Here is a 72089-nt window from a genome sequence, read left to right as displayed (position 1 = left end):
CACATGGACACGTGCGGACGTTGTAGGTTCCTTCTGTGTTACGTCTGGGCTTCAGATAGAGGTCTATTATGCAGGGTCTTTATGGGCGAGTGTTTAATAGCCTTGGATAAGAACATATGTCTTAGCAGAGACACACTGGACAGACAGTTGAGGTCACTGTCTCAAACCGTATATATGTGTTAGTAGCCTTGTATAAGCCTTGGCTTATGCAAGCCGGATCGGCTCATGGAAGCAGGAGCCTATCTCCTCCTTCTATAGCGTGAGGCAACCTGATGTAAACCCCCTGGACAGGACACTAGTCTATTGCTTAGCCCCAATCTATCTCCTTAATGCTGAGTGTCAAGTAGAGAGACACTGGGTCCCATTTTTACAGTCTTTGGTATGACTTGACCAGGGAACGAACTTCCAAACTTCACAGGGAGGACACTCTAACCACAAGGCCACTGAGTTGGTCGTATATGTGTTTACTGATATCTTTTATATTTCAGTCTTACAGGACTGATGTCTGATGTGGATAATCAAATCTCCCTCATATAGGTCATGATTCCATCCAATCTATTTAACTTATAATTGACAACTTAAAAATGTTAGCATGGACCATTCTTCTTTCCTACATGTACAACACGTAGGGATCCCATGCCATTTGCTGTGAAAAAGCTCAATGAACTGAGGAGTGCTCATCTCCGGGCCAGACCTCATCCCGTCAGGAAACTGTACCGTGATTTCAGTTGGCACTGTACTGTATGGTCTTTCCACTGCCGCCAGACTGAGATGTGTTGATTGGCACGGTGCAGGGCCATGGTCACACTCTGTGAAGGGAGAGGTTTGCCATGGACCTTTGCCAACTCAGGGTTGCGCAACCCTAAATCTGAGCTCACCCCTGTGTTTAGTATGGGAGGTGTGTGTGTGTGGATTGGGGTTGTTTATCCAGACCACTAGACCCTATCTAATAAGAAGACAGCCCAGAGGGAAAGAGAGGCCTCACAGGGAAAGAGAGGTCTCAGAGGGAAAGAGAGGTCTCAGAGGGAAAGAGAGGTCTCACAGGGAAAGAGAGATCTCTGAGAGAAAGAGAGGTCTCAGAGGGAAAGAGAGGTCTCAGAGGGAAAGAGAGGTCTCACAGGGAAAGAGAGATCTCTGAGAGAAAGAGAGGTCTCAGAGGGAAAGAGAGGTCTCAGAGAGAAAGAGAGATATCAGAGGGAAAGAGAGGTCTCACAGGGAAAGAGAGATCTCTGAGAGAAAGATAGGTCTCAGAGGGAAAGAAAGGTCTCAGAGGGAAAGAGAGGTCTCAGGGGGAAAAGCTAGTCTAAATCCTCTCCTAATTTGAAGTATAACTGAGTTTAATTGAGATCACGGTTGGTCATGATAAGCCTCCAAACCCAGACAGAACCCCATTTCCTATGTAGTGCACTACTTTTGACCAGTGCCCATGGGGAAAAGGGTGCCATTTGGAACACAAACAGAGACTTCAGAGTCCTCTTCAACTGCCCAGTGAACTATTTCCAGTAAGTCTTCCCTTCCTAGAAACTTGTTTGTTATAGGATATTTCCTTGGTTTTTGTAGATGTTTGTTATGATGGACAGTGAATGTAATGTGTTTAATGGATGGGTTACTACTGTCTGATTCAGATTCCTGTTTACTCCAACACATAGCTGCCAGGCACCTAGGGAAATGGAATGGGGGTCTGTGTGTGTGTGTGTGTTGTGTGTGTGTGTGTGTGTGTGTGTGTGTGTGTGTGTGTGTGTGTGTGTGTGTGTGTGTGTGTGTGTGTGTGTGTGTGTGTGTGTGTGTGTGTGTGTGTGTGTGTGTGCGTGTGCGTGTACGTGTGTGTGTGTGTAAGGTTACGGCTCTGAGCTCATTTGCAGTCCTGTCAGGACCCTTTGTGATGGGAGATAATACAAGCCACCCTCACTTCTTACATCTTTCTCTGGAGTTGAGCTGTTGAGACTGATATAACACACACACACACACACCCACACACACACACACACACACACACACACACACACACACACACACACACACACACACACACACACACACACACACACACACACACATACACACACACACATACATACAAGCCCACACACACACATATTTTGTTAACTTCATTTTTTTCATAAAATCGCTTGAGACTTCTTACCCCCAAAACAGCACTGTACTGAGAATCAGTCACAGCTCAACTGTAGGCCTAAAGATAAAATATAAATATGGTTTCACATACATAAGCCGACATTAACACATATAATGTGTCATAATGTCAGTCATATAGGATATGAATAAGTAACTATTCATATGGTATGTGTCCATCACTCAACATATGCCCAGGTAACTAACCGTGCAACTCTTGGACCCCCTCTACTGCGGATTTGGTAGAAAACTGGACAGAGAGAATCCATTCCAGAAGATTTGTCCGTCTACAGCGCCCTCTTCTGGTGATATAGGTGACAAAATGCCACAATTACACAATAACAAAAACATCTATGATTTAACTCTTGTGTGGTGTTCATGTTTTTGTTATTCACCCAATGTTCACAGGTCTGATGGACCCACAACATTATTGGTTTTTTAAAACAATACAGCCATAACAATTTATGTAAAAATACTTAATACTTAGATGTTGACTTATATCAACTACAAGCAATATAGACAGCATACATGGTTAATATTTGCCATTTACCTCTGCTAGATCACATTGATCAATAAAAGTGCTATTTGTTTTTTGGGGATAAAATTTGATTTTTGTAAACAGAAATCAATTATAATCAAGACATGGGTGGAATAAATCATGTTTATCTTGAACAAATATAAATGAAACAAGGTTTTCATCACTATTGATGTTTATTGCTTTGAACTGAACAAATTGGAAGGACAAATTTTACATACAGTATTTTATGGAAATGATAAATGAGCCCCATTGAACACAAATTAAGGCCAGTCTACACACCACATGAGGGACAGAGTTTTACTGTGTGTGTGTTGCAAATTTATTTATTGCACTTGTACTTGTACTGTGTCTTCCTGTCCTTCTTGGGTCCACACACATCGCAGCGCTTCTTCTTGTTGCTACCGGCTGCAATCTAGAATGATGAAAATGTATAGTTCAGGAATTTTGCTAACATCTCACTCACATATATAGTTACAGCAGGCCAAGGTAGGAGAGTCAGACACACACACATGCAACAACATCACTCACGCTTACTTCCTGTATTAGAGTTGTTGGTTCTGTTGGTCGGGCAGATGGGGCACCAGCATCCTGCTCCTGAATCCTCCTCACGATTGCTGCAGAAGCTGGGGTCCTTGGGATATGTTACCTCATCTGGATTTGAGGTCTTACCAATGCCTTACCCAGCTCCTCAAGAAAGAGCCGTCTCCTCTGGAGCTTCCCCCTGTTCCAATCTGGGTTCAACGCCATCCAGATGACAAACGCGTTGTACACTGAGATGTCCAAGATGTTGAAGAATATCACAAGTGGCCAGCGTAGGGTTCCTCTTTTGCAGCTGTAGCCAGTCACCAGCTTGTCTAAATTGTCCACCCCTCCTTCTGTGGCATTGTAATCCATTATGATTTCTGGTTTTTGATGTTCCTGGCCACAGATTCTCCCATCCCTATGCAGCGTACTCATGAGTACCACATTTTTGCCTTTCTTTGGCATGTAGGACACTAGAGACGTGTCGGCCGTGAACACAAACTTAGAGGAATTGATAGGCCTGTTCTGTGTATTCAACAGCTGAGGTGGGAGCTCTGGTTTCTTTTTTCGTACTGTTCCTACCATCGTCAGCTTCCTCTTGAGGACCTCCTGTCCCAGCTTGTGCGAAGTAAAAAAGTTATTGCGTGTGATGTTGTGGCCACAGAGTCCCTGTGTCATGTCCAGGACAACCCGCATCCCTTGGTTCTACTCAGGGGCTCCTCCATCTGGCTTCCCCGTATACACTTGCAAGTTCCCTGCATATGATGAAGCAGCATCACAGGCAGCCCAGATCTTGATTCCATATTTTGCGGGTTTAGATTGTATGTACTGCCTGAAGGGGCAGCGGCCCCTAAATGGCATAAGCTGCTCATCAACAGTAACGTTGGGCCCAGGGTTGTAAAACAGGGGAAGGCGGTCCAGAGACATGATCCTCATATTCGGAAAATCCTTCATCTTCCAAAGTGGAAGATGCTCCTTCCACACTAGCTTCTCTCTCTGCAAAAACATTTTCTAAGGCCCTCTGAGCAGAGATTATTTTTGCCATACTGATTGATTGTGGTAAAGAGCCACACATGCAAAGCTATTTATTTGTTGTGTCCCTCCCCCAATTTGCACCTGGCTGGGGTAGAGTGTGGGAAAATACTGCATTTTTTACAATGTATCGAAATAATGTGTTGAAATAATTTATTGTAATAACATTGTGCAGGTTCCCGCAAGACATTGTGAGGTTTCACACACTACAAAGGGTAAAGAGTGCGAGAAAAGAGGGAGACAGACAGGTTCTAGGTGCAATGTTGAAACAGCAGGCCTATGGAGGAGGAAGACAGAGTGAAGGCACACAGCAAACCTTTTTGTTTAATTTTTACTTGTTTTTGCCTACACACACTTTTCCACACTTTTATTACCCTCGGGTCCAGTGGACCTGAACACCACATATGTAATATAAATGTGTAGGGGGGTGCACAGTGTGCACTCAATGAAAATGTGTTATTTTACATGTTCTTCACAGAAAATGAGCAAAGGCCAATGAGTCTCAGGTTGAAAACATTATTCATTGTATTTCTTTTAGTAAACATTGAAAATGGGTCCCACAGAGCTGAACACCACACAAGGGTTAATGCACACTTTACTACAATGTCTATGAGAGAAAGTAAGGAAGAAAGGGAAAAAAAGTTGTTTCTAAGATGAATTATCATTCTGTCATTAGGTGCTTGATAGTATTCTGGTCGAGTGAATAAGGTACTGACCACTCTTTTTTTCACGTGAATGCTCTAACTCTCTTGCCATAGATGAATCACCTTCCATGCTGCATCATATGGAATGGATGTTTTCTGTTCTCCTTAAGAATTCCATGGTCAGCATGATGCAGAACCTCGCTGTGTTTAGTCTACCAAGAGGGACCAAGATCTCTCTCTCTCTCTCTCTCTCTCTCTCTCTCTCTCTCTCTCTCTCTCTCTCTCTCTCTCTCTCTCTCTCTCTCTCTCTCTCTCTCTCTCTATTCAATTCAATTCAAAGGGCTTTATTGGCATGGGAAACATATTTTTACATTGCCAAAGGAAGTGAAATAGATTATAAACAAAAGTGAAATAAACAATATGAAATGAACAGTAAACATTACACTCAAAAAACTTCAAAAGGAATAGAGGCATTTCAAATGTCATATTATGGCTATATATAGTGTTAAAACAATGTGCAAATAGTTAAAGTACAAAAAGGAAAATAAATAAACATAAATATGGGTTGTATTTATAATTGTGTTTGTTCTTCACTGGTTGCCCTTTTCTTGTGACAACAGGTCACAAATCTTGCAGCTGTGATGGCACACTGTGGTATTTCACCCAATATATATGGGAGTTTATCAAAATTGGATTTGTTTTCGAATTCTTTGTGGGTCTGTGTAATCTGAGGGAAATATGTGTCTCTAATATGGTCATACATTTTGCAGGAGGTTAGGAAGTACAGCTCAGTTTCCACCTCCTTTTGTGGGCAGTGTGCACATAGCCTGTCTTCTCTTAAGAGCCAGGTCTGCCTACAGTGGCCTTTCTCAATAGCAAGGCTATGCTCATTGAGTCTGTACATAGTCAAAGCTTTCCTTAATTTTGGGTCATTCACAGTGGTCAGGTATTCTGCCACTGTGTACTCTGTGTTTAGGGCCAAATAGCATTCTAGTTTGCTCAGTTTTTTTGTTAATTCTTTCCAATGTGTCAAGTAATTATATTTTTGTTTTCTCATGATTTGGTTGGATCTAATTGTGTTGCTGTCCTGGGGCTCTGTGGGGTCTGTTTGTGTTAGTGAACAGAGCCCCAGGACCAGCTTGCTTAGGGGACTCTTCTCCAGATTAATCTCTCTATAGGTGATGGCTTTGTTATGGAAGGTTTGGGTATTGCTTCCTTTTAGGTGGTTGTAGAATTTAACGTCTCTTTTCTGGATTTTGATCATTATGTTGTACACAGAGGATATTTTTGCAGAATTCTGCATGCAGAGTCTCAATTTGGGGTTTGTCCCATTTTGTGAATTCTTGGTTGGTGAGCGGACCCCAGACCTCACAACTATAAAGGGCAATGGGTTCTATAACTGATTCAAGTATTTATAGCCAGATCCTAATTGTTATGTCAAATGTTATGTTCCTTTTGATGGGGTAGAAGCCCCTTCTTGTCTCTCTCTCTAACTCTCTCTCTCTCTCTCTCTCTCTCTCTCTCTCTCTCTCTCTCTCTCTCTCTCTCTCTCAATTCAATTGGCTTTATTGGCATGGGAAACATATGTTTACATTACCAACCATTTAACATGTTATATTATTGGCTATGTACAGTGTTGTAACAATGTGCAAATGGTTGAAGTACGAAAGGGAAAATAAATAAACAGATATATAGTTGTCCTTTTCTTGTGGCAGTAGGTCCCAAACTTGCTGCTGTGGTGGCACACTGTGGTACTTCACCTAAAAAATATAGGAGTTTATCAAGATTTCTCTCTCTCTCTCTCTCTCTCTCTCTCTCTCTCTCTCTCTCGCTCTCTCACTTGCTCTCTCTCTCTCTCTCTCTCTCTCTCTCTCTATCTCACTTTCTCTCCCCCTTTTCTCTTTTTCTCTCTCTCTCCCTCTCTCTCCCCCCCAATCTCCCTGCAGGTGTCTCAGAGGAGGAATGTGATATATAAGCAGAGATCTTGACAGGATGTTCTGTTGAAATAAGTCTCTCTTCACAGGTCCCCCAAAGGTGACAACAGGTTGGCTAACAGAACCGCCCCTCACTCCTGCCCCACCGTTCTTCGCCCCTCCCCCCCTCCTCTCCCAACCACACTGACTCCATCCTTTCACCATTCTATCCTCAAAATCTTGGTGGCTCTGTTATTTTTGTCTGGCATCACCAGACAAAAACAGAAATACATTTATGTTGTTGTCTTCAGAATTCAGAGTGCACTCAAGCACTGTACTAAGTGAAAGGGACCTGTATGTACCAGAAGTCATACACTTATCTGTTTACATTTATCTTAGCATGTAACTGAGGCAAATTAAGGAGCTGTTTAACAGTTTTGGTCATTTTCATTTCATCACCTTATTTGGAAAAGCGATTCTATATGGTCGTCAGCTAGAATTTACTACTGTTGGATCTATTCTCTAAACCAAACAGCTCTTGAGAAGTCTGGTGTGGTGGCGTAAATGTCTCTTGCAGAAGAGTTTCGTAAGAGTGTGTCAGTATACTCTATCTTACCCTGGCTGAGAGCCACTACTCTGGCATGGTCCACACAGACACTTGGCCAAGCAACTTCCTGAACAACCAGCTGCAGCAGTAAGTGTGCTCTCCTACTCAGGTCTGTAGTGTGCTGCTATGGAATATGCATAGGAATGCAGACTTTGGCCCATGGATGCAGTCTGCAGTCGTCTGGACTCCCCCACATGTGCCCCTCACTCAACAGTTGTGTAGTCTGCGTCTGTGGGGTTCAATTCAGTTCGAATGGCTCATATGGTTTTGTGTGTCCTATTTATTCGCAATGGGAGAGGAGACCGTTAGGATGGAAATACCGTAGCACTTAGTGGACCGTAACCTCTGGGAAACAAATTGATCTGGGTATAAGTAGCTCCTATGTGCAGGTCAGCGTGTGGGCAACCGTAACGCGCACAGTGATTTATAATTCAGTTTTACCTGATGTTGTCACTTCATACATCAATGTTGTAAGGTGTCCTCAAGAAGGCTCTGTGACGCTAGGCCTCCCTTCCACTCAGCCCTGCATATGTGAGATATGACCGAGGTTCAAACCTGCTTATCCTGCATTCCACAAGGAAAGGTTACTCATCATCACACAAGTTCTGGGCAGAGACAACCACACCAAACAATCAAATAAGCACACAAATACAACACTACATGACCAAAAGTGGACACCTGCTCGTCGAACATCTCATTCCAAAATCATGGGCATTCATATGGAGTTGGTCCCCCCTTTGCTGCTATAACAGCCTCCACTCTTCTGCGAAGGCTTTCCACTAGATGTTGGAACATTGCTGTAGGGACTTACTTCCATTCAGCCACAAGAGCATTAGTGAGGTTGGGCAGTGATGTTGGGTGATTAGGCCTGGCTCACAGTCGATGTTCCAATTCATCCCAAAGGTGTTCGATGGGGTTGAGGTCATGGCACTATGCATTGGGGCAGGTAGCATTCTCCTGGCATCCGCCAAACCCAGATTAGTCCGTCGGATTGCCAGTTGGTGAAGCGTGATTCATCACTCCAGAGAACGCAATTCTACTGCTCAAGAGTCCAATGGCGGCAAGCTTTACATCACTCCAGCTGACTTGGAATTGAGCATTGGAATTGAGCATTGTGAACTTAGGCTTGTGTGCGGCTGCTCGGCCATGGAAACCCATTTCATGAAGCTCCCGACAAACAGTTATTGAGCCGACGTTGCTTCCAGCGGCAGAACTCGGTAGTGAGTGTTGCAACCATGGACAGACGATTTTGACACTCGGCGGTCGCGTTTTGTGAGCTTGTGGGGCCTACCATTTCGTGGCTGAGCCATTGTTGCTCCTAGACGTTTCCACTTCACAATACCAGCACTTACAGTTGACCGGGTCAGCTCTAGCAAGGTATACATTTTATGAACTGACTTGATGATGAGGTGGCATCCTATGACAGTGCCACATTGAAAGTCACTGAGCTCTTCAGTAAGGCCATTCTACTGCCAATGTTTGTCTATGGAGATTGCATGGCTGTGTGCTTGATTTTATACACCTGTCAGCAACGGGTGTGGCTGAAATAGCCGAATCCACTAATTTGAAGGGGTGTCCACATACTTTTGTATATTCTGTATAGTGTATATTGTATACACTTTGTTTGCCTCTTCACAGTATTGTGAAGTGGCAAACCGTTGGAGACAATTGTCTAACTTCTCATGGCTGGGGAGTTATTAGCACAGCCCCATTGCATCATGCTTCACCCATGGTGATGTTCTACTGATTCCCCAATCCTTTTCAATTAAAACAAATGCTCTTAACAGGCACAATAGTACAATCTAACTGCACTAAAGCTGATCAAACCTGTTCTATGATTATCAATCAATCATCCTTTTAGTAAATCATTTTCAAGGATATTTTTTAAGATGCCCCAAAAACATACTGTATATCAAAACAAAAATACCAACGGTATAATTACTTCAACCCCCTCAACTCCACCATCTACCAGAGGACTGAATTTATTTGGACTTAACCACACCATTTCATCAGGAATTGGGGCAATAGTCTTGTTAGCAACTCAGACTGACTGGGGATTGGGTGTCCCTGGTCCCACCGTAGCCTCAGTCCTATTTATCCACAGCCATCTAGTATTCTTTTGTAATGCTGCATTAACTGGAGAATATGGTTGGTCATCCACAATTCTCTTTATAGAGAGCAATGCATGAGACTGAGAGGCCCAAATGGGCTTATTGAAATAATGAGCGCATACATCCAACATCTGACACCCACTCTAAAAAACACAAAACAGAATCACAAGATGTTTTTGAAGAGAACAAACACATCGGTGATATTTAAAGTATTCTGTTTATTTCTCTTCCTCAGATATCCAGCGAAGAAGAAAACAATATTATTGCAGACTTCCAAAGCGGCCCTTGTCTCAAGTGAGTGAAACTAATCAGGCTACTGCGTTGCTTGCCCAAGGTCTTCCCAATGTGATTAACATTGTTCAGCCCCCCAAGTCAGGCAACATGAAAGGAAGAGAGCACAGCAGCTCTAAAGAGTGCTCCTTCGTCTTTGCAATTTACTTCAATCCTGCTTGCTTAAACTTGTTTACAGAAAGATCAATTCCCAAACTTCATGGGCCAACATCACTATCTTGTCCATGATGAATAATTTAATTGGGTGATAACCTTAAACTTTCTGTATTGCCTCTCTAATATATCTCCCCAAACAATGCAGGGAAGATCAAAACTGAATCTGTGTGCTCTTGCTTGGGCTTGGCCAAAAGAAGAAGCAAAATATAATTATTTGCTATTCGATGTCTCTCAATGTTTGCAGAACTTTCTAAATTACAAATTGACTGTTAAATACAAGACACATACCATAACCATGGAGACAAAAAAGAAAACAGCCCTTTGTGTGTTGCTTTTACAATTGAGAAAGACTGTAACATTTGAGAAATACTGTAACTGATATGACCTTTTCATAGTGAAACCAAAATGTACCCACATTTGAACTGGTTAATTGGCATTATGCTGTGGTTCTGCAGCCTATCTGGTAATGGGTGTCATTATATGTGAAAATGACTTGCCAAATGGGATGTATATCAACTTTCAGTATGGCTCAGTCAGTACAGTTTGTGCTCACCTCAACGAACGCCTAGTACACGCTCAGGTTGTACAACTGATACACAACCCATTTGACACAGCTGTGATACAACAGATAGTGTTTAATAATATAATAATAATATGCCATTTAGCAGACGCTTTTATCCAAAGCGACTTACAGTCATGTGCACATACATTTTTACGTATGGGTGGTCCCGGGGATCGAACCCACTACCCTGGCGTTACAAGCGCCATGCTCTACCAATTGAGCTACAGAGTTTATCTGCACACAAATGTTTACACAAACGTGAAGACAGTTGTCCCTGGAATGATCCCAGACATCCATACCTTAGAACTCTGAGACAGGAAGAAATAGGAGCAGAGATAGTGAGCAAAATAACAAATTGTTTTAGATTTCTATAACTGAATAGTGTTAATGACAGTTTTAAAGCATATAAAATACAGATGTGAGTCTATGGTTCTACACCACTCATCAATGAATCATGCCCCTTGGTCTACTTTCCAACGGATACCAGCACCAGCCGCAGAGTTTTGCCTAGGCTGTGAGAAATTAAGCTACATCAAAGAAATCTTCTTAAAAGAGCAAGTTTAGAGGAATTAATATTTGATAAAGCTGAATCCCTGCATAAGCACACAGGCAATGAGTGGCTGGTGGTTAATCTCTGAAGAGTATTAAAGACTCTAATATGCCATATTTACTGATATTAGGAATTAAAACAGCATATAATATGCATTAAAAAAATCGTTTTACATATTAAAATATGATTTTCAGATTGCTGATGTAATAGCGTTTAATAGGTCTAATTTGAGAGGGCACAATTTAAAGCGCTACAGGAAGAGATCCTCTACCACCTTGTGGCTATATTCCTCCACTGCATAGAGAGGAAAAGTTCCTATAAAATATGTAGAAATATGATCTGACTATTTAATGTATTGTAATTTCACACATTAATCAAGAGAAGAAGAAGAGAATAGAGCTAGATATTCAAGTATATCATGAACAAAGGAGGGTCAGCTCAGCTGATTTGAGAATGAACTCTCTCCTAATAATTTTTACTGAGTGGCTGTGGATCTGAATTCTCTGCACATGTGCGTGATTCTCTACTATATGCTCAGTCTCTGCACAGTCTCTGCTCTACTTGTTCGGCTGTCCAGAGAACAGGCAAATTGGCAAATTTCTGTGATGAATGGAGAATGGTGCAGTACTCGTTTAATAAAATCAGATCAAAGCTGAATGAATGCAAGATAACAGAACCAAATATAATATCATAGTATTACTGTAAGACAAAAAACAGCACCTAATTTCTTAAGAGATTTTAGGATGATTGCACAAATGGTCACATTTTTCTCTCATGCCAAAACTCAACAATGTGCGCCACTTGGCAAAATATGTGCTTTGATTGAAACAGGTATGCTACTCTTAGAAAAAAAGGATCCTTATAAAACCAAAAAGGGTTCTATCGCTTGCTTCATACAGTGAGGGAAAAAAGTATTTGATCCCCTGCTGATTTTGTACGTTTGCCCACAGACAAAGACAAGATCAGTCTATCATTTTAATGGTAGGTTTATTTGAACAGTGCGAGACAGAATAACAACAACAAAAATCCAGAACAACGCATGTCAAAAATGTTATAAATTGATTTGCATTTTAATGAGGGAAATAAGTATTTGACCCCTCTGCAAAACATGACTTAGTACTTGGTGGCAAAACCCTTGTTGGCAATCACAGAGGTCAGACGTTTCTTGTAGTTGGCCACCAGGTTTGCACACATCTCAGGAGGGATTTTGTTCCACTCTTCTTTGCAGATCTTCTCCAAGTCATTAAGGTTTCGAGGCTGACGTTTGGCAACTCGAACCTTCAGCTCCCTCCACAGATTTTCTATGGGATTAAGGTCTGGAGACTGGCTAGGCCACTCCAGGACCTTAATGTGCTTCTTCTTGAACCACTCCTTTGTTGCCTTGGCCGTGTGTTTTTGGTCATTGTCATGCTGGAATACCATCCACGACCCATTTTCAATGCCCTGGCTGAGGGAAGGAGGTTCTCACCCAAGATTTGACGGTACATGGCCCCGTCCATCGTCCCTTTGATGCGGTGAAGTTGTCCTGTCCCCTTAGCAGAAAAACACCCCCAAAGCATAATGTTTACACCTCCATGTTTGACGGTGGGGATGGTGTTCTTGGGGTCATAGGCAGCATTCCTCCTCCTCCAAACACGGCGAGTTGAGTTGATGCCAAAGAGCTCGATTTTGGTCTCATCTGACCACAACACTTTCACCCAGTTCTCCTCTGAATCATTCAGATGTTCATTGGCAAACTTCAGACGGCCCTGTATATGTGCTTTCTTGAGCAGGGGGACATTGCGGGTGCTGCAGGATTTCAGTCCTTCACGGCGTAATATGTTACCAAATGTTTTCTTGGTGACTATGGTCCCAGCTGCCTTGAGATCATTGACAAGATCCTCCCGTGTAGTTCTGGGCTGATTCCTCACCGTTCTCATGATCATTGCAACTTCACGAGGTGAGATCTTGCATGGAGCCCCAGGCCGAGGGAGATTGACAGTTCTTTTGTGTTTCTTCCATTTGTGAAATATCGCACCAACTATTGTCACCTTCTCACCAAGCTGCTTGGCGATGGTCTTGTAGCCCATTCCAGCCTTGTGTAGGTCTACAATCTTGTCCCTGACATCCTTGGAGAGCTCTTTGGTCTTGGCCATGGTGGAGAATTTGGAATCTGTTTGATTGATTGCTTCTGTGGACAGGTGTCTTTTATACAGGTAACAAGCTGAGATTAGGAGCACTCCCTTTAAGAGAGTGCTCCTAATCTCAGCTCGTTACCTGTATAAAAGACACCTGGGAGCCAGAAATCTTTCTGATTGAGAGGGGGTCAAATACTTATTTCCCTCATTAAAATGCAAATCAATGTATAACAAATTTTACATGCGTTTTTCTGGATTTTTTTGTTGTTATTCTGTCTCTCACTGTTCAAATAAACATACCATTAAAATTATAGACTGATCATATCTTTGTCAGTGGGCAAACGTACAAAATCAGCAGGGGATCAAATACCTTTTTCCCTCACTGTACATACCTCCTCTCAGTCAGCAACAGTCGTCTATTGGCTTCATGAATCATAGTCCCATCAATTGACTCCACACTGAAATACTGAAATAAAAGTAACAATTAGCTAATTGCCAATGTCAGGCTGGGTCTGTAGCTCTATTTGGCATATCCCATAATAAAAAATAATGTTTATTTGAAAGTTTTAGCTGGCTAGCTTGTAAAGTGGCTAATTAAAGTAGCCTAGATTTTTCTGTTTAGCTAGCTAGCTAGCTTGCAAGAGTGCTAAAATTCTAATAACATTTCAACTTTATTTAACTAGCTTATAGTTTATCATATGACTTTGGCATCATATATTTGAATTAAATAATAAACTTTGCTTACCTTTATACATGGAAAAATAACATGCATATTGGTAGGATACTTGCAAGTTGGTTCAACCACCATCCTCTGTCTGTCTTGTGTGGTCATGCTGGAATGGCAGTTGGTTTTTGAATCGGAATGGCAGTTACATTATGAATAGACCAAAAGGCTCTATATAGAACCCCTTTTTTGAGTGCATGCTTTTATTAAACATATTATTTCCTCTTGCTTCTAGCTAGCATTTAGTTTGCAACAGCACAGGTTTATATGAACCTTGCCATTTGCCTCTCAGACCTTGGCAAAAATGTTGCAAAATATGAATTTGATCTTCCCCCTGCCATAGAGAGCTAATGTGTTGGATGTCAACTAGCCATGTTAGCTGTTATTTCAGAGTTTGATGTGAATGGGTTAGCTTTTGTTAGCTGTTGTTTTCTAAAATCCCGATTACACTGGGGTAGGGATAGAACCGTCAAGGTTATTTGCCTTCACTGGGTATATATATATATATATAGAACCTTTTTTGCAAACGGGTTCTTTAATCTCGTCAAAAGAACCAAAAGCTTATTTATAAACTGAGTGGTTTGAAACCCTGAATGCTGATTGGCTGAAAGCCGTGGTACAGTGCCTTGCAAAACTATTTATCCCCCTTGGTGTTTTTCCTATTTTGTTGCATTACAACCTGTAATTTAAATGGATTTTTATTTGGATTGCATGTAATGGACATACACAAAATAGTCCAAATTGGTGAAGTGAAATTTAAAAAATAACTAATGTATTCACCCCCTTTGCTATGAAGCCCCTAAATAAGATCTGGTGCAATCAATTACCTTCAGAAGTCACATAATTAGTTAAATAAAGTCCACCTGTGTGCAATCTAAGTGTCACATGATCTGTCACAAGATCTCAGTATATATACAACTGTTCTGAAAGGCCCCAGAGTCTGCAACACCACTAAGCAAGGGGCACCACCAAGCAAGCGGCACCATAAAGACCAAGGAGCTCTCCAAACAGGTCAGGGACAAAGTTGTGGAAAAGTACAGATCAGGGTTAGGTTATAAAAGAATATTCAAAACTTTGAACATCCCACAGAGCACCATTAAATCCATTATTAAAAAATGGAAAGAATATGGCACCACAACAAACCTGCCAAGAGAGGGCCGCCCACCAAAACTCATGGACCAGGCAAGGAGGGCATTAATCAGAGCGGCAACAAAGAGACCAAAGATAACCCTGAAGGAGCTGCAAAGCTCCACAGCGGAGATTGGAGTATCTGTCCATAGGACCACTTTAAGCCATATACTCCACAGAGCTGGGCTTTACGGAAGAGTGGACAGAAAAAAGCCATTGCTTTAAGAAAAAAATGAGCAAACACGTTTGGTATTCGCCAAAAGGCATGTGGGAGACTCCCCGAACATATGGAAGAAGGGACTCTGGTCAGATGAGACTAAAATTGAGCTTTTTGGCCATCAAGGAAAACGCTATGTCTGGCGCAAACCCAACACCTCTCATCACCCCGAGAACACCATCCCCACAGTGAAGCATGGTGGTGGCAGCATCATGCTGTGGGGATGTTTTTCATCGGCAGGGACTGGGAAACTGATCAGAATTGAAGGAATGATGGATGGCGCTAAATACAGGGAAATTCTTGAGGGAAACCTGTTTCAGTCTTCCGGAGATTTGAGACTGGGACGGAGGTTCACCTTCTAGCAGGACAATGACCCTAAGCATACTGCTAAAGCAACACTCTAGTGGTTTAAGGGGTAACATTGAAATGTCTTGGAATGGCCTAGTCAAAGCCCAGACCTCAATCAAATTGAGAATCTGTGGTATGACTTAAAGATTGCTGTACACCAGCGGAACCCATCCAACTTGAAGGAGCTGGAGCAGTTTTGCCTTGAAGAGGGGGGGGGGGGGGGGGGTGAATAGTTATGCACACTCAACTTTTCCGTTTTTTTGTCTTATTTCTTGTTTGTTTCACAATAACAAATATTTTGTATCTTCAAAGTGGTAGGCATGTTGTGTAAATCAAATGATACAACCCCCCCAAAACTCCATTTTAATTCCAGCTTGTAAGGCAACAAAATAGGAAAAATGCAAAGGGGGGTGAATACTTTCGCAAGCCACTGTATATCAGACCGTATACCACGGGTATGACAAAAAATATATAATTACGTTGGTAACCAGTTTATAATAGCAATATGGCACCTCTGGGATTTGTGGTGTATGGCCAATATACCACAGCTAATGGCTGTATCCAGGCACTCCGCGTTGCATCGTGCATAAGAACAGCCCTTAGCCGTGGTATATTGGCCATATACCACACCCCCTCGTGCATTATTGCTTAAATATAGAACCCCATAGAACCCTTTTTCCTAAGAGTATACAGCTTGTTAACCCCATCTGCTCTAAAATTATCTCACTGTACATAAATTAAAACAACACTGTACATAACTCAATATATTCTCATGAAACTGATTGAGATCAAATTGTTGTCAAAACGTTTCACCGGTAAAACTTTAGGAATTATCATTCGCGATTGACAGTAAGAAGTTGAAGGGAGGGTGACCACAAAAAATGGTGCGTAAAGTAGAGGCAAAGAAACACCTGCGCAGAAGGTGACCTGGATCTTCAGCTCTGGAGAAGAGACTTCCAGGGGGATGTGACAGGGACGTGACGGGGGCGGAACGGGGGCGGAACGGGGCGGTTACCTTCGGATCCACAACCTTCTTTTTATTGTTAAAATGTCTATCATAACAATAAAAGTCTACTGTTTCCCCCTTTGGCAGTGTCAGAGGGAAGTATAGACAAATGAAATGCTAAAACGGGACAGTAAAGGTGATTTAATTAGGCCAGAGAGGTTCAGGCTAACACCTCTATAACACACCAAAGGTCACTGTCCAATTAACATGCTAAAATGGCTAGAGGACCCCAGCCAGACTGAAGCTGCTATAGTCAACCTTTCTGAATAAAACATGGACAAAAACACAGGAAAACATGGTGATACCGGAGGGATTTGTCAAATGGAGTCTACATTTTGAGCAACAGTCTTTAAGACAGGTGGATGAACACACAGGTGACCTTGATTTTATGGTTGATACGTGTGTCGAGGCCTGAAACAGCTTTCATTAGTGACTCAGAGTCCCTGTGCAGCAGGAGAGATAGGGTGCGACCCATTCGGCACCCATTTCCCTATTTAGTGCACTACCATTTCCTCCCTCCCTCTCGTCCTCCCTCCATCCCTCTCATCCTCCCTCCCTCCCTCTCGTCCTCCCTCCCTCCCTCCCTCTCGTCCTCCCTCCCTCCCTCTCGTCCTCCCTCCCTCCCTCTCGTCCTCCCTCCCTCTCGTCCTCCTTCCATCTCATCCTCCCTCCCTCTCGTCCTCCCTCCCTCCCTCCCTCCGGTGAAATGGCGAACTCTGTAATCTTATGTATTCTATCTCGTGCCCCATGATTTAGACTGGTTCTCTGCCTCTCTCTTTGTTAACTGGCTTCAGTATGGTGTAGTTTTCTGTGATGTTCCGACACCATGGCTGGAGGCAGGAGTCTGCAGCACCCAGGATCACAGAAAAAAGTGAGCCACTGCAAAATTTAGAAAAATGGCTCACAGTACCCCAAGGTAGGGAATAAATTGCAGATGATAACTAGTAGCGTGAGGCACAAACAGCATATTACATTCTCAGAGGTTTTTTAGCTTCTCGTTTTGCAGACCAAAATCAAACTTTGGGAACGTGCGTACACTTGGTAGGCCATTAAAATAATTATTTCATGTTCTGAAAACAGAGACCTTGTGTCAATTCTGATATCTCTCACAAAGACACTGCACACTCTTTGGGAGGGATTACTACAGTGCCATTGTGCTCTCTCTTCCATCTGAGTACATACAATGATACGTTATGGGCGGCAGGTAGCCTAGCGGTTGGAGCGTTGGGTCTGTAACCGAAAGGTCGCTAGTTTGAATCCTCAAGGTGAAAAATCTGTTGACGTACCCTTGAGCAAGGCACTTAACCCTAATTTTCAGACCCTGGCCATGACCCCACTCTCTGAGGGTGTCACAGGGGGAGTTGGGATATGCAAAAAACACATTCCTAATTCACTCTTGTACATCTGTAAAATTTGACATGACTCACCTAATTATTATTATATATGGGTAATAGAGAGACTGAGTCACAAAAAACCTCTCATCTTATGTGAATTTATCTTTAAATACATATGATGAATCTCTGAACTCCATCCCTCCCTTAAATAAAGAACTGTGCCTAAAAAATAAATTGGTATTGCATTGCAAATATTCCTCATTTTCAGCATTAATGATTAATGATCAACACATTTAATAATTTAATCAAAATATTTTTGCACTTCCTATTAATATTCAATAGGCCAAATACTTCAGACATTTCAGAATCTGTATCCACACACTGTTTCCTGTAGATAATGGCTGTTGCTCCCAATATAATTATCTCCATACTGTACATACAGTACAAAGACTTTGCTCTTAACATTTGCTTCATTTAATGAATATTTCATAATGTAACAAATGCGAGAGATTTAGAGAACTTGCCATACCCACCTAAGGGTAAAAGGGTGTAAAAGGCTTGAGATGTTTCTATATTTTGGTATTACTTTTTTAAATCAAGGTATCATCTATCAAGGTTGACAATTTGACAATTACATATTTTTGTGTCAAAGGTCACCTAGGTCATGTGATATACAGTAGTGTATTCTAAGATTTACCTTGCTTTCATCAGATGGTGAAATTAGTTTTTAAATGGGGCATGCAAGATCCAGTATTAGATTCACATTGGTAGTGCGACAGGACAGCCATCAAACCTTTAGGGATAAAAACATAATTACTACTGAAAAACAAATCCCTGATTCATCGATACAAAGTGTTCACTACTGTTACCATGGGAAAGTTAGCCATTCCTTGATATACATTTAAATGACTAGTATTATTAGATTAGACTAGATTAGAATGAAGGACAGGGATTGGCTAAATCAAGTCTGACCTGAGAGAAGGAGGAAAATAAGAACAAACAATTTCCTAGGTATTACTGCTATAACTGCTCATGGCAGAGGCTATTATCCAGAAGGTACTGTTTAACTGTAATTGAGGCTCTGTCAGCAATATCATTTGGAAGAAAAATTCAACAAAGTTCTTTCAAATGAAACCATTTATCGCCAGCTTGTCCCTGATAGCGGTATTTATCTTATGATAAAATATAAATGAGGTCTCATGCTGGAGTAAACAAGACCCTAAAGATAAACAATTTAACAGGAAATGAAAATGATCCAGATTGCAAGATAAGAAACAGAAACATTTGAGTCAAAATGGTAGCAATCCATATGGGTTAACCATATGGATGACTGTACAGAGGTGCCAATTGGAAGATGTGTTATCCATGCTGTACAGTATGTAGTAAAACCATATATTATGACTCTCATTTGTAGCTTGAAATGCACTCAGTGTGTTATCATCATTATACAATTTAAACAAGGGTTAAAGCTGACTGGTTTACTTGTGTGAGAGCAGTGAGGCATTAAAAATACAATAGTAGCACATTTACACCAGTAAAATATTTAATATGGAACATTCTAGAATTCCCTTAGATTCTAGAATGACTAGCTCATTAGGCAAATATGCTGTAATCATCATTCTGTCCAACAGCCCAGTGGTTCCCAAACTGTGGGGCGTGCCCCAGAGGGGTGGGCAGGAGGTGCGTGGGGCCCCCCCCCAAAATAAATAAATATATTATAATGAACTCTGTCCGGCTATAAAATTACTCTTGAAAGTTGTAATAGTAGAATGCACAAGGTGCAATTTCGAAATTGGGTAGTGCATCATCAGTTCCTCTTGTCATGTAAGTCACCTTAGAGAGCTATTTTTAACTTGTCAGAAATGGCCAGATCAACTAGCCCATGTCAGCTAACGTTTTTTTACCCCATAGATATTGTTTAAAAAAATGTGTCACTCAAATATCACATGAATACACATTAGACATGGCAAAATGTATAGAGTTGCAAGAAAATATGCTTTAAAACTGCTAAATGTTCTTTGTACCCCATGACAAAATGTGTAGAATTGCAGGAAATAAGCTTTAAACCTGCAAAATGTTCTCCACCAACAAGAGGGGTTGTGAACAGTATGTGTCATGAACAGTGCTTGTGCCCATAGAAATAGACGTGGCGCGTGTGAGAGCGCACAGGAGGGGCGTGGGATATTTCCCAATGCTGGAAGAGGGGCCCTGAGTGAAAAAGTTTGGGAACCCCTGCAACAGCCGGCCTCGACAGCATAGTCATAATCAGGGGATATAACGATATACATATCAAAGTCATCAGCCTTGTAGTCCCATACAAGATGATTTTATACACTATAATGCTGTGCTGGCTGGCAGCTATCTTTCCTGTCTTTTAGATCCCCTTGAACTTGATAGATCAGTTAAGATAGGCTAGAGTAGGCCTACCTGTGCTTTGTCGAGGAATAGCCTGCTAAATTGCAGACCCTGCTGAATCTTTTATGCCACTGCAATAAGGTTGTGGCAACTCACAAATACATTGGTTTGAAAATGTATCTACACTAGCCTTGTTACCAATGACTATAAAGAGTTTATTATAGACAAAATAATGTATTTTCCTGATTTATATAGTCACAAACAGAGTCTGGACATATTAGAAATGGTTAAGTTCTAACAGCAACCACCCACAGGGTTATCAGTTGTTATGGGTCAATAGTTCAACAATGATAAAGTGAGAGACCACTAATCAAGTGTGTCTTCGAATAAGGATGAAACGCTGGAATGGATACCTAGAACCGCAACCGCAGGGCTCTCCACAGGGTGGTGCGGTCTGCCCAACGCATTACCGGGGGCAAACTACCCGCCCTCCAGGACACCTACAGCACCCGATGTCACAGGAAGGCCAAAAAGATAATCAAGGACATCAACCACCCAAGCCACTGCCTGTTCACCCTGCTATCATCCAGAAGGCGAGGTCAGTACAAGTGCATCAAAGCTGGGACCGAGAGACTGAAAAACAGCTTCTATCTCAAGGCCATCAGACTGTTAAATAGCCATCCCTAGCACATTAGAGGCTGCTGCCTATAGACATAGACTAGAAATCACTTTAATAATGTTTACATATTTTGCATTACTCATCTCATATGTATATACTATATTCTATAATATTCTACTGTATCTTAGTCCATGGCGCTCTGTCATTGCTCGTCCATATATGTATATATTCTTAATTCCATTCCTTACTTAGATTGTGTGTATTGGGTATATGTTGTGAAATTGTTAGATATTACTTGTTAGATATTACTGCACTGTCAGAGCTAGAAGCACAAGAATTTCGCTACACCTGCTAAACACGTGTATGTGACAAATACAATTTTATTTGATTTAGAATAGAATAGATTTCAGTACAGTTAAGTACATTTTAGCAGACACTTATCAAGAGAGTCTTACAGGAGCAACTAGGGTTAAGTGCCTTGCTCAAGGGCACATCAACCGATTTTTCACCTAGTTGGCTCTGGGATTCAAACAAGTGAATCCAGGCTCTGTCGTAGCCGGCCGCGACCGGGAGACCCATGGGGCAGCGCACAATTGGCCTAGCGTCGTCCAGGGTAGGGTAGGGAATGGCCGGCAGGGATGTAGCTCAGTTGGTAGAGCATGGCGTTTGCAAACGCCAGGGTTGTGGGTTCATTTCCCACGGGGGGCCAGTATGAAAAATAAAAATAATGTATGCACTCACTAACTGTAAGTCGCTCTGGATAAGAGCGTCTGCTAAATGACTAAAAATGTAAAATGTAAAAAGTGACCTTTCAGTTACTGGCCTAACACTCTTAACCACTAGGCTACCTGCCGCCCCAGTCAATTGTAAAGTAATGCACAAAGAAATGGTAGTGTTTAAAGTAAAAATATACTACTACAATAAAACAATATTGTATGATGTCACATGATATTTCGTTTTGAGAGAAGAAGGGGTAGAATCAGGAAGCAAAAGGTGTGGGTATACAATAATGTCATTTCCCCCACCCCCACCTTTCCAATACAATGTTGAGTGAAATCCATGTACAGTACAATGAATTTAACATTTGATGGTGTCCGGCTACAATGTAACATTCTGCTGTCTAGCGAACATTTTGACGGTGTGTATTGGGCAACATTATCACTCTACCCCTACAGTTTTTGCAATCTTCCAAGCTCCATTTAACCCAACGACTTTTCTACAGCGGGTCTGGGATGATCCATATCTTGAATAGGGGACCGTTAGTTTTGTCGTGAAGACCAATGCCATAAATCGAACATGAATGGAATAAAATACCGATTCTATTACATTATGTTCATTGGCTTTTGCAGTATCGACGAGAGAGAAAAAGTCCTATGCGCTGTACTATTCAGCTGACGTTAACATTTCTTTCCCTCCGCTGCGAACATCCCTCAGAATTATAGTTTAACCTGCAGAATTTTAAGCAAAATGGCGACAGTGTAATGGATGGAGGACGAAAAACGTACAGTGTCAAGTGTAATGACAAACTTGTCAATTGTTATTGTTTCCTGCATTGGGAAGGTAGGTCTCATGCTTTGATACACGCGTCTATAGACAATAAATTATTATTTGAGGTATCGGGTGTTGACATGTTGAGAGGTTCGTGGTAGCCCTTGGTTTTATTGAGCAGGGAACACAGCGGACACACTGGCACCATACTGGCATAGAGATGAGATAACGCAAGACGTTGGCTCGACATGCATAATGGTCAGTATGGACCGATGGACTTGACTTCTATTCACCAATTTGTGCACTGTCAAGTTACCCGATTCTCAATAAGCACTCCATTGTCCTGTATGTTGTAGTTGAGCACCGTTCCAAAAGTTCTTAGCTTACGGCTACTCAATAGACTCTTTGTTGTTTCTGTAGCTACGCAATGGGGCAGGAGCCTACCTGTCCCCAATAACTTAACACAGAGGTCTATATATTTTAAAAGGGGTGTTGTCAAACTCCAGACAGAGTTATACGTGTCGCATCTGCAGCAAGTCTGAGATTTGAGTCATTTGACACTTCAAGTATTCAAACGAGCATGGAGCAATGCATTCCTCAACTAATTAGGTCGGATTTGTAGCCACTACCCTAGGCTACCTCCTCAACTTTTTAAAAGACTTACACGAATCATGCACTTGACCTATTTGAAACTTAGACCCATTGTTTCAAAGTATTAAATACTATTAGAATATATACACACATTTGGGGGGTTCTGCTGTCATGGAATGCCTTTCCCATACTGAAGATAAAATATCATAGAATCAAGTGCTATTTGCATGTATAAATATCACTTTGTTCCACTGTGTCCATTCCATTCCAAACATGAAAACAATATGTAAAATGCATTATATGGGGATCATGTCTCTGCATGCCCTACTGTTAACTGTTAACCATTGTTCTAGAAACAGATTCCTGCAGTAGCCTACTTAAAAGGCAATGGGATCTTTGCACTTTGAAGGGCATCTGCCACAACAACTGCTAATGAATTATGCCCACATTCATAGCACGTTAATAACACCTTTCAGTTATGGGAGTCACTCACCCCAGTTACACTATACCTGAAATACATGCAAATGCCGAAGCATTTATAGCATATTAGAATAATCTATGATTATGACCTAACTCAAATAATATTTACTTTATATGAAAGTTTATCTACACTCTGGCTTCACACACACACACACACACACACACACACACACACACACACACACACACACACACACACACACACACACATGCACGCAGCACACACACACACACACACACACACACACACACACACACACACACACACACACACACACACACACACACACACACACATACATACATATTTACACACAGCAAATTCCTTGTAAACTGATTTCCTAGTTTGACTTAATAAAATGATGGACTAGGCAAGTTATCCTCAAATTGATTATATGTAACTTGACAAGGTCAAATATAAGATGCCAGAATTCCCAGAATGCACGGCATAGCAAAACATCATGTGCTCATAGGGCGCTCAGGTCAAAGGTAGTGCACTATGTAGGGAATAGGGTGCCATTTGGAACACACACTGAGTCTGCTGGCTTGACGTGCTCATACTGCTATAAATGAAGACGCCAGGGACTACTGCAACGGGAGTACACTGCCCTGAATTAGCAACTCAGATGAGCAGCTGCAGAGAGAGATTAGATATTTTAGTAATCTATGGAAGGATATAGTACCAAGGACCCAAAATCTTTTAGTAGCAAAAGGAAATAAGGGCAGAATGATTGGATGATGTGGCACACATTGACAATATCCTCTTAGTATTAACCATTGAATCTATAGGAAATGTCCTATTGTGAGGGAAAAAAGTATTTGATCCCCTGCTGATTTTGTACGTTTGCCCACTGACAAAGACATGATCAGTCTATAATTGTAATGGTAGGTTTGAACAGTGAGCGACAGAATAACAACAAAAAAATCCAGAAAAACTTGTGTTATCAATTGATTTGCATTTTAATGAGGGAAATAAGTATTTGACCCCTCTGCAAAACATGACTTAGTACTTGGTGGCAAAACCCTTGTTGGCAATCACAGAGGTCAGACGTTTCTTGTAGTTGGCCACCAGGTTTGCACACATCTCAGGAGGGATTTTGTCCCACTCCTCTTTGCAGATCTTCTCCAAGTCATTAAGGTTTTGAGCATGACGTTTGGCAACTCGAACCTTCAGCTCCCTCCACAGATTTTCTATGAGATTAAGGTCTGGAGACTGGCTAGGCCACTCCAGGACCTTAATGTGCTTCTTCTTGAGCCACTCCTTTGTTGCCTTGGCCGTGTGTTTTGGGTCATTGTCATGCTGGAATACCCATCCACGACCCATTTTCAATGCCCTGGCTGAGGGAAGGAGGTTCTCACCCAAGATTTGACGGTACATGGCCCCGTCCATCGTCCCTTTGATGCGGTGAAGTTGTCCTGTCCACTTAGCAGAAAAACACCCCCAAAGCATAATGTTTACACCTCCATGTTTGACGGTGGGGATGGTGTTCTTGGGGTCATAGGCAGCATTCCTCCTCCTCCAAACACGGCGAGTTGAGTTGATGCCAAAGAGCTCAATTTTGGTCTCTTCTGACCACAACACTTTCACCCAGTTCTCCTCTGAATCATTCAGATGTTCATTGGCAAACTTCAGACGGCCCTGTATATGTGCTTTCTTGAGCAGGGGGACATTGCGGGTGCTGCAGGATTTCAGTCCTTCACGGCGTAGTGTGTTACCAATTGTTTTCTTGGTGACTATGGTCCCAGCTCCCTTGAGATCATTGACAAGATCCTCCCGTGTAGTTCTGGGCTGATTCCTCACCATTCTCATGATCATTGCAACTCCACGAGGTGAGATCTTGCATGGAGCCCCAGGCCGAGGGAGATTGACAGTCTTTTGTGTTTCTTCCATTTGCAAATAATCGCACCAACTGTTGTCACCTTCTCACCAAGCTGCTTGGCGATGGTGTTGTAGCCCATTCCAGCCTTGTGTAGGTCTACAATCTTGTCCCTGACATCCTTGGAGAGCTCTTTGGTCTTGGCCATGGTGGAGAGTTTGGAATCTGATTGATTGATTGCTTCTGCGTTTTTCTGGATTTTTTTGTTGTTATTCTGTCTCTCACTGTTCAAATAAACCTACCATTAAAATTATAGACTGATCATTTCTTTGTCAGTGGGCAAACGTACAAAATCAGCAGGGGATCAAATACTTTTTTCCCTCACTGTACTTCAGTAGCCAACACTGCCATTGGACCATTAACATTGAAGGGAACATTTGTGTATCACTTTTAAAACTCAAGTTTTGAGACTGTATGCTGTGCTATATTAATGTGTGGATACATAAAGACAATTTTTATTTCTTTATTACAGGTGGGTTTTCAGAAGACCGTAGGGTGGAACCAATGGTTTGGAATAGATTGGTAAGGAATGACTGCTTTGGAATTATTTATTAGTAAACCACAAGCATTAGTAACATGTCTACGATTGTATTTTGTGCTGAACCATATTAACCATAACCTTTTACTGCAGTTGGCTAAATCAGGGTCACACAGAGTGTTTCTTGGTAGTCTTAAACAAATCTACTTTGAAACCAAAGTATACACTTCACACATAGTTATGGGCTTAAAAAGAATACACCTGTACCATGTCAGATATGTTAGATATAGAGTTGAAATGTATTCAATTTTGAGTTTGCGTCCCAATATTACACTTTGTATACGTTACAGAAGACTGAAATATAACAAAACCATTTGACATAGAAACACCAGACTTTCGACAATTTTTATTTTTTTATTTTAAAAAACATTTTTAAAAGATTTTAAAAGATATTAATACAATTCCACCCATGAGGCCACTAGTCATTTGACTGCAGGAAAGGGCTACCTAACTTTGTATACCTCAATAAATGTAGATTCAATTCAAAATTGAAGAAGAAGTCATGCATGATTTATAATATTTTTCAGGTTATATTGAAGGAAAGGGATCTTAACGCACAATAATGTTACTGTGTGTTGTTGAGGTGTGATGATTGTGTGACACAGTTGTGTGTCTCCATACATACTGCCATAACACCTGAAACTGTAGCTCAGAGCTGTGAACTGCTCTGATACTATAGCTGGGTGTGATTAGATTAAGCAGAGTCAAATTAAATCTCAGATGTCACTTTCCTGGCTACGTCCCAAATTGCACCCTATTCCCTACAGTATATAGTGCACAAAGTTTGACCAAGAGCCACAGGGAATAGGGTACCATTTGGGACGCAGCCCATGTGTCACTGCCTCACTGCCTCCTCCTGCACTACACTACACTACACTTGGCAGGTCATAGGCAGCGTTAAGTCTATTTCCTGTTACTCTGATTATACCTCCAGTCATACACATAGACCAAGAAGAGATTGACGCAAAACAATAATATTCTGAGTGTGATTTTAAGTGTTGTTATGTGAGCTAGTAATATTGTAATATTGAAATGAATATTCTATTTTCTTGAATTACATACTTTTATGGTACGTTTGATCTATATCCCAGGTAACAGGGGACGTCCTCAGGACATTCACAACGTTCCCTGTTTGTCTCTTACTGGGACTATATAGTGCATCATGTGTAGAGAGAGAGAGGGTCCTAGCACCTTGCTGGTCTCCTGGGGTTTTGACCCCTAAACTCACTGGCCACTCCAGTAACACAGGCTTATTGAAGTGGCTCTACAGTGTCAGCCTATCTGTCCGTTCTCCTTTGAACATCTCTGTCAGGTTACAGAGTGTTCCCACCACTAAGGGGCAGAATATGATCACTAATGCCTTAACCCCCCATTCAGAGGAGTTGAAATACAGGCCTAGATGAACAATGGCACATAACAATAGGCAATCATTATTGTCATTGCAGTCGATCATTTTAAGACAAGAATTTGTAGAATCTGAGAACAGTGAAGGCAGTCGCTACAAGACAATCACTAAAAAAATGCAATATTTCAGAAAAAAAGGATAGAAATGTTTTCATTGTGTTCCATACTAAATGAAACTACATTTCTAAGATGTTAACTGTATACACGATTTACTTATGACTGAAATAGAGAAGTCTACACCAAGTCTACAGTATGTTGAATGCACATATAAATACAGGTACATTTAGTGATATTTAAAAGAAAAATAAAGTATTTGTATTTCCATTTTGTAGCTCTGTAGCAATAATATAATCCTCAGAATGTGACCACATAATATAATCCACATTTAACCACATGCTAGACCACAGACAAGAAGGCCCAATCTGAAAATACATGTTTGTGAATTCTTGTGCAGATTCCAGGATCAATACGACCAAGGCCGGAAGAATGTTCTATTGATGTAGGAGCTATTCACTCATTGAGCGCCAATTAACCAAAAATGTAAATCCTGTGTCTGTATTGATTGAGAGGGTAAAGGCAGAAGTTTGCCACTACATTAGTAACAAGGCAGCTGGACCTTTCTGTGATATCTATCAAGGTTGTGGTCATCCTCATTAAATTTCACATTTATTCTCGGAGTTTGATGTGATATTTTAGAGATTTGAGCTTAGGGGTACACAGGTTAGCTACAATTATGCTGATGCCAAGGTTTCTATGGGTACGCTGAATGAAATGTGGCATTCTGAGCCTACCGTTATACTTATGGGTAGTTGTTACATAGTGATGAACCTTCCTTTCTCTCCTCTCAACCATCTCAGGGAGACAAATCCTCATCTAATCAGCACCTTCCAGCTTGATTTATAAATGACCTTCAAAAGGGTAGATCAGGGACATTTTTTCATATGGTGTTTTTGAAGGATTTGTTAGCCATTTTTAGGACAGTGCAAATGCTCCCTTAAACTAAGTCATGTTCTGATTTGAGTATTCACTTCTTAAGAGGGGTAAGACCTCTGCATAGTCAGCTGTCCATACTAATGCTGTTGAACTAAATTGCTGGGAATCTCATTATTCTGACTGCAGAGGTTATATTACAAATCTTAAAAGAATTGCATTGAAGGACTTTTACCTGGTAAATTACAGTATCCTACTCAGATATTTGTGTGATAGTATGAATAAATATATTTTTGATCATTGGTACAGTTATTCTTCTAATCAAATCGAAGTTTATTGGTCGCGTACACAGATTTGCATATGTTATCGCAGGTGCAATGAAATGCTTGTTTCTAGCTCCATTAGTGCAGTAATACCTAGCAATACAAAACAATACACACATAATCTAGAAAGAACGAAATTAAGAAATATCAGAATGAGCAATGTCAGAGTCCGGAATATAAATAAGTATATACAGTACCAGTCAAATGTTTGGACACACCTACTAATTCAAGGGTTTTTCTTTATTTGTACAATTTTTTTACATTGTAGAATAATAGTGAAGACATCAAAACTATGAAATAACACATATGGAATCATGTAGTAACCAAAAAAGTGTTAAACAAATCAAAATATATTTGAGATTTGAGATTCTTCAAATGGCCACCGTTTGCCTTGAAGACAGCTTTGCACACATGCGGAGATCATCCGTTCACCTACTCTGCATCTCACAAAGACACGGCGGTTGAAACCAAAAATGTCAAATTTGGACTCATCAGACCAATGGACAGATTTCCCCTGGTCTAATGTCCATTGCTCCTGTTTCTTGGCCCAAGCAAGTCTCTTCTTATTATTGGTGTCCTTTAGTAGTGGTTTCTTTGCAGCAATTCGACCATGAAGGCCTGATTCATGCAGTCTCCTCTGAACAGTTGATGTTGAGATGTGTCTGTTACTTGAACTCTGTGAAGCATTTATTTGGGCTGCAATTTCTGAGGCTGGTAACTCTAATGAGCTTATTCTCTGCAGCAGAGGTAACTCTGGGTCTTCCTTTCCTGTGGCGGTCCTCATGAGAGCCAGTTTCATCATAGCGCTTGATGGTTTCTGCGACTGCACTTGAAGAAACTTTGAAAGTTCTTGAAATGTTCCATATTGACTGACCTTCATGTCTTAAAGTAATGATGGACTGTCATTTCTCTTTGCTTATTTGAGCTGTTCTTGCCATAATATGGACTTGGTCTGTTACCAAATAGAGCTATCTTCTATATACCACCCCTACCTTGTAACAACAGAACTGATTGGCTCAAACGCATTAAGAAGGAAATAAATTCCACAAATTAACTTTTAAGAAGGCACACCTGTTAATTGAAATGCATTCCAGGTGACTATCTCATGAAGCTGGTTGAGAGAATGCCAAGAGTGTGCAAAGCTGTCATCAAGGCAAAGGGTGGCTACTTTGAAGAATCTCAAATATAAAATATATTTTGATTTGTTTAACAGTTTTTTGGTTACTACATGATTCCATATGTGTTATTTCATAGTTTCGATGTCTTCACTATTATTCTACAATGTAGAAAATAGTAAAAATAAAGAAAACCCTGGAATGAGTAGGTGTGTCCAAACTTTTGACTGGTACTGTATATATAGTGGTGTGTAAATACAGTATGGACAGTATGTGAATAGAAAATGTGTGTACAGCAGTAGTTATATAGGATGAGCCATGACTAGAATACAGTATATCCATATAAAGTGGCTCATATATAACGTCATGAAGTACACAGTATCTTGCGTTTCACAATTGAGGCTTCTAGTGTTTCATAGTGTGTTGAGTCTCTGCGGGTGAAATGTTGTATTCAGTCCACCTGTGTGTACAGGACAGGAAGGCTGCAGCAGGGCCATCTGTTGGTCACTGTTGGTATTGGAAGAGGTCCAGTTATACACATGATCAGGTTACAGTAATATACCTCTCGTGACACAAATCTGACAAGTACTCCCATGTGAGTATGACAATCATTAATTAATGTTAGTTCAAACCAGTACTCAGTTATCTGATAGATAACTTATTGGGGTAATTGAGGATTTGGTCAATCTCTACTTTAGTATTCATATCTTGCTCTATTGATGTAAAGATGCATAGATATAAAATACATATTTAAATAGAAAGCGATTAAGGGAGTGTATCTTACAGATACACATGTTCAGCTGGTTGATAGTAATGATTGATAGTAATAAACTGAATCGTTAGAGATGAAAATATTTTGAACGAGCTATAAGTTATAGTTTCAGACTCTCACTCTGTATGTTTGACAGATTGATAGTGATTGATAGTAATAAACTGTAATAAACTGAATCGTTAGAGATTAAAATATTTGTAGGGCTTCAAAATCAGGTTTTTATAGTGAGTAATCCTAATGTTGACGATGAAAGCACTGCCTGGCGAACATTTGAGTGAGAGTTTTTGAAGAGTCAACTTGAAATGAATCCCACAGCATCTGTTAATAAAACAGAAAGTTAGTGAGAAGAAAAGAACAAACAAACAAATTAAATAAAAGGAATGAAAGATCAAATCATCCTTCACAAAAACAGTATTCTGTGGATAATTTTTCTGAATGGGCACAAACTGATGCAATCACGCTTAGAGCAGCATAATGCATGAAGTTATATCATGTTATAGTCATATCATGCATTAGCAATAGATGCCATTAATCTATATTTAAAATTGCAGATAGCAGGTGGAAGAAGACTACTTACAATGGTATTTAGTACAGTCGTAGTGTTGCTACATCTGTACTATAAAATATAAGATCTCAGAACAATGGGGGATCAGTCAGTCGTCAAAAAAGGGACATTTGTGAACCTCTTTGATTTGGTATGATTTGTTTTGATCTGGAGAGGGAGGGAGGTTTTTAAAATCTCCTTAACCCCCCCCCCCCCCCAGGCTTGACCAGCCTCCCATAGGGTTAATGACCGGGGCCTAGTCTGTGTTGAATAATACACACACTCAGAGGATGGACGTGGGGAGTGTGTGTGTGTGTAGTATGTGTGTGTGTATCTCAGTGTGTGTTGAACCCTCGCCTGTGATCAGTGGCTAAGGGTTAGATGGTAGACGCTAGCCCACCCCACCCCACCTCTCCACGGTGTACCTCCATTGATAAGATTATATTAATTGGTATGAATAGAGAGGGCTTTCTCCTCCTCCACCTCTCCTTGTATACATTTACCATTATACTCATTAGCTTCCCCAGTGCGGTGCCTCCCAGCCAGCTTCCCTTGTCCTCCACATCCCCCTAGGGTCTCCTGGGAGGCAATTTGCATCTCTCCATGGAGTCTCTCTGGGGTTATTGAGGAAATATTAGCCTCTTTTCTTCCCCGGCCGACCCTTTGATTTATTTGGAGGCTGGGCTGATAGAGTGGCAGGCCCATGTTAATGACTGGTCCTGGTACAGGACCCCTGGTGCAAGCCACTCTTTGATCCATGCTGGAAAGGTGCAATTGACAAGCACCACTGAATAATCATGTTATGTGTGTGTGTGTGTCTTGGTGTGTGTGTGTGGGAAGGGGGTCTGTGTGTGAGTCTCGGTGTATGTGTGTGTGTACTGTATGCACGGCTTAGATAGGTAGACCTTGAGAAATGACAAGAGGGAATCCCATTGCTGTCAGGGTCAGTGTGTTCAAGTTGCTCAGTGTCTCTGATCACCCAGAGTGCATTGTGGGTTAGATTATAAAGGTTAATAAATAAAATGATGTTTGATTGGAAAGGTTTGTGTTTCATTACTTGTATCCCTGGCTATATCTATGTGTATTTTATTATTTTATTGTTTGCTTGTAAGGGGAAAGTTATTTTCCTTCCTTCTAACCAGGAACAGTTCAGGGCCAGTTGTTATTATTATTGTTAGACTTTGCAGAGAATTTGCTTCTTGTTTATGGGCCTAGGACTAAGGACCACATCCCCACTTCTGGCCAGCCATATAGTTCAGCTCAGCTGCAATGTAGTAGGTGTAGCAATCTAACAACACTCTAATGGCCTGCTAGATTACACGTTCTTTACCTGGAGAACACACTAATTGCCGAAAGTATTTTAAAACGGAATAATATAATCGGAGAACACACAGATTTAAAAGTACTTTAAATCGGGACAATGTTCTGTTCTACTGATGATGAATAATGCTAAATCAATTGAGTTTGGGTTGCTTTGTACTGTAGCTAGCTAGTGAGAGGTCCTTGTTATACCTTGTTCTGCCTGATCCATGCTTGCCATGTACTCTGTACGACTGACGGAGCCAGATATTCATATTATGTTTTTAAAGAAAGGTAATGAGAGGTTTTTCATCCTGATGTGTGTGATGCTTGACATTCCTCCAGATGTAAGCATGCTGATGCCTGCTCACTCGGCAGAGAGAGAGGAGCCTGTCCTCCGTTTGGAGAGGAGTTTGACACTGACATCTCTTTCATGTGATTGGTCACGTGTCTGACTACAGAAAAGTTTGATAGGCCTGTATTTTATATAATTCCATCTCAACAAAAAAGATGGGGTGCAATCTGAGCATGCCCAATCATGATCATAGCAACTGCTTGTATCATGCATATAGCCCCAAAGTATTTATATATAGTGAGCTCTAGAGTCTATGGTAATCATCACATTTATTAAAAGCCAACATCCATACAACTAATAAATAAATAAAATAAATACAAGTAGCAAAGCTACCAATGGAATCTACATCTAGACCTACATCACATATTCAAAACAGATGAGAAGATATGAATTTGTATTTTGAATCAACAGCTCATGTCATGAAGGAGGCAACAAACACAGTAATACATGGAAATGTGCCATTTTCAACAGGCATGAACAGCACTGCATAGCTTGCCAGAACCACCCGAGTAGATGAGTGTGGCGGCAATATGCTTTAGTTAGTGTATGTGTCCCAAATGGCACCTTATTCCCTATTTAGTGCATTACTTTTGACCAGGGCCCATAGGGCTCTGGTCAAAAGTAGTGCACTACTGTATACAGGGAATAGAGTGCCATTTGGGATGTAGCCAGTGAGTGTTTTCTTCTAATTATTGGGTGGATCAGTGTGTGTGTATCTAAACAGAACAGATATGATGTTCATGAACCATCTGTCTGCTGTAGTATTCTCAGTGACTGTGTCCCAAATGGCACCCTACTCCCTATATAGCACATTACTTTTGACCATAGCCCATAGGGAAAGTAGCTGCTCCTCTGTGGCCACTGGCCCTGGTCTCCTCCGCATTGTGAGCGAGAGAGAGAACTCACTAAAATGGTCACTCCTCCTTTCTCCTTAAAAATGAGAGAAGTTTAAAACTAACAAAGCCCAGGGAAATCCCCATCAGACATCCCTCCCTTAATCCTTTTAATTTTGAAAGGTATTGTTTAAAGCTTCAAAGTTTATATAGTTTAATCCCCTCTCTAACACTACGGGCAGAAAATGAGGCCATGTCAGCAGTTTGAACAGATATAATCTACTCCACACAACAGAAAATCCTTGTGCTAGACAAGGGTGCATAGGTTCCCTGTGAACTCAAGCGTTTGATGTTGCTACCTGCTATTGAACATGACTTCTGTCTTAACCCAACTGTCACTCGCTCCCTGTCCTCTTTTATCACTCCCAATATTCTCGTTACACCTTTTTTTTCATCAGTAAATCTACCATTTCATTTATTCTCTTTCTGTTTTTTAGAGAGAAGGGCATGGAAAGGTTTGGGGTGAGAGGGTTTGGGGGTTTGGTGCGAGGTGTATTTTTTTAGACATGCTCCTTAGTCTTAACTCAGTGAAAGGAAACTAGCCCACTCGGTTTGTACTGACAGGATGTATTATTCTTTTGTTTAGTGAAATTCGGGGCTAGTTGAATTTGAGTCCACTCCACATTGCCACAACTTTACATCACTATTGCCTTCCTTGTGTGTAATCAGTGTTTTTTTTCTTGCCATTTTTGTTGTGGTTCCATAGAATAGAAAGAAAGCTCAAGGCATGTTCTATTATTCTCACATTCTTCTGAACCTTTGTTAACTGAGTCCAAATATACACACCACAACCTATTTTAGATCATAAGCTATTAATAGATCATTTTAATCTATAACAGTGTCTATGTCCCAAATGGTTCCCTATTCCCTAGATAGTACACTACTTTTGACCATAACCCTGTCGGCCCTGGTCAAAAGTAGTGCACTAGTGACAAATGCATTTCTTCTCATTAGAACCAGTTGAGTCAAATACATGTCTTTTTACTTTAGCAGTGGATGACATTGTTTGGTTATGAAAGGCTTTGTGTAATTACATTAGCACGATTCAGCTGACAGGACTGAGTGCATCTGCTCAGGATACAGGCATACATAATCACACCCCGAATCAGGATACAGACATACATAATCATACCCCAAAATCCCTCTAGAGAGAGTGGATGCCTTTATGATGTAAATTACCTTTTGTTGACAAGCTATCTGGATGATAAAAATAAACTTAATCAAGCCAAACGTCATGTCATGCACAAATGTCATGCATCAAGTCTAGAACCAACAGGACCCTGCACAGCTTCTACCCTCAAGCCATACGACTGCTAAATAGTTAGTTAAATAGTTATCCAAATAGCTACCTAGACTATCTGCATTGACCCCCCTTTGCACTTACTCTTTTGATTCATCACACGGCTGCTACTGATTATTATCTATCCTGTTGCCTAGTCACTTTACCCCTACATATATGTACAGTTGAAGTTGCAAGTTTACATACACTTCGGTTGGAGTCATTTAAAACTTGTTTTTCAAGCACTCCACAAATTTCTTGTTAACAAACTATAGTTTTGGCAAGTCGGTTAGGACATCTACTTTGTGCATGACACAAGTCATTTTTCCAACAATTGTTTACAGAAAGATTATTTCACTTATAATTCACTGTATCACAATTCCAGTGGGTCAGAAGTTTATATACACTAACTTGACTGTGCCTTTAAACAGCTTGGAAAATTCCAGAAAATGATGTCATGGCTTTAGAAGCTTCTGATAGGCTAATTGACATCATTTGAGTCAATTGGAGGTGTACATGTGGATGTATTTCAAGGCCTACCTTCAAACTCAGTGCCTCTTTGCTTGACATCATGGGAAAATCAAAGAAATCAGCCAAGACCTCGGAAAAAAATGTGTTGACCTCCACAAGTCTGGTTCATCCTTGGGAGCAATTTCCAAACGCCTGAACATACCACGTTCATTTTTACCAACAATAGTACGCAAGTATAAACACCATGGGACTACGCAGCCGTCATACCGCTCAGGAAGGAGAGAGATGAACATACTTTGGTGCGAAAAGTGCAAATCAATCCCAGAACAACAGCAAAGTACCTTGTGAAGATGCTGGAGGAAACAGGTACAAAAGTATCTATATCCACAGTAAAAGGAGTCCTATATCGACATAATCTGAAAGGCCGCTCAGCAAGGAAGAAGCCACTGCTCCAAAACCGCCATAACAAAGCCAGACTACGGTTTGCAACTGCACATGAGGACAAAGATCATACTTTTTGGAGAAATGTCCTCTGGTCTGATGAAACAAAAATAGAACTGTTTGGCCATAATGACCATCGTTATGTTTGGAGGAAAAAGGGGGTTGCTTGCAAGCCGAAGAACACCATCCCAACCGTGAAGCACAGGGGTGGCAGCATCATGCTGTGGGGGTGCTTTGCTGCAGGAGGGACTGGTGCACTTCACAAAATAGATGGCATCATGAGGAAGGAAAATTATGTGGATATATTGAAGCAACATCTCAAGACATCAGTCAGGAAGTTAAAGCTTGGTCGTAAATGGGTCTTCCAAATGGACAATGACCCCAAGCATACTTCCAAAGTTGTGGCAAAATGGCTTAAGGACAACAAAGTCAAGGTATTGGAGTGGCCATCACAAAGTCCTGACCTCAATCCTATAGAAAATGTGTGGGCAGAACTGAAAAAGCGTGTGCGAGCAAGGAGACCTACAAACCTGACTCAGTTACACCAGCTCTGTGAGGAGGAATGGGCCAAAATTCACCCAACTTATTGTGGGAAGCTTGTGGAAGACTACCCGAAACGTTTGACCCAAGTTAAACAATTTAAAGGCAATGCTACCAAATACTAATTGAGTGTATGTAAACTTCTGACCCACTGGGAATGTGATGAAAGAAATAAAAGCAGAAATAAATAATTCTCTCTACTATTATTCTGACATTTCACATTCTTAAAATAAAGTGGTGATCCTAACTGACCTAAGACAGGGAATTTTTACTAGGATAAAATGTCAGGAATTGTGAAAAACTGAATTTGGCTAAGGTGTATGTAAACTTCCGACTTCAACTGTACGTATATACCTCAATTACCTCGTACCCCTGCACATTGACTCTGTACTGGTACCCCATGTATATAGCCAAGATTGTCTTTCTATTATTTGTATTGTTCTCGCTACATTGTTGGAAAGGGCCCATAAGTAAACATTTCACTGTTAGTCTACACCTGTTGTTTACAAAGCATGTGACAAATAACATTTGATTTGATTTGATGTATGAAACTGCCCACTTTATTCTCTTTATGAATACAAGCACCATTGAATTTATTGTAAATTCATTATTGTGAGCTCTAAATGTACAGTAGTTGCTGAATAGCTCTAGTGAATTATTACTGTGTTATTATGAGGGTTGTAGGCTACACTAATCGTTTTAGGCCTGTTTCTCTGGTGTCTGTGTGGGTAAAGGTGCAATCTGTGATATTAACTATCAATTTTTTTAAGTATATAACTTCTAAATGCCTCAAAAGCTTACCCCATCCTAAGCAAACATATATTGTGTCTCTGGGTCTATGTGGTTTTTCAATTTTCACCTAAAAATACCCAAATCTAACTGCCTGTAGCTCAGGACCTGATGCAAGGATATGCATATTCTTGATATAATTTGAAAGGAAACACTTTGAAGTTTGTGGAAATGTGAAATTAATGTAGGAGAATATAACACATTAGATCTGGTAAAAGATAATACAAACAAAAAAACATGCGTTTTCTATTTTTATTTTGTTGCATCATCTTTGAAATGCAAGAGAAAGGCCAGACAGTGATGTAGGATTCTAGATGTAATTTAGATGTTGTCCACCAGATGTGTGTGCAAAGTTTCAGACTGATCCAGTGAAGAATTACATCACTACACAATATTTTGTATCAAGTCTGCCAGGAGTTTTCCCAAATGTGCTGAATTTGTTTTCAAGTACATAACTATAGAGAACATACAAAAATGCTATGGTATTACAAAATTTAAGTTTGCACACTCCCAGGAATGTGATAAATGATGGATCATTAGCTTCCCTACAGAAAAGACACTAACCTTCACACATCTAGATGGCCGGGTGGGGTGGGTGTGGAGTCAGAGGTCAAACTGTAGAACCCAGTTCCTACATTTGAAAAAAAAAAAAGATTTCTCAAACAAACCTACATTACATTTTATCTCTGGTACCCTCAGGATGACAAATCAGAGCAAGATTACTGAATGTAAGTACATTATTTACCTTCAGAGGTGAATGTACCAAACCAGTTGCCGTGATAAAAGTGTTTTGTTGTTGTGCACTATCCTCAAACAATAGCATGGTATTTTTTAGCTGTAATAGCTACTGGAAATTGGACACTGCAGTTAGATTAACAAGAATTTAAGCTTTCTGCCCATGTAAGATATGTCTATGTCCCGGAAAGTTGGCTGTTGTTTACAACACCATTCTGTCACATATCGCATACTGAGCAACAACCGTCCCGTATAAGAGACACTGATCCCGTAGCGGTTAACTGGAGGCTTTAGACCACACTCCAGAATATGAACTGAACCAAGCCTTTCCTATTCACTATGGCATTGAGAAGAACAGTGCTCTGCTCTCCTCTCATTGGGACTGCTGAAGAGTCAGACTGAATCTCTGCCTGTTTGTTTTGATCCGTGGGTTTTGATACTCTTATCACACTTGAGAGGCAGCTTCATAAATTCACTATTTGTCAAATAAATCAATAGTTCCCATTAGCTGAGGAAGTTGTGGAGCTGCAGCAATACTTGAGGGGCAGCGGCCCCCCTTGTTGTTTAGATGTGTGTTTTCTCTCCCAGTGAAGGCGGCGGCAGAGACATACTGCATGGGGATGGGTGGCTGTCTGTTGATCCATCCAGACAGCTCCAGCGGTTGTACTGGTCTGGTTGACTGGTCCTGGTTGGGAAGAGGGAATTCATTTGGACACTAGTACCAAACTCAAAAGCCTTTAGCACTGATTCTTTACTGATGTTAAGCCTGGCTAGCCTGGCACTCTTTGTTTTATGATGTTTTCAGGCTGTTCACATTAGATTTTTGCCATTTCCTGGACATTATGATAAATATGTTGATGAATGGAGCGACAAAGATATTTTAGTTATTTTTCCATTTGTAACACAAAATTGCAATAAAAATGTAATAAATGTAAAAAAAATTGCAGGTTTTGGTGAGGGTCAAGAGTAAGACGTTTAAAGTTTTAAATGCTTTTCTACAATGCTTTTAAAGACAATGGGTCGTTGAGACAAGCTGTTTTTTAAATATCTCAGAAAGGTTTCTGTATCATCAGGGAATCCAGAATAATAATGATAATATGCAATTATCGCCTCCCTGTTTCTTCTGCAGTAACCTCAAGATGAGGTGCTATATGAGTGTTACTGCAAGTGCTGATAGACCCGAAAAAAATTTGATTCAAAGAAAGAAAGAAAAAGCCAAGTAACATTATACATATCTGGGAGGTGTTTCAGTAAGAGCTCTGTTATTCCTTTAGTAGAATTTGACTGAATATAAAGGTTCCATTTCAGAGTGTTCTAGAACATAATGATTGCTGAACATTATCTCTTGCTGAACATTCTCTCATATAAGATGTATTGGGGAATGATGCAGAGCTGGATTAATGGTAATACATCTCATTGATAAGATACAGATCGATCTATGCATACGGCTTAAATGTATTTAAGCTTATAATCCTTGTAAATAGCTTCCGGAAAGGCAAAGTCAGCCTTTTAACATTGACTAAATTAAGTAAATAGAAGCAAAAAAATACATGTTTTATCGCATCGCTGTTGAACCCTGAATGTTTGCTTGTGGTTGTTATATATGGAACAGAGAGAGAGAGAGTCATATCGTATGCTAGTAGCCCCACTAATGAGCCTTTAAAGCAGAAATCATATTCTGATGGCTTTGCCACCCTGCTGTTCGGGGGGGTAGCAGTGAAGTTAGCTTTAAATGCGGAGCGTCTGTTCTGCCTCTCCCTCCCTGATAACCCCCTACAGTAACACCACAGCAGACGGATGGAATAGGGAGCTCGGAAGGTTTTACCTCAGAGGTGGTAACAGTGAAGCCACTCATTAACACTGAATTTACCACTTCGTTAGCGACGTAGCTTCCTGCAGAGAGCAGCCAACACTGGATCATGTCAAATCCACTGAGCATACATTGTAGACTACACTATGGTTCCGTCCCAAATGGCACGCTTTTCCCTATAAAGTGCTCTACTTTTGACCAGAGCCCTTATCGGCCCTGGTCAAAAGTAGTGCAGTAAATAGGGAATAGGTTGCCATTTGGGATGCAGTATATGTCTATCAGCTTGGGCTACAACAACCCTGCCTGGACACTTCACATTGTACCAAGCTGTAAAATACATCACCTCACCTCTCTGTCTCACAGCAAGGCTGGGAAGAGTGTTAAATATTAGAAGATTTTATTCATGTATTTTCACTCTTTTAAGTGGCTTGTTTAAGGATTAACATGTTCAACAGTTGAGTCTATAATACATTTAGCAATCTGTCGACTGTTGATTGCTGTTTATATGTTTGTTAGTGATGGGGGGAAAAAATCGATACAGTTACATATTGTGATATTATTTTGGGACGATATTATATCTGTATCTGACTCCAAGTATCGATTTGTCGGCTGTACCTGCAGCAAAACTCTTGTATTTTTCATCCTATAGCTTGGTGTCCATCTTCTTTTTAAATAGTTTTCAGCATTTTATTTCTCTGACTGATCAAAACGTGTTTTCTCATGCTCTCTCTTTTCTCTCTGCATCAGACCTATAGTGAGCAATATGTTTGAAGCATGAAATTGCAATTAAAATCGCAGTATCAAATCGCAATACATATAGAATCATGAGAATCGTGGGAGTCACAATACATACCGTTTCGGCACCATCGTGTCGTGATAATATCGTATCGTGAGGTCCCTGGCAATTCCCAGTCCTAATGATTGTGTGTGTGTGTGTTTGTGTGTGTGTGTGTTCATGGGTGTGTGTGTGTTTATATCTCTCTATGTATGTGTATGTCTGTGAATGTGTGTGAGACAGACAGATTGTGTAGCCCGACGTATGCCAATTTGTCAGGATTGGAGCAACAACAGTGTCGTGCTGGGAACCGTGTTGGCACCATCACAGAGTGCTAAGACTGAGTATGATCTCATTGGAAGTCTACTTTGTTCCCATGGAAATTGGTCAATTTTAGCAGGCGTCTGGGAGCGTTCGGGGGAGGAACAGGAAGGTTGTATTCTAGAGGTGTGCTATGGTAATTAAGAGGCCTCACCGGGGTATCTGGGGCTAACAGCAGGGTTTGTTTTGAAAAGAAGTGGCGGACGAGGGTGTTAAGAAAATCATAATGCAGCACCAGAGAGCCGAGCAGAAGAGTACTGTGGATGAAACTCTCATTGTGTGGAACAGTTGGGGAGAAAATAGGCAGAGCTGACACTGAACACTGACTGATTTTCTGTGTGTATAAGGAATAATAATTGTTTGTTATTCAACATAATATTAGCCTGCATTTTGACTTTGTTGTGGGTTGGACTGTATATATTTCCATTTGCCACATTTAGACTTGTTTTAATCATCCATTTTTAATCGCCTTTAGCCCTCAAAACACGATATAAATTATTGAGTATGTTTTAAGCTGATTTGGTGGTTTTTCTCTATTTCTCTCTTCTCAGAACATACTGGTGAGATGGCTGATATAAAGCCAAATGCACAAGAAGACAAAGAAGGAGATGTGGTGGAACCAGTGTGTGACAGCTCCGGTGCCACTCAGGAGCCATTACAGCGTCACACGTCCTCCCTAAAGAACAATGCTGCAGGGTTGTCAGAGCAGCTGTCCTCTGACAGACTCCCAAACCCTTTAAATGGTGCACAGCCCAGTCCATTTGTACCCAGCAGTGTCCCTGCTGTTCCCCACACAGCCCAAGCACCCCATTCACTACCTTCAGTAGCACTTGTTAATGGACCTGCTTCACACCCTAACTCAGAGGAGAGCTGTGGCCTGAACAAAGACAGCACAACGCCCAACACTGTCCTGGTGGAGGCCCAGGACGCCCAACTACGGCAAGCAGGGAGGGACTCAAGCCCTCAGGTGTTACCGCCACCCAGTGAGCTTCAATCAGACGCCATGAAGAACCCAGCAAGGCTAGGGCCCGTTCTGAAAACACTAGCCACCACGCAGCCAGGAGCCAACAACACATCGCCATCTGACTCTGGGGAGAGTGAGGCTGAACTGCCCTACCAGGCCTCTGACACCACCTTGTCAGGCCACAGTCCACAGCCACACCAAACGCCAATTAACCAAATATGGACGGCTGAGGGAGTCAAGGCTAGAGCTAGATCTATATGGGACTTAAACACCACAGAATCCTCTGAGAGTTCGTCGGACGGTTCTGACGGGACTGACGCACTACACTGGGATTCTCAGAAAGAGCTCATACGGGTGTTGTGGAACAATCGTAACGTTGACAGCAGCTTAGAGACAAACGCTGCAGGAGTGGGAGTGATGCCTCAGCTTACCAGCCAAAGACAGAGGAAGCGTAAAATACACCTGGTGGGTACGTCAGGCTCTCCTGAAAAAGTTTACAACAGCAGCTCAAATCACACCTACAAAAAATGGCATATTGAAGAGGAGGATGATGATGAGGAGGATTTTGACATAAATGAAGAGGAATCCCCCTGTAAAAAGGATGATGTACAGGCTTCTGTGAATTCATGTCAAGAGCATCCCAGTGACAGGCCTGTAATCATCAAGAAACTGATTGTAAGAGCAGATTGCCATGAAGACAATCACTCTGACTCCCTCTTTAGTAGAAAGCCCAAGCAGCTAAAGACAGAGCAATCCGAAGAAGAACCATCGTTCTTCCCATGCACAAAGTGCAATGTTAATTTCAAGGAGAAAAGGCATTTGCATAGACATATGATGTATCATTTAGATGGGCATAATCATCAGATACGCCACCACGAGAACGTTCCACGGCCTTTTATATGCAGGGAGTGTGGGCGTTCGTTCCGCGATCGCAACTCCCTCCTCAAGCACATGATAATCCACCAGGAGAGACGGGAGAAACTCATGGAGGAGATCCAGGGACTCAACAAACTCCGAGACGAAGGCAGGAATGCCAAGCTGCAATGCCCGCAGTGTGTGTTCGGGACCAACTGCCCCAAGACCTTCGTCCAGCACGCCAAGACACACGAGAAGGACAAACGTTATTACTGCTGCGAGGAGTGCAACCACATGGCCCTGACAGAACGGGAGCTGGAAGCACACCTGTACGCGGTGCACTGTGACACACTGCAGTACAAATACAAGAACATGATCAAAGATGAGGAGTCAGAGTTTCCTACAGATAACAATGAAGATAATGAATCACGATCTGTTCTGTTTCACTGTAAAGTGTGCCCTTTCAGCACCCAGTATGAAAATGACCTGAAGAGCCATTGTGAGCTAATACACCAGTTTTGTGAAGATGAATGTGGAAGTCCACCGTTTAACAAAGCACCTGACCATCAAGATCAATATAGGCTAGCTGACCCGTCCAAGAAAGCAGATTTAAAACTCCTACAGCTGAAGCAAAAGTTCTGTATTAAAAAGCCTGCTTTCTGGAAAAGAGCAGATTTGCCCCTTTGGTCTGGTAGTGTAGCTGACTTTTACACGAGAGACAAAGCAGACGCACAGAAGTCTTACAAAGATCTTTCTTCCTCCCAGTTCAATTGCAGTCTTGTCAGCTCAACAAACAAGCTGTCACCATCTGTGTGGAGGAGTGACAAGCCAAGCAAATTATCTCCCAAACCAACAGAGAAAATAGACGTGACAACAGGTCTCCCTTATGTTGAGGAAGACAATCAACAATACGACCATGTCGTTTCAGGAATCTCAGAAAGGACAAAATATCCCTCAAACGTCGATGTGTTGGTTACATCCAAGACAGCTAAACCAGGCCAGATGCTAAATCATAGCTATGACTCTGACAAGAGTCAGGGAGATAGCAACAACTTGACCTGCAGGAAGTCAGAGCCCCAAGCTGTTACCCAAAAGTCTCCATCCAAACGAAAAATGTTCACTCCCTTCCGCAACACTGTGGACAAGGTGGTTGATCATGTTTTGCCAAAACTGAACCCAAAGTTAAAAGAGACTACCACTCCTGAAGACACAGAAGAGGGAGATGATGATTATGAGGACACGTATGACTTTAGTGCCTACACCAGCGAGGCTACAGCCAACTTCCTGGATAGTAGTGAGAATGAGAGGAACCCCTATGCCCGTAGCTACTTCATACGCAGACAGAGGGGTTCTTTTGTAAAAGAAGATCCTGCACCTGCTGCTGATGTCGTCCATTTTGAAAAGAACGCCGCTCAGGCTGACCACCATTTAAAAAAGACTGAAGTCAAGGAGGGGGAGTATGACAGCGATGACATACAGAAGCTTATCATCAAAGAGGAGTGTATAGAAAGCTCAGTGTGTGACGATCCTCCGGAGTCACCCACCACCACCAACACACAGAACCAGAGTCTCTCCTATGAGTATGACGTCTCCCCTCCGTTTGGGACAGAAAGGAAGTCCTGCCCCTACTGTCCTGCTGTGTTTGAGTCTGGGGTGGGCTTGTCCAATCACGTGCGAGGGCACCTGCACAGGGTGGGGCTGAGTTATGATGCTCGCCATGTGGTGTCACCTGAGCAGGTAGCTTCACAGGACCGACAGCCACGCATACGCAGGAAGATCCCCTCTGTGGCACGGAGGATCAAAAAAGGTGAGCAACTTATTACATTTTCCCTGTCTTTATTCAATGACTTATTGTTTTCCTATTGTACTGTAATAGGGTCATCTGTAATCACACGCTAACTATATTTGTGACTGCTTCTTTCACAGTCAGGTGTGTCATGTTATTATTTTATAGATAGTGTGTAATATTCAAAGTTACCACAAAGTTGCCTAGTAATTTACCTAGATCGCTCTGGATAAGAGCGTCTGCTAAATGACTAAAATGTTAATGTAAATATAGATAGTGTGTTAAAACCTAACCTTTTTTTAATCTTCATGTTACAGCTGAGAAGCCAGAGTCTCAGGCAGAGCACACCTGTCCCTTGTGCTGTGGCTGGTTCGACACCAACACGGGCCTCTCCAACCATGTGAGGGGCCATCTAAAGCGGATAGGGAAGACCAGCACCAGCACCAGTAAGAGTCCAGTGTGTATCCTTAACGAGCTGCTACAGGATGAGCAGGAACACCAGAACATCCTCCAGACTCTCAACAGGTACTGTAAACATTTCCCCAACAAGTTACTGTTCACACCTTTTAGGGATGTAATATAATATTCTATCCTATATCAGGTATATATTTATTTTGAATTTGTCTTCATTTTAATGTATTTTTCATTATGTCTACTTTTATGTCATTGTACTTTTTCATGTATCTCTCTGGCTATATGTTGTGACTAGTGTATCCTATATCATTGTTGTGTTTCATTTGAAACCTGAACAGGAAGCAGTTCCTCTCTCGACCAATCATCTCCCAGAAGTTCATTGGGAGTGATGGGCTCTTCCTGACACCCACAGGGATCCCAGTGAAGATCCAACATGGCTGCCAGCCGGGCCAGGATGGCAATTCCACTCCATGGGGGCCCAGTGCAACTACACCCAGGGAGGAGGGAGTTAAGAGAGATGAGTTATTTTCTGAGAGGAAGAGTATAGAGGTACAGTTGTTGTGTTGTATTTTGGTGCTATGTTATTTTGTGTGATGTACTTTTACTCTTAGTTATGTTGTTTATAATTGCTTTATTTTTTTTTATTCTGTAAGTGTCCTTGTGTATCTTGAAAGGCGCAAGTAAAATGTATTATTGTAATGAATATTATTATTATTATTACAGATACGAGGGGTCAGGGAACCTTCCCAGGGCACTTTAGTAGAGCTGCTGAGGAAGAGGAAGTTGGACAAGGAGCAGGAGCAGCTGAGGGATAACAGCAGATCGTATGAAGCAGATAGGAAGCACTTTACTGTGACCAAAGAGAGGTTTGAGGAGAGACAGAACCAACAGGCCAGTAACCTGGAACCACACTGGGCCCAAGGTAAGCAGATTCACAACTCATTTCTATACACATCAGAATATCAGCATTTTAGAGCACTTTCAGAACTGTTTTAAAAAATATATATTTAACCTTTATTTAACTAGGCAAGTCAGTTAGGAACACATTTTTATTTACAATGACGGCCGACACCGGCCAAACCCAGACGACGCTGGGCCAATTGTGTTATGAGAAAGAGGTTGAGATTGTAACATTTCAAAATTGGTGACATCATGGTAAGGTTGAACATTTTTTGCAACCAGATTTTTTTATTTTTTGAACAGTGGATAAAATGACCTAGATAACCAAAATATGACATTTTCTGTTTTCTGCAAAGTAACAGAGTTAAAAACTATAGAGTTAAAAACTACAGAGTTACTTTGCCTACCAATTATATTTGATTTAATGGTAATGATTATTGTGGTGCAACAAGTCCCCTCTTTGTGACAGCAAAACATATATGACATATGAAGGGTCTGTTTCAACTGATGTAGAATCAAAGAAGACAAGAAATCCGGTTAAGCCAGATAGATGATGGATAGAAGTGACAGACATCTTTATTAGCTAAACTGGGTCACCAGTCTGTTCTTTTCACAGTGTTCTATCATCATTCATAGGCTTGATCAGTTTAGTCCAAAAGTATGATTATTTTAGGTGATCTTTGGAATAGTTTTATTGAGTGCAATGATACAGAGTTAAGATAGTAGTTTGCCCTCCAATTACAGTATATGATCAGCTTGCCATAATTAAACATGAACTTGTCTTGTTCCGCAGCTGTTTTGTGTTTTTTACTACCTGTACAGCTTTTCATTATTTACAGGCGCTCATGTTAAATCACAACATTTCATTCAAATTGAGCTTTATTAAATATGTATGTGAGACGCATCAGCATACCCTAGTACTCTGTCTGTTCTTCTGTCAGCAACCTTGAAGTCACCAGGAAAAATGCAGCAGAAGCCAGGCTAAAAAGGAAAATAAATATAAAAAGAGAAAAGTTCACGATCAATTGAATTATTGTAACGCACACAAACATAATAAATGTCACCAAATTGGCTTTGAAATTGAAATTAAAACCTGTCACGTCCTTTCGATATGGTTCTGGAAGCACATCAGCTGTGTTTACACACCTTTGTTTAATAAGAGTTTCCGTCCGTTATGCAGAAAGATTAATAAGTGTCCATCTGAATTCTAATGTTTGGCCGTTCTGTGGCTGACATTGTTGAATGTCATAGTTACTTTTTACAGTATAGCTGAAAGCTGAAACCTTAAAGGGAGAATAGACTGACTCATGTATTCAGATTTAATCATCTAACTAAGGCTTTTACACCATTTTGCTGTAATCAGTGTTATGTTAAATGGAGATTTAACACATACAGTGGGGAGAATACTGTATAATATGTACTTTTAAGGACATTAGTTAATTAACCAAGAAGAGATTCATTTTGCACATGCAATTGTTACAAACGATTTGCAGGTAATTTAAATAACCTTTAGTAGCTTGTCATAGTTAAAAAAACACCTCCGTAGCAGATGTTTTCCCCCCTATTAGGTGTGAAATGAATGGGAAGCTGTCGCTATCATTTTCACACCACTGCCAGTAGCTTCAGGAAAGCCTGCATAGAAACTTGGTGTGGGCTTGTCATCCAATCAAATCTGCTCTAAAGGGTGTTCGGAGAGACCTTTCCTAATCAAATATTTTAACGATTTAGCATGCTCTAGATGTAGCCTGTAGTGACATGCCAAACCATTGTAATTCATGTGCAATATTGACACAATCAGCAAAGTATGAATTTCTTAGCATAGCCTTAATCAAATTCTAAACCCCAAAATTGTCCCAAACCCTGCGTGAATCTTCTGCTACAGGTGAAAATATGCTCCCTGGAGTCCTTAGATTGTGATAAACATTACTCTCAACAACACATCTCCAACTGCAGAGTGCAAAACAGATCTTTACAATATGAAAACAGATGGAGAGAGAGGTGATGGCACTCAGGGAATAGTAGTTTTACTTCATGTTCATCTCTATGTGCTCTGTAGTCACTTTTAGACATATTTCTTCCGATTTTTCCTTACAGACCTCAACTCACCTCCAGATTATATTTGTCAAAGACACTCATCAAAGACCCTGAAACCAAACAATTCATTTAGATGTAATGCGTGTAGAAGTTGAACTTTTTAAAAAAAGTGGGCAGCATCCAAACAAAATGTCTCTAATGGAAGATAACTGTTAATGAAGTAAAAAACAAACAGAGCGTGGTAATCCGGAGGCTTAGGGGCATTTGAATAAAATGCTATACTCTTGACACTATTTCAAAGACGTTCCCTTGCAAGAAAAGTGTTGTTAAGGAGTGTTTGGAACATATTTTACTTGTGTGTGCTTTGCTTTCTTTTGAATTTTATCTCTTTCCCTTTCACATGTCTCATTTTCCAGAGAGAAATGAATCTAATAAGAAGATGTGCATTCACTGTAACACAACCTTCCCCAGTGCTGTTAGTCTGTCCAATCATCTTCGCGCTTACGCACGCAGGAAGAGGGTTGCCATGTTGGAAGGAACAAGTAAGTTCTCTAAGCCTGATCTGAAATTACAGTATTGAATGTTCCTTGTAGAAAATGTACAGAACATTACATCATCCCAAATGGCGTCCTATTGCCTATATAGTGGACTACTTTTGACCAGAGCCCCATAGTGCTCTGGTCAAAGGTATTCCACTATATAGGGAATAGGGTGCCATTTGGGACACAACCTGTGACTCTCTGTCCTGGTGTCAATCAGTCTTCAGAGTTGTACGGAGTAAGTCTGTAGTAAGTTGGTCTGTAATGAGTTGGTCTGTACTGACTTGGCCTGTACTGTTTTCCAGCCTATTCCTGTATACAGAAGAAGCCTAGGTTGAGGGCTGGACCAAAGAAGAAACTATTCTCCGCTCTCCCACCTGCTGTTGAGGAGATGTACAGACTCACCTGCAGGTGTGTAGGACCACAACAAGCTTTTCTGTCACTTGGCTTTTTCGTTGGCATCTTGATTTATTGTGTGTTTCATCCTGTGGCCACAAGCACCAATATATTCTGGATTACCCTTTTAATACTGTGAAATGGTCATGTATCGGTTCTAAAATAGTATGTGGACACCCTTTCAAATGAGTGGATTCAGCTATTTCAGCCACACTGGTTGCTGACAATCTCTATAGACAAACATTAGCAGTAGAACGGCCTTACTGAAGAGCTCAGTGGCACTGTCATAGGATGCTACCTTTCCAACAAGTCAGTTCGTCACATTTCTACCCTGCTAGAGCTCCCCCGGTCACCTGTAAGTGCTGTTATTGTTCCAAACTGCCTCTGGAAGCAACGTCAGCACAGGAACTGTTCGTTGGGAGCTTCATGAAATGGGTTTCCATGGCTGAGCAGCTGCACACAAGCATAAAATCACCATGCGCAATGCCAAGCGAAGGCTGGAGTGGTGTAAAGTTCGCCACCATTGGACTCTGGAGCAGTGGAAACGCGTTCTCTGGAGTGATGAATCACGCTTCACCATATGGCAGTCCGACTGACAAATCTGGGTTTGGCTGATGCCAGGATAACGCTATCTGTTTGGTGGAGGAGGAATAATGGTCTGGGGCTGTTTTTCATGGTACGAGCTAGGCCCCTTAGTTCCAGTGAAGGGAAATCTTAACTCTCCAGCATACAATGACATTCTAGACGATTCTGTGCTTCCAACTTTGTGGCAACAGTTTGGGGAAGGCTCTTTCCTGTTTCAGCATGACAATGCCCCCGTGCACAAAGCAAGGTCCATACAGAAAGGGTTTGTCGAGATCGGTGTGGAAGAACTTGACTGGCCTGCACAGAGCCTTGACCTCAACCCCATCGAATACCTTTGGGATGAATTGGAACGCCGACTGTGAGCTAGGCCAGATCGCCCAACATCAGTGCCCGACCTCACTAATGCTCTTGTGGCTGAATGGAAGCAAGTCCCCACATCTAGTGGAAAGCCTTCCCAGAAGAGTGGAGGCTGTTATAGCAGCGAAGGGTGGACAAACTCCATATGAATGCCCATGACTTTGGAATGAGATGTTCGACGAGCATGTGTCCACATACTTTTGGTCATGTAGTGTATCGTATGAACAGTGTTGTAATAATAATAATAATATAATATGCCATTTAGCAGACGCTTTTATCCAAAGCGACTTACAGTCATGCGTGCATACATTTTTTTTTTGTGTATGGGTGGTCCCGGGGATCGAACCCACTACCTTGGCGTTACAAGCGCCGTGCTCTACCAGCTGAGCTACAGAGGACCAGGTTGTCACCTCAGATGCTAAGTAGTACGGGTGTAATCAAATCAAATCAAATCAAATCAAATTTTATTGGCCACATGCGCCGAATACAACAGGTGCAGACATTACAGTGAAATGCTTACTTACAGCCCTTAACCAACAGTGCATTTATTTTTAACAAAAAAGTAAAAATAAAACAACAACAAAAAAAGTGTTGAGAAAAAAAGAGCAGAAGTAAAATAAAATAACAGTAGGGAGGCTATATATACAGGGGGGTACCGGTGCAGAGTCAATGTGCGGGGGCACCAGCTAGTTGAGGTAGTTGAAGTAATATGTACATGTGGGTAGAGTTAAAGTGACTATGCATAAATAATTAACAGAGTAGCAGCAGCGTAAAAGGATGGGGTGGGGGGGCAGTGCAAATAGTCTGGGTAGCCATGATTAGCTGTTCAGGAGTCTTATGGCTTGGGGGTAGAAGCTGTTGAGAATTCTTTTGGACCTAGACTTGGCATTCCGGTACCGCTTGCCGTGCGGTAGCAGAGAGAACAGTCTATGACTAGTGTGGCTGGAGTCTTTGACAATTTTGAGGGCCTTCCTCTGACACCGCCTGGTATAGAGGTCCTGGATGGCAGGAAGCTTGGCCCCAGTGATGTACTGGGCCGTACGCACTACCCTCTGTAGTGCCTTGCGGTCCGAGGCCAAGCAGTTGCCATACCAGGCGGTGATGCAACCAGTCAGGATGCTCTCAATGGTGCAGCTGTAGAATTTTTTGAGGATCTGAGGACCCATGCCAAATCTTTTCAGTCTCCTGAGGGGGAATAGGCGTTGTCGTGCCCTCTTCACGACTGTCTTGGTGTGTTTGGACCATGATAGTTCGTTGGTGATGTGGACACCAAGGAACTTGAAGCTCTCAACCTGTTCCACTACAGCCCCGTCGATGAGAATGGGGGCGTGCTCAGTCCTCTTTTTTTTCCTGTAGTCCACAATCATCTCCTTTGTCTTGGTCACGTTGAGGGAGAGGTTGTTGTCCTGGCACCACATGGCCAGGTCTCTGACCTCCTCCCTATAGGCTGTCTCATCGTTGTCGGTGATCAGGCCTACCACTGTTGTGTCGTCGGCAAACTTAATGATGGTGTTAGAGTCGTGCCTGGCCATGCAGTCATGGGTGAACAGGGAGTACAGGAGGGGACTGAGCACGCACCCCTGAGGGGCCCCCGTGTTGAGGATCAGTGTGGCAGATGTGTTGTTACCTACCCTTACCACCTGGGGACGGCCCGTCAGGAAGTCCAGGATCCAGTTGCAGAGGGAGGTGTTTAGTCCCAGGATCCTTAGCTCAGTGATGAGCTTTGAGGGCACTATTGTGTTGAATGCTGAGCTGTAGTCAATGAATAGCATTCTCACGTAGGTGTTCCTCTTGTCCAGGTGGGAAAGGGCAGTGTGGAGTGCAATAGAGATTGCATCATCTGTGGATCTGTTGGGGCGGTATGCAAATTGGAGTGGGTCTAGGGTTTCTGGGATAATGCTGTTGATGTGAGCCATGACCAGCCTTTCAAAGCACTTCATGGCTACAGACATCAGTGCTACGGGTCGGTAGTCATTTAGGCAGGTTATCTTAGAGTCCTTGGGCACGGGGACTATGGTGGTCTGCTTGAAACATGTTGGTATTACAGACTCAGTCAGGGACATGTTGAAAATGTCAGTGAAGACACTTGCCAGTTGGTCAGCACATGCTCGGAGTACACGTCCTGGTAATCCGTCTGGCCCTGCGGCCTTGTGAATGTTGACCTGCTTAAAAGTCTTACTCACATCGGCTACGGAGAGCGTGATCACATAGTCATCCGGAACATGCATGCTTCAGTGTTGCTTGCCTCGAAGCGAGCATAGAAGTGGTTAAGCTCGTCTGGTAGGCTTGTGTCACTGGGCAGCTCACGGCTGTGCTTCCCTTTGTAGTCTGTAATAGTTTTCAAGCCCTGCCACATCCGACGAGCGTCAGAGCCAGTGTAGTACCATTCAATCTTAGTCCTCCAGACTCTTTGTCTGTTTGATGGTTCGTCGGAGGGCATAGCGGGATTTCTTATAAGCGTCCGGGTTAGATTCCCGCTCCTTGAAAGCGGCAGCTCTACCCTTTAGCTCAGTGTGGATGTTTCCTGTAATCCATGGCTTCTGGTTGGGGTATGTACGTACGGTCACTGTGGGGACGACATCATCGATGCACTTATTGATGAAGCCAGTGACTGATGTGGTGTACTCCTCAATGCTATCTGAAGAATCCCGGAACATGTTCCAGTCTGTGCTAGCAAAACAGTCCTGTAGCTTGGTACACATATTCATACCGTTCGGTACGGGGACCTCGGTCCGGTCTGCTCTGTGAACCCTAATGAATACATAAAAATATTTATGCAATAAAAACACTAGGCCTATAGGCCTCTGCCTATTGAGTAAATCAAATAACCTTTCAGGCTATTCCGTTAAAACAACTAAACCCTATGCGCACGTTGTGATCAAAATTCTAATCCGAATTGCTGCATTTCAAACTGTCCTTTTGTGAGGAACTAGTTCTGTACGATGGTGAGGGGTTGGGTCGATAAACCAGAATTGGAGTATTCTCCATCATCGTTGAAATCTCCAGTTTGGGAACATTTTTGCTTCCCAGTAGATTACAATGGCGATGGACAGAGAGTTGTGGATAAAAGGTTAACAGTATGTCGCCACACTCAACAAGAATAGCCTATGCAGCTGCCAACACCTCAAATATGTTGACACATTTACACCGACATTACCCCAGTATACCGGAGCAAGACGGAAACGCAAAGAAACAACAACTCAACATCGTCTCCCCTCTGCATTCAAGCTAATTCTGATTCTGACCGGGCCAAAGAAATTACAAGAGCGATAGGTAGGCTATGTTTATCTTTTTTACAGCCTTTGATTTATAGCCACGCATATGCACCCATTCTCCGTGGTTGAGAATAGGGGGTTTCAGCACCTTGTGAAAGTGCTCGAACGACATTACGAACTTCCCTCTTGCACCCATTTCAGCAAACAGGTAGTACCCGCTCTATATAAGCAAACCAAAGCCGAAGTTTTCAATGAATTGGACAATGCACCCTGTGTTGCGCTTATTTAACATTGACCGCCTATCACATTACCCCGGAGTGGTAGATGTACCGTAAGACACAGCATCTTTATGAGAGTCACAAGTGCGCATCTGGTACTGAAGGAGGCAGTTGCATGGTGCGTTCAAACTAAGTGGGAAGTGGGAAGTTACCACATACGACTGGGAAAAAGCCACTTTAACGCCCCTCCAACTGGTATATACTAGTGGGAAACTCGTCTATCATCCTGAGCACCCACATCTCCCACATGGTAACCTCTGATGTCACCTACTAAGGAAGGCTTCTATAACAGCATTTTCAGCAGTAATATGCAACATCAAAACATAATTTGCTTACAAGCATGATATCTGTACTTTTAGTTTATGGTTGACCCAGCTTGTTGGCCATTAGCCAATCAGCGTTTCTCAACAAGTTCAAATCACATGAATGCATCCAACTGGTATTTCCGACTTCACAACTGGTAAATTCCCACCTCCTACATGGTTACAAACGCAGCATCAGAGTGGCAACTTGAGAGGCCCAACATAACAATCCGGTCACAACAGACAATGCAAGTAACATTGTGAGTGCTGAACATCATTTTACCACTGTATCGAAACTGAACCGCAATACGTACCGAACCGTGGGTTTGGTGAACCGTTACACCCCTACTAAATAGTATCCATATGTCTGCAAACCAAACCTAACCTAGCCTACCCTAATTTAACCAAACCTAACCTAGCTCTCTCTCTCTCCCATGCAGATTCTGTGACCTTGTCTTCCAGGGTCCTCTGTCCGTCCAGGAGGATTGGATCAAGCACTTACAAAGACACCTCATGCACACCAGTGTCCCTCATACAGGGGCTGGCATGGTAGAGGTCCTGGGACTACATAAAAATATGTCCTCCTTGCCCCCCCAGCAGCACCTCTGTCTGGAGCACCCAATGTCCAATGAGCACCCCGCGGCCCACGAGCCCCAGGAGCGCCATGAGCACCCCTGCTTGGAACACCCCTCTCCTCGTGATCACCCCTCGCCCCAGCAGGAGCCCCCCTTGCCCAATGAGCACCCCAAAACCCATGAGCACACTGAGCCCCATGATGAGCGCCTCTTGCATCATGCATATCCCTCATCCAATGAGCATCCCAGCCTGGAGCAGCACACGGCCACGCCCCCTCTGGAGCTTCTTCCAGTGGCTTCCTGAGCTAGAGGGTTGTTTACACATTTTCACTTTAGATCTTTATCCTGCACATGTAAATATGGATAGATACATATAAATATATATAGAGAGATAAATACAAATATTCTAAAGCTATATGTTTTTTTTTATATGCACATGGACCTACTAGCCCTTCTCTCTATTTTATAAGACCTGTATCTATACTATACTGTAGATGATAGATCTTGTTACTTAGACGTACAGAAACGTTACAGAATTTACAGTTACAGAGAATTCTACTTGAGAGGCAAAAATGCCAACAACATTCGCTGAAGCTAGAACAACGGTCAGTTCAGAACCTTGTATCTCAACTTTTTTAACCTAAGTTCTGTTACCTCTTCTACGTTTAAGTGAAGTTTTACCTACAGATAATCTTGCCATATTGCAACATGGACACATGTTAAATGTGTCTTCTTGCTTCCTTCTTTGTACAGTTTAGCAGTCAGTCAGAACTTTGAACCCATTACCAAAAGAGACAACTCACACCTCAGCATTGTGATAATGATAAATGCTTTGCCCATTAATTTGAGGCTATTCTCATTGACAAACATTTAAGGAGGCAGCGCGACAAGATTTCAATTTACACAATATGTACACTACCAATAAAAAGTTTGGACACACCTACTCATTCAAGGGTTTTTCTTTATTTTTACTATTTTTTACATTGTAGAATAATAGTGAAGACTTCAAGACTATTAAATAACACATATGGAATCATGAGGTAGTCACCTGGAATGCATTTCAATTAACAGGTGTGCCTTCTTAAAAGTTAATTTGTGGAATTTCTTTCCTTCTTAATGCGTTTGAGCCAAACAGTTGTGACAAGGTAGGGGGGGATACAGAAGATAGCCCTATTTGGTAAAAGACCAAGTCCATATTATGGCAAGAACAGCTCAAATAAGCAAAGAGAAACGACAGTCCATCATTACTTTAAGACATGAAGGTCAGTCAATACGGGAAATTTCAAGAACTTTGAAAGTGCAGTCGCAAAAACCATCAAGCGCTATGATGAAACTGGCTCTCAAGAGGACCGCCACAGGAATGGAAGACCCAGAGTTACCTCTGTTACAGAGGATAAGTTCATTAGAGTTACCAGCCTCAGAAATTGCAGCCCAAATAAATGCTCAACATCTCAACATCAACTGTTCAGAGGGTACTGTGTGAATCAGGCCTTCATGGTCGAATTGCTGCAAAGAAACCACTACTAAAGGACACCAAAAAACATGAGCACTGGACATTAGACCAGTGGAAATGTGTCCTTTGGTCTGGGGTCCAAATTTTAGATTTTTGGTTCCAACCGCCGTGTCTTTGTGAGACGCGGTGTGGGTGAACGGATGATCTCCGCATGTGTAGTTCCCACCGTAAATCATGGAGGAGGTGTTATGGTGTGGGGGTGCTTTGCTGGTAACACTGTCTGTGATTTATTTAGAATTCAAGGCACACTTAACCAGCATGGCTACCACAACATTCTGCAGCGATACGCCATCCCATCTGGTTTGGCCTTAGTGGGACTATCATTTGTTTTTCAACAGGACAATGACCCAACACACCTCCAGGCTGTGTAAGGGCTATTTTACCAAGAAGGAGAGTGATGGAGTGCTGCATCAGGTGACCTGGCCTCCACAGTCCCCCGACCTCAACCCAATTGAGATGGTTTGGGATGAGTTGGACGGCAGAGTGAAGGAAAAGCAGCCAACAAGTGCTCAGCATATGTGGGAACTCCTTCAAAACTGTTTGAAAAGCAGTCCAGGTGAAGCTGGTTGAGAGAATGCCAAGAGTGTGCAAAGCTGTCATCAAGGCAAAGGGTGGCTATTTGAAGAATCTCAAATATAAAATATATTTTGATTTGTTTAAAACTTATTTGGTTACTGCATGATTCCATATGTGTTATTTCATAGTTTTGATGTCTTCACTGTTATTCTACAATGTAGAAAATAGGAAAAAAAGTAGGTGTGTCCAAACTTTTGACTGGTACATAAACAATTTACATTACATCCTTGCCTTACCTTTTTATTGTGGCTGGCAACGTCACATTCTGGCTCTGCAGCTCCAAATTTACGTACAAATCAGTATCACAGTAGTCACTAACTAGCCAGTAACCTTGCAAACTATTCAACAATGCAAGCAACTTTTCCTCTGAAACATATTAGCTACACTTGAATAATGCAACGAAGTGTATAGACAATTCAAGGTTTTATTTTCTTGTTCATACACACATTAAAAGTAGCTTGCAATACAATGACACAGATAGCATATCAAACATTTGTTTTACATTTTAGTAGACGCTCTTATCCAAAGCGACTTACAGGAGCAATTAGGGTTAAGTGCCTTGCTCAAGGGCACATCGACAGATTTTTCACATAGTCGGCTTGGGGATTAGAACCAGCGACCTTTTGGTTACTGGCACAGCACTCTTAACCACTAAGCTACCTGCCGCCTGAACGTTTACCCCTCTCATTCAAATATAAAAGTACAGTTTCAGTGCATTAAAGTTACCTTAGAACAAACCAGGCTTAATTTGATCAATATCATGGAAGTCATTATATGAGGTAAATGCAAAATTGCGACTGAAAACGTTTTCCCTCGTGAGTTGATCAGCTTCTTGCTGCATGCGTCTTGCCTGGATTGTGACTCTGAGCAGCCAAAGCGGGAAAACACAGTTGAGCTTCCCTTTCTTAAAGCTACGGTGACAATTTCAGAATGTAACAGGCTGTTGCTGCAATTTCAGGTGAAAGCTCAATAAAACAAGTCTCAAATATAATGAAAATGTCTATACATTTCAGCTGTTTCATTTCAGCTGCTCTGCTATTAGTATTTTTACTGTTTGAATGTTGGGCTCAAAGAGACAATTCTGTTTACACTGACCTGCTCAGAGGGGGGAAACTGTTGGGCGAGTGTCATGTGCGACATCCGGAGGTAGCATTCGAGATGTGAGAAATACGCAAGTTTACATTACAGTAATGGCTCTCAAGAATCAATACCTCTCGAGAATCTCTCGAAATTCTCCTTAAAGGGATATTTCGGGATTTTGGCAATGACCCTTTATCTACTTCCCCAGAGTCAGATGAACTCGTGGATGCCTTGTTTGTGTCTCTTTGACCAGTATGAAGGAAGTTAGAGGTAGTTTCACGATTCAATCCTAACTAGCATTAGCGCAATGGCTGATACCCATAGACTTCCAGCCATTGCGTTAACGCTAGTTAGCAATTGCGCTAGCGCTAGTTAGCAACTTCCTTCATACTGCACGCAGAGACATAAAAATGGTATCCACAAGTTCATCTGACTCTGGGGAAGTAGATAACATCCTGAAGTATCCCTTTAATTCTCAGTCAATGAGAATAGACCCTTTAACTGTAGCCATAGGAGCAATAATCAGAATACAGGGTCAATCATTCATATCACAAATTATATGCATTGCTATAACTGTCGTTATTGTATGTATGGACAAAATATCTGCTTTCTCCCAAACTTTTATGCTGATTATTTACTATTTGTCTTGTTCTGACTTAAACAGTAGGCTAACTGTAATTATGATATGTTCTAATTTTATGTTAATCAAGCAAAGAAAACACGTTTTCTATTTATTTATCTCTAAAGATCAATATTAGATTTTATTTAATGAAATATTCTAAACAAGTTTGAATGTTGGATTACTGGATTCATGTAGAGTGTAAACTGAGTACCCCATCAATATCATGCAATGCAATCTTACCTCTGAAGTGGTTCATGGGAATGGACTTGCTTCAATCCACTGCTTCGTTAGTTTCTTTGACTAGCAACCTTTGCTAATTTGCTAACCTTGTCAAATAAGCATACAGAAGCAGTGGATTGAAGCTACCTACTGCGCACACACTGGTTGAATCAACGTTGTTTCAACGTAATTCGTCAACGTATTGTGACGTGGACTCAACCGTGGAAAATACATTGGATTTGAAAGAAGTCACAAACCAGTACTGTTTTCATCTAATTTCAACCAGTGTTGCAAACATTGAAATTAGGGTAAAACTTCAACTTAAATACATTGACTTAACCGGACTAACAGGTTGTTACACCAATTTAATTTCTACATAATCATGAGAGCTATCTATACGTTGAAATTGCATTGAAAATGTCATAGAAACGTATAAAATAAATGTCATCCTATATTCAATATGTGCTGAGTATACCAAACATTAGGAACACCTTTCTAATATTGACTTGCACTCCCCCTTTTGTCCTCAGAACAGCCTCAATTCGTCAGGGCATGGACTCAACAAGGTGATGCAAGCGTTCCACAGGGATGCTGGCCCATGTTGATTCCAATGCATCCCACAGTTGTGTCAAGTTGGCTGGATGTCCTTTGGGTGGTGGACCATTCTTGAAACACACAGGAAACTGTTGAGCGTGAAAAACCCAGCAGGGTTGCAGTTCTTGACACAAACTGGTGCGCCTGGCACCTACTGCCATACCCCCTTCAAAGGCACTTAAATCTTATGTCTTGCCCATTCACCCTCTGAAGGGCACGCATACACAATCCACGTCTCAATTGTCTCAAGGCTTAGAAATCCTTCTTTAACCTGTCTCCTTTCCCTTCATCTACACTGATTGCAGTGGATTTAACAAGTGACATCAATAAGGCATCATAGCCTACTGGTATATGAGGAGTAATGCACTTCAGTGAGAACGAGTCAATCATGCCAGATGCCTACCTCTTTGCACCCTGCTTAGCTTTGGAAACAAGGTGTGTTTGTTTCACCTGAGCTACCATGTCAACACATTTAGACATTGACCAGCTTCCATACTCATTTGCATAGACTACCTAAATACCATTGAATAGTTGAAAGTAACTCCTCTTACACAAGCGGTATGTGAAAGTACATTCGGAGTGAGGTGGGTTTATGTAGGCTACATTGACATCTGATTTGCCCAAAGGACACCATCATTTTAATGTGAAGCTAGGTATACTATCATTCATTCATGGTTGATTGGATCTTTGGAAGATTATAAGTAGTTACCATTAGCCTTATAAATAGGATGCCAAATTCATTATATTAATAATACACTTTTACCTTTGGATATTATTTTGTATATGAAGGATGGTTGGTTGATTTCAAATGTAATCTGTTAATATATAATATAATATGTTAGATTCACGTCTCCCATGTCAACCAAAAATCGAAGTTGAAAAATACGCAACCAAATATCAAGTATCAACATTTGAAGGAGCACTTGCACATCCTGAACCAACACTTGCACTTGACCCCCCCCTTTCTAGCTCTGACTTTGCTGATACCTACTTTATTGAGGAAAAGTGTACTTACTATGCCTGTGATACTGTATGTGGTTGTCCCACCTAGCTATCTTAATATGAATGCGCTAACTGTAAGTTGCTCTGGATAAGAGCATCTGCTAAATGACTAAAATGTAAAAAAATTATATATTATGAATAACATATATAAAAGACAATGTCCAAAGGTAAAAGTGCATTATTAGTATAATGAATTTGGCATCCTATTTATAGGGCTAATGGTAACTACTTCTAAACTTTCAAAGATGCAATCAACCTTAGACGAATGATAGTATACCTAGCTTCACGTTGAAATGATGGTGTCCTTTGGGCAAATCAGATGTTAATGTAGCCTACGTAAACCCAACTTCACTCCGAATTTACATTCATAATCAGCTTGTGTGAGAAAAGTTAGAGGAGTTATGAAAAAATAAAAAATTATGTATGCACTCACTAACTGTAAGTCGCTCTGGATAAGAGCGTCTGCTAAATGACTAAAATGTAAAATGTAAATGTAAATGTTATTTAGTTATTTGGGCCTAGGTAGTCTACACAAATTAGTATGGAATCAATGTCTAAATGTGTTGACGTGATAGCTCAGCTGGATCGAACACATCTTGGTTCCGAAGCTAAGCAGGATACATAGTGGTAGGCATCTGGATGATGGACTTATTCTCACTCAAGTGCATTACCCCTCATATAACAGTAGGAGTTGATGTTCAGGCAGGAATCGTTGGACGATAGCTTCACATTTTATTTCAATATACCTCTTTATTTAGGATGATAGCATGACGTTGAAACAATGACGTTGATTCAAACATACCATTTTACTATCAACATTGAAACAAGGTCAAATAAAATGTCTAATCAAATATGAAATTCAACAAAATATTTTCTATGTTTTCAACATAATTTTAACATTTACATAGTTCTGATGATTATGTTGAAATTAGATTGATGTAACAACCTGTCAGGTGAAGTCAATGTATTTAGGTTGGAAGTTTTACCCTAATTTCAATGTTTAAAACAGTGGTTGAAATTAGATGAAAACAGTACTGGTTGATGACATTCTTCAAATGGATTTTCCACGTTGATTCCACATCATAATACGTTGACAAATTACGTTGATTTAACCAGTGTGTGCCCAGTGGGTAGTCTCTCTTCCATAAAATCATTAAGAGGTAAGACAAAATATGAAGCAAGGCTGAGATAGTGGTGAAATATTGCTTTAAGGCATTTATTAGGCCTAGTTAATGAAGCACATTCTTCTGTATCGTTCTTTGATGATTCAACACCGCCAAACACTACTTTCTAATATTATTATGGAGAACTTAACTTTCCCTTCCGAAATTGATTTTACAGTCCAATAAAAGGACTAGGAGCTTTTTAATCTAAGTCAAGTTACAATGTAAATCACATTTTCATGGTGCTTAAACTTCCAGATATATATTATATTATGCTAAGTAAAATACATAAGCTTAATGTTTTATTCATCTAGACAACACTAGATGATGTCTGAGAGATGTGAATGTACTGTAATAAGGTCTGGTTGGTTTAACATCCATACCTCATTTTGGATGTATAAAGAAAGAAGGCGCTATATACCATGTATTCATTCAGCTTTCTGTAGTAAATATAGCAAGAACTTGCTGAAATACAATATTGAAATAAAATACTTGAATTGGCCTTTTTACTTGTTCATTTACTTTATTTATTTTAACTTGTTCAAGCACATTATTTAATTTTTTCCCCAATTCTTTACCATTATTGGTCTCTCACCCCCTAACAAATCCTGCTAACTTGGTCTATACAGTTTTGTCTCAACAGAAGAAATATACACTGATTTTATATAACCTGCCATTCACCTTTTGTTTTTAGCTTTTGTGAGTAGAATGTTTGGTTGGTGTGACTGCTGTTTTATCGTAACCATTTCTGGGTTCCACGTAGGGCTCTGGTCAAACGTATTGCACTATACAGGGAATAGCAGGCCATTTGGGATGCAACCCACATCTGCTAGAAACCCAACCCATGGCACAGGGGGCCAACCCTGCAGATTATCCTGGACGATCAAAGCTGTACAAACCAATTGTCATCATGTTCCTCCGGAGGGGATTCTCAAGTACATTAATGCTCCTTCTCAGGGAAATAATTGTGCCACTCTGCGACTTCATTAGGTCTGCTGGCTGTTTCAAAAGATGTTCTCTGCGGAGGTTGGGAGCCACGTCACGGGCAGACGGCGTCCCAAGGGGCCCCATGAATAAAAAACAGAGAGATTATAATGAGATTGTGCCAGCCATGACCAGGAGTGGGGTTTTTATTATTTCAATGGCAACCAGGAGAGAGAGAGGGGGAGAGAGAGGAGGAGGAGAGAGAGGAGGAGGAGAGGAACATAAAGAAATGTGTTATGGTGGTAGGAGCCACACTGGCCATCTGCCATAGTGGTGCGGTGATAGCTAGCAGCAGACCAGAGCATTAGGGCCTGAGAATCAACATCAACCCCATATTCCCCTGTACCACATGGAGTACAGAGAGAGAGAGAGAGAGAGAGAGAGAGAGAGAGAGAGAGAGAGAGAGAGAGAGAGAGAGAGAGAGAGAGAGAGAGAGAGAGAGAGAGAGAGAGAGAGAGAGAGAGAGAGAGAGAGAGAGAGAGAGAGAGAGAGAGAGAGAGAGAGAGAGAGAGAGAGAGCGAGAGAGAGAGAGAGAGAGGGACTAGCTGCATTTAATCAGAACCAGTGAATGGTAATGAGTTAGCATTGTAAAATGAGAGAATAGCAACAGCGTTTGCCTTGAATCATCATTGTATTTTATTTGTTAATGTTAATCTGTACAGAAAGTAAGAGCTGAGCAACTAGACAAATTGTTTCATATTAATAGGAGCGCTTTAGGAAGTCAGAAAAAAAAACTCTGGCGCATTGAGTGTCTGTAAAACTGTGTGATACTGCAGTAGTCTAAAGAAAAGCTCCCAGCCACCCAGAGAAGGTTAGTGTGTGTTAAGGTGTTATGGTACAGACTAGTGATGCGCGGGTTGACTCATAACCAGCAGTCCCTGCGGTTATATACGCGGGGTGGGCGGATTTAATAAAGAAAAACCATTATACGCAGAGTGTCAGGAAGCAGGTGCAGAAGGTGAGTTTAATAATAAACATGAAGATAATACAAAACAGGAGAAGCGTACTGAACGTCACCAAAACCAATACTGCCTGATGACTGAGGCTACTGAGGGCTATATGAAGGAGCAGCGTACTGAACATCACCAAAACCAATGCTGCCTGATGACATAGGCTACTGAGGGCTATATGAAGGAGTGATTCAGTGAATTTTGGGCGTACTCCACCCAGGGAAGGAACCGGGCCCATTCCCCCTGCCGGTCCTGGCAGTAACTCCTAAGGAACCTCCCCAGCTCTTGGTTCATTCTTTCCACCCGCCCGTTGGACTGAGGCCGGTACCCGGAATTGAGAAGGACCATCAGCTTCTCCATAAAGGCGCTCCATACCCGTGACATTAATTGGGGGCCACGGTCGGAGATGATGTCCTCCGGAAGGCCATAGTGCTGGAAGACCTGCTGGAACAGTGCCTCAACGACCTGGAGAGCGGTAGGAAGACGAGAGAGAGGAATAAAACGGCAGGATTTAGAGAATCTGTCCACAACAACCATAATAGTAGTGAAACCATCAGAAGAGGGAAGATCAGTGACGAAATCAATGGACAGATGAGACCAAGGCCGCTGAAGCACGGGAAGGGGAAGGAGTTTCCCTGCTGGAGTGTGCCGGGGAGATTTAGTTTGGGCACTTACGGAGCAGGAGTTGACGTAGCGAGCAACATCCTGCGCCAAGGTGGGCCACTAGTACTTTCCGGATATTGAATAGTGCGGGTGATACCTGGGTGTCCAGCGACGAGAGATGTGTGCACCCAGGTCAACAGCCAATCCCTTACCTCCGTGGGAACGTAGGTGCGCTCCGGAGGGCAGGTAGCAGGCATGGGTTCCCTCTCCAGACCCTGGCGGATCTCCACGTCTACGTCCCAAAGCACGGGGGCAACGATTCGGGAGGGCGGTATGATGGGCGCACTCAGGACAGGAACCTCTCCCGAATCATGGAGACGGGACAGGGTATCGGCTTTGATGTTCTTTGAACCTGGGCGGTATTACAGGGTGAAGTTGAATCTAGTGAAGAAAAGGGACCACCTTGCTTGGCATGGGTTCAGCTGCCTCGCTGTCCGTGTGTACTCCAGGTTCTGATGGTCGGTGAGGATGAGAAACGGATTATTGGCGCCCTCCAGCCAGTGTCTCCACTCCTCTAATGCCAACTTCACTGCCAGGAGCTCACTGTCGCCGACCTCAAAGTTCCTTTCTGCAGGAGACTTTTGTAGAGTAGTATGCTCATGGATACAATTTTTGTGGATTACCTTGACGTTGTGACAGGACGGCCCCCATGCCCACTTCTGAGGCATTCACCTCCACCACGAAGGGCAGCGTAGGATCTGGGTGTTTCAGCAATGGGGCAGAGGTGAAACGCCCCTTCAGTAGTCAGAAGGCCTCATCGGCTTCAGGACTCCACACCAACTTACGGGGACCACCTTTGAGGAGAGAGGTGAGAGGAGAGGCGATGGAGCTGAAATTTTTAATGAAGCGGCGGTAGAAGTTGGCAAACCCCAAAAACCGTTGTAGTCTCTTTATGGTGGTTGGGACTGGTCATGACTTCTGTAGTCGATGCACAGACCTCCCTCTTTCTTGGCCACGAAGAAAAGCCTGCCAATGCAGGGGAGGTGGATGTGCGGATGAAACTATGTTGGAGAGCTTCCTGTATGTACTCCTCCATGGCCTTGGTTTCAGCCACCGACAGGGGGTAGACGCGGCTGTGCAAAGGCACAGAGTCTGCTAGCAGGTCAATGGCACGGTCCCAGGGGCGATGAGGAGGGAGACAGGTGGCGCGGGTCTTGGAGAAAACCTCCCGGAGTTCCTGGTAAACCTCTGGGATGTTGGGCTGGAAGACAACCACAGGACTCTCAACCGACGTGGAACCACATGGTAAGGGAAAGCGGGTCTTCCGAGATCCGGGTGCCCAGGCAGTGATCTCCATCCTCGACCAGGAGATGATGGGGTAGGCCGAGGATGACTTTACGGGTGCCTCGGGTGCCTCAGTGATGAGGAATGGAAGGCTTTCTTGGTGCAGGGGTCCCACTGTGATGGTGAGTGGTGCTGTGATGTGCGTGATGTCACGGATCCCAATGGTCGATTATCCAAAGCTTGGACTGGAAAAGGAGAGGAGAGTGGGTACGAGGTGATCTTCAGGGAGGAGGCGAGGGCCTGGTCGATGAAATTCCACTAGAGCTGTGGAGACAATACATGAGGGACAGCCAGCCAGTGAAATGGAAACCAGGAAGGGTTTGGCGGAAAGCTATGATGATGGAAAACTCATGCCTACCCCAGGATATGGATCATCACGGGGCCGTCCCTCTGTCCCTGTGGACCCCGGGTTGGCTGCAATAGGAACACAGCCCCAGCCATCTCCGGCAACGCCACTCTGCCGCAGAGAGGTGTGTGGCCCCTACCTCCATGGGTTCAGGATCTGTTTCAGGACGGCAACAGGAGGAAGGCAAGAGACGAGAAGGGTGCCAGCGCTCTCGAAGAAGGTTATCCAGATGGATGGCCATCGATATGAGCGCGTCCAAGGAAAGGTTGTCGTCCTGACATGCCAGCTCTGTCTGGACCTCTTCGCGCAGTCCTCTTCGGAATAAGGTGTGGAGTGCCGGCTCATTCCATCCACTGGAGGCTACCACTGTCCAGAAGGTGAGGGCATACTCCGCAGCGGTCTGGGCACCCTGCCGGAGTTGGAGTAGTCGCTCACCTCCTTCTCTGCCCTCAGGTGGAGAATCGAAGACCACCCTGAATATAGGAACCCAGCTCCTCCACTCCTCTCTCCCAGACGGCCGTAGCCCACTCCAAAGCCCGTCCGGTCAGCAGGGAAATTACTGTGGCAACCTTGGACCTCTCGGTGGTGGGGGATCCTGTCTGATGGGCGAAATAAAGAGAGTCAAACAGTGCAGCCATAATAAAAACAGTAGCTGCATTTGCATTTATTTAAGCTGTTTTCAAGTGACATTTACAGTGCATTCGGAAAGTATTCAGACCCCTTGATTTTCCCACATTTTGTTACGTTACAGCCTTATTAAAAAATAGATGAAATTGTTTTTTTTTCTTCTCATCAATCTACACACAATACCCCATAATGACAAAGCAAAAACAGGTTTATAAAAATGTTTGCTAATGTATTAAAAAAATAAAAATAACACATTTACATAAGTATTAAAACCCTTTACTCAGCACTTTGCTGAAGCACCTTTGGCAGCGATTACAGCCTCGAGTCTTCTTGGGTATGACGCTACAAGCTTGGCACACCTGTATTTGGGGAGTTTCTCCCGTTCTTCTCTGCATATCCTTTCAAGCTCTGTCAGGTTGGATGGGGAGAGTCGCTGCATAGCTATTTTCAGTTCTCTCCAGAGATGTTCGATCGGGTTCAAGTCTGGGCTCTGGCTAGGCCACTCAAGGACATTCAGAGACTTGTTCCGAAGTCACTCCTGCGTTGTCTTGGCTGTGTGCTTAGGGTCGTTGTCTGTGTGCTTAGGGTCGTTTTCGTCGAGGATCTCTCTGTACTTTGCTCCGTTCATCTTTCCCTCGATCCTGACTAGTCTCCCAGTCCCTGCCAGTCCCTGAAAAACCCCACAGAATGATGCTGCCACCACCATGCTTCACCGTAGGGATGGTGCCAGGTTTCCTCCAGACGTGATGCTTGTCATTCAGGCCAAAGAGTTCACTCTTGGTTTCATCAGACTAGAGAATCTTGTTTCTTATGGTCTGAGAGTCTTTAGGTGCCTTTTGGCAAACTCCAAGCGAGCTGTCATGTGCCTTTTACTGAGGAGTGGCTTCGGTCTGGCCACACTACCATAAAGTCCTGATTGGTGGAGTGCTGCAGAGATGGTTGTCCTTCTGGAAAGTTCTCCCATCTCCACAGAGGAACTCTGGAGCTTTGGAACCACCAAGGCCCTTCTCCCCCGATTGCTCAGTTTGGCCGGGCGGTTGGCTCTAGGAAGAGTCTAGATGGTTCCAAACTTCTTCCATTTAAGAATAATGGAGGCCACTGTGTTCTTGGGGACCTTCAATGCTGCAGACATTTTTTGGTACCCTTCCCCAGATCTGTGCCTCGACACAATCCTGTCTCGGAGCTCTACGGTCAATTCCTTCGACCGCATGGCTTGGTTTTTGCTCTACATGCACTGTCAACTGTGGGAGCTTATATAGACAGACAGGTGTGTGCCTTTCCAAATCATGTCCAATCAATTGAATTTACCACAGATGGACTCCAATCAAGTTGTAGAAACATCTCAAGGATGATCAATGGAAACAGGATGCACCTGAGCTCAATTTCGAGTCTCATAGCAAAAGGTCTGAATACTTATGTAAATAAGGTATTCAAGTTTTTTATATATATATATACATTTGCAAACATTTCTAAAAACCTTTTTTCGCTTTGTCACTTTGGGTATTATGTGTAGATTGTTAAGGAGAAAAAATCATAGAATAAGGCTGTAACGTAACAAAATGTGGAAAAAGAGAAGGGGTCTGAATACTTTCCGATGCACTGTATTTGGATACATCCATAACAATGCACTAATGAGGTGCAATTTCGCCTGGCATAGAAAATGTGCTCTCTCGTCAGGACACTGTGGTTCAGAGGAGCTAGCCAACAAAACAGCTAACACAATCACTTCAAACTGAAGCAGGGAAGACTGCAAACTACCTGCACTTCGTTTCGTTTTAGCTTTTTTCAATTGACATTTCTTTGTATATATCCATAAAAATGATGCCAGCTGATTCATGATTTCGACTGGCAGAGAAACGCTGCCTGCCTGTCTCGTCCTGACTCCCGACCCTTACGCGTTCATTACTATGGGACAGCTGGAGATCGAATTTGAATATTGAAACAATGTTGCAAATATCGGAGAAACAGACAGCAAGGTTTATACAAATCTGCGCTGTTGAAAACTAAATGTTAGTCTAAAAGAAATGAGAGATAACGTCTTAATGCTTTTTATAGTGGAGATCAAGTTTATAACTTGCCTGGCTGGGCTGATGAGACAGTGGATTGCACAGTCAGATGGAACAGAGTAAATAGGCATTTTAACGTCATAGATTTTGCCGGTGGTAACTTGTGGAATAGACACCGGCTGGAATGTGGTTTTATCCAAACAGCATTCAGGATTAGACCCACCCGTTGTATAACATTAGCTAAAGCAGGCACAAGCCAAACAAGCTACTGCCACCTTGTGGCCTGGAGTATTTAAATGAACTAAGTAGGCCTACCTATCGGCAGGCAGATTTCTTGGAGTGTCTGACCCTTCAGGGTGTTTCAGGTGGACCAGTAGACTATGGGTATGTCCCAAATGGCACCTTATTCCCTATATAGTGCACTACTTTTAACCAGAGCCGGAACTCTTTGGGTGTAGGGAATAGAGTGTCATTTGAGATGCAGCTGCACCATGAGAAACTGGATTGACTGATGGCACGTCCCTGTCTATTGGCCTGGCTTTTTTCACCCACCTTACCGTCTGTGGCAGTGGAGCTCCAGAGTTCAAGTCCATTGATCACGTCCTTCTCTCTCTTTCTGTTCTGGCTGGTTATTCTGACGTGCCAACCCAGCCACCGCTGTCCGCCGGCTTCCTGTTCAAAAAAAAGAAGAGAAAATCAATAGGTTTTCATTATCCATTCGGGCAGTGTCACTGGCCTGTCAATGTTCCCATTACAGGGGAGGTACAGGGGTGAGATGGCCTATGTGGCACCCTATTCCCGACATACGGCACTACTTTTATCCAGAGCCTTATAGGCCATATGGGTTAAAAGTAGCACATTATATAGGGAATAGGGTGCCATTTGGGACAATTTCCATTGCCCCACTCTGCTGACAAGAGAAAAACATGCTGACAGACACCAGGAACAAGTTGGAACACAGATTTGCACTTCAAGCGGTCGTCAGAAGAGGCCGGGTGTGAGAGGCCACCACACGACAAGGGGGCAAGTTCAGAGGGGGTGAGGATGGAGGGGTGATAGGGGGGTAGTCAGGGAGGAAAGAGGGTGGGAGTGAGGATGGAGGGGTGATGGAGAGCAGTCAGGGAGGGAGAAGTGTAAGGATGGGCAGTGAGGGATGGAAGGGTGTAGTCTGTCTGTCTGTCTGTCTGTCTGACTGTCTCGATCCCCCAACACTCACACTTTTATCCTCCCATTAATAATTTACTTCTGATTACACCAAAGGGAAGGAAACCCAGGTGCACTGATTGTGGCTAAAGAAAATTAGTCAACTCCATTGCCCTTTGGTCTCCTCTCTATACCTATACCCTTAGCCTGTCCTGTCACTTTACCACAGCCACAGCATACACCACTGGGTTAAATAGTATATGAATTTGATGTTTTCATATGTTTGAATGCTTCTTATTATTTATGAAAATATACCAATTATGGAAAGTTTTGCTATTGAGGACAGGCCTGGTTGTAATGAGAATTCAAAAAGTGTTCCAAAATGCATTAGTAGTAGCCTTGTTGGCTATTCTTTAATAGACTAAGTGCTGTTATACATGCTGTTATACGTTTTAATAATAAAGAGTGAGGAGTAGAATTGTATATGTTTCATTTAGACTATAGCTGAACATGTGCACAGTGTATTATTGACCTGGAACAAATCTAAAACACTTTGAAAATAGGTTACAATGCATTCAATGTTGGACCCATGGGACCAATCCTTGGTGTATAATCGATTAACTTTATATTTTCCCCACAACATTTGTTGTATGAATGGTCAGCTTCTCCCACTGACCAGCTAAGGACTGAGTAAGGAAGACATCAACCACCCTACAAAAGCACAGAAATCAATACATTTTGACAAGGATAAAAACTGCTTGGAATGCACCATTTTGGTCCTCCAAAAAATATGCTTAATCTCTTGTCAAATGCCATTACGTTTTCCCTGCCTGACCAAGATTATAAGAAGAGATATACCCTACCGTTCAAAAGTTTGGGGTCACTTAGAAATTTCCTAATTCTCCATGAAAACATACATAAAATTAGTTTGAATAGGAAATATAGCAAAATGAATAGGAAATGTAGTCATTGACAAGGTTAGAAATAATGATTTTTAATTGAAATAATAATTGTGTCTTTCAAACTTTGCTTTTGTCAAATAATCCTCCATTTGCAGCAATTACAGCCTTGCAGACCTTTGCACCTCCCACAAGTTGGATTGGCTTGACAGGCACTTCTTACGTACCATACGGTCAAGCTACTCCCACAACAGCTCAATAGGGTTGAGATCCGGTGACTGTGCTGGCCACTCCATTATAGACAGAATACCAGCTGACTGCTTCTTCCCTAAATAGTTATAGCATAGTTTGGAGCTGTGTTTTGGATCATTTTCCTGTTGTAGGAGGAAATTGGCTCCAATCAAGCGCTGTCCACAGGGTATGGCATGGCGTTGCAAAATGGAGTGATAGCCTTCCTTCTTCAAGATCCCTTTTACTCTGTACAAATCTCCCACTTTACCACCCCCAAATCACCCCCAGACCATCACATTGCCTCCACCATGCTTGACAGATGGCATCAAGCACTCCTCCAGCATCTTTCATTTGGTCTGCGTCTCACAAATGTTCTTCTTTGTGATCGGAACACCTCAAACTTCGATTTGTCTGTCCATAACACTTTTTTTCCAATCTTCCTCTGTCCAGTGTCTGTGTTCTTTTGCCCATCTTAATCTTTTATTTTTATTGGCCAGTCTGAGATATGGCTTTTTCTTTGCAACTCTGCCTAGAAGGTCAGCATCCCGGAGTCGCCTCTTCACTGTTGACATTGAGACTGGTGTTTTGCGGGTACTATTTAATGAAGCTGCCAGTTGAGGACCTGTGAGGCGCCTGTTTCTCAAACTAGACACTCTAATGTATTTGTCATCTTGCTCAGTTGTGCACCGGGGCCTCCCACTCCTCTTTCTATTCTGGTTAGAGCCAGTTAGCGCTGTTCTGGGAAGGGAGTAGTACACAGCGTTGTACAAGATCTTCAGTTTCTTGGCAATTTCTCACATGGAAAATCCTTCATTTCTCAGAACAAGAATAGACTGACGAGTTTCAGAAGAAAGTTCTTTGTTTCTGGCCATTTTGAGCCTGTAATCGAACCCACAATTGCTGATGCTCCAGATACTCCACTAGTCTCAAGAAGGCCAGTTTTATTGCTTCTTTAATCAGCACAACAGTTTTCAGCTGTGCTAACATAATTGCAAAACTGTTTTCTAATGATCAATTAGCCTTTTAAAATGATAAACTTGGATTAGCAAACACAACATGCCATTGGAACACAGGACTGATGGTTGCTGATAATGGGCCTCTGTACACCTATGTAGATATTCCATTAAAAATCAGCCATTTCCATCTACAATAGCCATTTACAACATTAACAATGTCTACACTGTATTTCTGATCAATTTGATGTTATTTTAATGGACAAAAAAAATGCTTTTCTTTCGAAAACAAGGACATTTCTAAGTGACCTTAGAAACTTTTGAATATTCAATGGACAGTGCTCTTTTGCCATTCGCTATAATGTACCCACAAAATCCAACCAGGCTTCAACAGGCTACTCTCCAATTCAGTTGTATAGTAACAGTAAATGTGTTTCCAATTCCCTTGTAATTTGATGCAGTGAAAATAACGATCATTTTAAATAAAGAAAACATTATTTACATCTATGACACATCAGTGAAGGTTAACAAGGAATAACCTTATTATTTCACTGTAAATTACTTTCATCTGGACAGTTTTAATCCTGACGCGCGCGCTCGGGCGTCATCTGCCATCCGGTAAAAGGTTCCTCCATCACTAACGCTCTGTTCTTGGATAATAAAATGCCAACTGTTTTTCAATTATAACATCCCTTTTCTCTTCCTTTTTTTTCCTCCATTTTTTCATCCCTCCATTAAAAAAATAAATATCTAATGTACCAATTCAGTTCATGATGACTGTAGGGAATAGTCAGGTTAATATGTTGACAAGGTTTAACAATAGCGGGTCATGTTGCTCAACACGCTCGACTGGTTTCGTTCAGCTCAGCGTCTGACAGGTCCTAATCACGCGCTGCCCTAAAGGCACCAGGCACAGAACATTTTAATTACTGAATTATAGACTAGCTTGAGCTCGACGGCGTTAAACTGAGACATAATTAGGGCCAGAGTTATAATAATTGTTTCTGCTAATTGGGCGGACAAGTGCGTTATGGTGCAACTATAGGACTATCCATGCAATAATTATAAATGTGTTCTTAATAATATAAATGTGATATAATTGCTACCGGACTTTGTTTTAATTCGTTTTCGTCATTATAAATGTAGGGTTTTCAAACATAGGCAAATCAGTGAGCTATTCAGGTTTTATAGGCCTATAAAATAGGCCTACACTGCCTTATATATTATTTTAGGTGGATACTCCAATACAATATCACCTGTCTTTGTTTAGGCTACTATCCAGAGATAAACTTCACAACATATATATTGCATGAAAAGTTTGAATAAGGCTTCAATATTTGTTGTTGCATTATAAGAAAGG

The 72089-nt window shown here is 42.0% G+C and overlaps 1 protein-coding gene across 1 annotated transcript; it reads left to right on the top strand.

The window, feature by feature from the left end:
- Positions 1-22364: 22364 nt before the first annotated feature.
- Positions 22365-54821, top strand: LOC311130931 (zinc finger protein 644-like). The gene is made up of 9 exons (XM_084163743.1): positions 22365-22464; positions 25813-25862; positions 41226-44300; positions 44597-44804; positions 45032-45242; positions 45417-45615; positions 48044-48169; positions 48472-48577; positions 53740-54821. The coding sequence occupies exons 3-9, from the start codon at positions 41240-41242 to the stop codon at positions 54176-54178; spliced, it is 4350 nt and encodes a 1449-aa protein (XP_084019869.1). The 5' UTR covers positions 22365-22464; positions 25813-25862; positions 41226-41239; the 3' UTR covers positions 54179-54821.
- The last annotated feature ends 17268 nt before the right edge of the window (positions 54822-72089 follow it).

Source organism: Coregonus lavaretus (genome assembly GCF_964263955.1).
Source record: "Coregonus lavaretus genome assembly, chromosome: 6".
Classification (NCBI taxonomy): domain Eukaryota; kingdom Metazoa; phylum Chordata; class Actinopteri; order Salmoniformes; family Salmonidae; genus Coregonus; species Coregonus lavaretus.
Note: the sequence above shows the minus strand (reverse complement) of the source record. Positions and strands in the feature narration are given on the sequence as shown.

Coding starts and splice junctions, on each gene's coding strand:
- LOC311130931 (XM_084163743.1), top strand. CDS start 41,240: ATGGCTGATATAAAGCCAAATGCACAAGAAGACAAAGAAGGAGATGTG. Junction 44,301..44,596: donor GGCACGGAGGATCAAAAAAG/GTGAGCAACTTA, acceptor TTCATGTTACAG/CTGAGAAGCCAGAGTCTCAG. Junction 45,616..48,043: donor GGAACCACACTGGGCCCAAG/GTAAGCAGATTC, acceptor CTCATTTTCCAG/AGAGAAATGAATCTAATAAG.